At 47.3% G+C, this 60,948-nt stretch overlaps 5 gene segments (V, D, J or C); all 5 read right to left on the minus strand.

Annotated features, from left to right (window-relative positions):
* Positions 1-19,870: 19,870 nt before the first annotated feature.
* Positions 19,871-22,795, minus strand: LOC132225689 (immunoglobulin heavy variable 4-61-like). The segment is given in 5 exon segments: positions 19,871-19,984; positions 20,340-20,413; positions 21,031-21,175; positions 22,317-22,639; positions 22,721-22,795. Coding segments are annotated over 5 exon segments (702 nt in total).
* Positions 22,796-31,598: 8,803 nt separating this feature from the next.
* Positions 31,599-32,116, minus strand: LOC132225691 (Ig heavy chain V region 914-like; the record flags this gene model as incomplete). The annotated part of the segment is given in 2 exon segments: positions 31,599-31,918; positions 32,014-32,116. Coding segments are annotated over 2 exon segments (423 nt in total), but the record flags the coding sequence as incomplete, so codon positions are not given.
* A 4,446-nt stretch (positions 32,117-36,562) lies between these two features.
* On the minus strand, positions 36,563-37,077 carry LOC132225692 (immunoglobulin heavy variable 1-3-like). The segment is given in 2 exon segments: positions 36,563-36,906; positions 36,988-37,077. Coding segments are annotated over 2 exon segments (390 nt in total).
* Positions 37,078-49,765: 12,688 nt separating this feature from the next.
* Positions 49,766-51,160, minus strand: LOC132225693 (Ig heavy chain V region PJ14-like). The segment is given in 3 exon segments: positions 49,766-49,778; positions 50,680-50,989; positions 51,073-51,160. Coding segments are annotated over 3 exon segments (369 nt in total).
* A 3,045-nt stretch (positions 51,161-54,205) lies between these two features.
* On the minus strand, positions 54,206-54,681 carry LOC132225694 (immunoglobulin heavy variable 4-38-2-like; the record flags this gene model as incomplete). The annotated part of the segment is given in 2 exon segments: positions 54,206-54,513; positions 54,597-54,681. Coding segments are annotated over 2 exon segments (354 nt in total), but the record flags the coding sequence as incomplete, so codon positions are not given.
* Positions 54,682-60,948: the final 6,267 nt, after the last annotated feature.

Below are 60,948 nucleotides of genomic sequence, written 5' to 3' on the forward strand. Positions count from 1 at the left end.
CAGTGACATTGAGCATTTTTCATATCTCTTGGCCATTGGTGTGTTCCCTTTGGAGAAGTGTGTATTTAGGTCATTTACCCATTTCTTAATAGGATTGTTTGTCTTCCTTTGGTTCAGTTTTATGGGTTTCTTATACATTTTGGATATTAACCCTCTATCACATGGATCCTTGCCAAATATGTCCACCTCTACTGTGGGCTCCCTTTTCATTTTGTTGATGGTTTCTTTTGCTGTGCAGACACTTTTTATTTTGATGTATTCCCATTTGTTTGTTTTCTCCTTAGTTTCCTTTGTCCTGGGAGATGTATCTGTAAACACATTGTTTTGAGAGATGTCTGAGATTTTGCTTCCCATGGTTTCTTCTAGGACTTTTATGGTTTCCCAACTCATATTTAGGTCTTTTAACCATTTTGAGTTTAATCCTGTGTATGATGCATGTTCGTGTATTGTTTTATTTTTGCGTGTTTATCTGTCTAATTTTCCCAACAATATTTATTGAAGGGACTGTTGTGACTCCATTGTATGCTCTTGCCTCCTTTGTCAAATATTAATTGAGCATAATGTCTTGGGTAGATTTCTGGTTTCTCTGTTCTGTTCCATTGATGTATATACCTGTTCTGTGCCAGTACTAGGCTGTTTTTATTTTAATGACTTTTGAGTATAATTCGATATCTGGTATTGTGATCCCTCCACCTTTCTTATTTTTTCTCAAGATTGCTGTGGCTAATTAGGGTCTTTTTTGGTTCCATATAAAATTTTGGAGTATTTTTTGTAGATCTGTGAAATATGCAGTTGCAATTTTAATAGGGATTACATTGAATCTTTAGAGTGCTATGGGTTATATGGACGTTTTAATGATGTTAAATATACCAATCCATGATCATGGTATAGTTTTCCACTTGCTTATATCTTCCTCTATCTCTTTATTCAACATACGGTATTGTTCTGAGTACAAGTCTTTTACCTGCTTGGAAAAGTGTATTCGTAAATATCATAATTTTTTCATGCAATGGTCAATGGGACTGTTGGTTTGGTTTCCCTTTCTGAGAATTCATTATTGTTATATAAAATTACCAGTGATTTCTGTACGTTAATTTTGTATCCTGCTACATTCCTGAATTCATTTGTTAAATCTACATGTGTTTGTGTGTGTGTGTGTGTGTGTGTGTGTGTGTGTGTGTGTGTGTGTAGTCTTTAGGGTTTTCTATGTACAATATCATGTCTTCTATGAACAATAAGAGTTTTACTTCCACCTTTCCAATTTGGATGCCTTTTATTTCTTTTTCTTGTCTGATTGCTGTGGCAAGGAGGGAAGTTCAGGAGGTCCCCTCTGTCCAGCAGATGCGAGTGAGGTGAAGGTGGAGCAACTACAACACCTGTAACATGGAGGCTGGGAAAATGCTGAGATAGATCAACAACCTCTCAGGCAGCTCACCTGGGTTATTATCCCGTTTGAGTCCTCAAAGGACTGATCTACAGAGGATCCAACACTGTCATTAAGGAATTTCAAACTTTAGCCCATGATTTAAAGTAAAAAAATAGGAAAACTGTAAAGCTGTCTCCTTCACCAAGGGATTTCCCAAGTCAGCTGCTTGTTGAAATGAGATGATTTCCAATGAACCGTGTTAAACGTCCCTATGAAACTGCATGGCACGGGATGCACACACTGCTGTCATCTCACATCAGTGCTGGTGTGACACCTATGGGGAGAGAGCTGAGGCCATTTCCTGTGGCACCAGAAACAGCAAGTCCTGGCACTTGTACAGGGGAGGTGACCAGAGAGCAGCCCTCAAGGGCCCTTTGCACCATTCAGATGGGTCCATCCGGCTTCCACTATCCTTGGGATGTGCACCTGTTTTATTTACTGTGGGCCTGTCAGAAGGAAGGACCCTATGGGGACAGGAGGGCATGTGGGTCAGACCCCGAGCTCAGCACCCAGGGGCCTGGGCGGTGCTGGAGTCTCTCTTGGTGGGAAAGTTTCCAACCATAGACCGATGAGAGCACTGAGGATGGTCTCTGTGGAGAAAGAAAAGCAGGAAATACAGACACGTGGTGAGGAGAGTCCCCATCACTGCCCACATGTCCTCTGCCAGCAGCAGTGTTACCCCTCCTCCTGTGTGTGCAGTAAGAAAGCGGGAAATGAGAGCCTCAGAGAAAGAGCAGGAGCAGTCTCTGGAGGCAGCTGAGAGCTTGAGAGGACATCCCTGTGCCCAACAGGAAGGCCCTTCCTTCCCCACCTCCCTCTGCTCCTGCTCCTGGGACTGCTCTCTGTGCTGTGGGTCCTGTCAGCCCCTCAGAGTCCTGAGCGCCCCCTGCAGCCCAGCCCTGCTGTCTCCTCAGGGAGGTTAGTGTCTGGGCTCACACTGACTTCCCCTCCCCGTGTCTTGCACAGTAATACATGGCTGTGTCCTCGGCTCTCAGGCTGTTCAGTGTTAAGTAAACTTGTCTCTTGGACGTGTCCTTGATGATGCTGAGGCGGGATTTCAGTGTTGGGTTGTAGGCTGTACCTCCATTACCCCACACTTCCCCGACCCACTCCAGCCCCTTTCCTGGAGCCTGGCGGATCCAGTGTACACCATAGCTCATCAGAGAGAATCCAGAGACAGTGCAGGTGAGGGAGAGGGTCTGCAAGGGCTTCACCAGTCCTGGGCCCGACTCCTGCAGCTGCACCTGGGACAGGACACCTGGGACAAGGAGCATCAGTCCTGTCAGTCACCTGCAGTCACAGCCATCCCATGACCCCTATCTGACCCCTGAGACCCTCACCTCAGGGGGCTGTCAGCAGGCACAGGAGAAGACCCAACAGCCTCATCTTCTTCTAGACCACAGCGCTGCCTTCCCAGAGACTCAGCCCTGTGTGAGCTGTGAGCCTGAACAGCCCAGGAGAGTATGTACCCTGGAGCTTTAAGAGAAATTTGCATGTGGGGCAGCCTTTCCTATGAGTGGAGGGACTGAGGTTAGGCTGCCCTGGTCATTCTGGAGTCCCTCTTCAGGCATCACTTCCCTTGACCTCACTCACCTTGTAAGTCAGGGGCAGGGGACAACCTGGGTCATGAGCACATTGGCATTAGGTCACAGAATGGCCTAAACTCTCTGAGAATAAGAAGAAATTGTGGACTTGATGAGTAGGTTACACTTTTAACTTCTCATGCATCTTTTGAACAGGTATCAAGGGCATTAGCATTTGTTCAGAACATTTCTGAATCTCTAAATATTATTGTATCCAGCATTTCCAGATTTTTAAAATCTAATTTTATGGAAATAATTTCTACCATTGTACAAAAACTCAAAATGAAGGACAACCTTTCTCAATAGGTTTTATCTTAATATATGATGTTATTTTGATCTGAGAATCTACCTTCCAAGTACAGAAAGGTGAGACACCTGTGAATCTTGAAGTTGGAAATTTTCTGATTGTGTCTGCAGATTCCTGAGCAAACCATTTGATATGCAAGCTCATGGCCTATTGCAGATACCCCCCCCCCCAATAGTTATATCAGAAATAGTCATGACTTTAAGCAGAGAACAGACATGAAATAAAAGCAGTGATCATGTAGATGCACAACTCAGAATCATTCATATGTTGAAGTGATATGGCAGCCTGTTAAATGACCTGATTTCTCATTCTAGTGTTAACAGTGATGTTGGGTTCAGAGTGAGGGGAATTGGAGAATTCCTAGCAAACATTTTCTCACAGGAAAGGGAACTTCAATCCTGTCAGGAATCCCTCACTCCCAGCCTCCCTCTGTCCTGTCCCTGGTGATGCTAACTGTGCTCAGAGGGTGGCTGGCTCTCCCCCTAACATACCACAACCTTAATGTACAATGCACACATTCTCCCATCAGGCACAGGATTAGTAAAATATTCTATTGCTAGGTTGTCATTTAATTTTCTTGATGGAATATTTGGTGGAACAGATATTTTTACTTTTATTAAAGTTCAGTTCATCAGTATTTTCTTGGATGGGACATGTTTTGGGTGATTTTTACAAAGAATTCACCAGAAAATGCTGGGCTTCCACAGCCCATGTGGCTTGGCTACAGCAGCCACAGGGACGGAGCAGGGGAGTGCTGCTGGGAAACTAGCAGAAGGCCCAGAAAGAAGTGAAGTGTAGGGATGATAGAGACAGCTCGTGTCATCGTAGGAAATTCCTGAATAATGATGAGCAGGAGTTGATTGAGGTGGAAATGATAAAGGTCATGCAGGCAGGGATCAAGAAAAATAAGGAACCTGTCACTGCAAACTGGTGGGAAGGGGACCCCTGTTTCCAACATGCACATTCGCACAGTGTCTCTGCTCTAGAAGGTGACACCTTCCCAGGTCCAAGGTATTCCCACTTGGACACCTTTGAGTTGATTAACCACATGATCTCACCATGAATCACCGAAGTTGCATAAGTCATTGGGGTCCCATTTATGAAATCTCTCAACACTCACTGGGAAGAGTGGACATTCCTCACTGGAGGAGCCAAGGTGACAGTGTGTCCGTATGAGGAGCCTTCATTCCATTAGACCAGGGCTCCTGACTCAGTCCATTATCTTCATTGTAATCATCATCATCATCACCACCATCATCATCACCATCATCATCATCATCATCATCATCATCATCATCATCACACTTTGCTTACTTATAATCATTCTTCTTCTTTTCTGTGAACATGGTGGTTGTCTACACACAATGACTTCTTATAAGGAAACAAAGCAGGCACCTCCTCTTCAGATGTCATTAGGGATTGAGACCCCAAAGGCCCAACTATAAGTTGACACAGGCCTTTGAAAAAGCACATGACAGATCAGTGGGAAAGGACAGATTCCCACCAAGACATTGGACTGAGATTCCTTTCCATTTCTATCATCACCATCACCACCATCATCATCATTGTCAACATCAACGTCACCATCATTTGCTTACTTATAATTATTACCTATAATTAATTATTCTTCTCATTTTTTACATGTGGTTTTTGTACAGACATAAGGACCTATTTCTTAATTTTTGCTCAATGTATATAGTTGTTAAATACAATGCAACTATATTTTTTTTGTTGGACTTCTAACAACTGAGGGCTCATTGCTGCCTCTTCTCCATCTGCCCCACACACCTGAAATAGTATAAGAAATCATACTTTTCTCATTGGAAGATATTGGGAGATTGAAACCACACAAGTTCCTGGAAACAGAAATCCTCCCCATCCCCCACCACCTCAACAAAGTAAAAGCCCTGCGCCCTCTCCTATCCACTTTCCATCCAAGCAGGTCTGACTTGCTGAGTGATCTTTCCTGTGCTTCTCAGGGGTTTCAATCAGGAGCATAATAACCATTCCATGTCCCCTTGGTGTGTGTGTGTCATGAACATCTGTACCAGCTGCTGTGCCTCCTCTTCTGCATGGTGTCCACTCCTCTGGGTGCTGTGAGCATGAGGGCAAGACCAGGACTGTCACCCTGTGGGTCCTTCTTCTGTAGCTTTGGGTTCACACACATGTGGAGCCCACGGTCCAGCATTCAGGGGAGCTGCACTGTTGGGTCATTAGAGCCTCTTGTTAGATTCAGGTGACGTGGGCCAGAAAATTTGATGATAAAACTCATTATGGCACAAGTGTGTATGAAAGAGACTCTCTATCTTTTGTTCACAGGAGCAAGTTGTCTCTTTACAACAGACTTTCTAACTCAGAGACACAGATGTCAGCGAAGAATGAGGTTCCAGAGGTTCCCTGAAGGAAACTGTGACATGAAGAGGAAACCACACAGGAACCAGCCCAAACCTCCAACAGCACCTGCTGCTGGGATGGGCCTTGTATTCAGGAAAAAAGCGTTGACCCCAATAGGAAGCCTGCACAACCCCTCCAGGGACAGCCTCTGAGCTGAGACCCTAGGTAGGCTGGCCCTGAGCGCCCCCTGGTGTCCTGGACGCTCCCTGAAGCCAAGCCCTGCAGTCGCCTCAGGGAGGTTAGTGTCTGGGCTCACACTGACTTCCCCTCACTGTGTCTCTTGCACAGTAATACAAGGTTGTGTCCTCGGCTCTCAGGCTGCTCATTTGCAGAAACAGCATGTTCTTGGCATTGTCTCTGGAGATGGTGAAGCAGCCCTTCACAGAGGCGGCATAGTATGTGCTACCACCACCAGTACTAATGAGTGCGACCCACTCCAGCCCCTTTCCTGGAGCCTGGCGGACCCAGTCCATCGAGTAGCTACCAAAGGTGAACCCAGAGGCTGCACAGGAGAGTCTCAGAGACCCTCCAGGCTGCACCAGGCCTCCCCCAGACTCCACCAGGTGCTCCTCACACTGGACACCTGCAAACACAGAGACACAAAGTGGACTGAGAATCACATGGAACCACCAACAGGCACAGGCACAGGTCTCAGCGCTCCCCACTCCTGAGAATGACCTTGAGAAATTATCAGGAGAAAAATGCAGCTTGGCACCAAGTCCATGGTGGAGCCGCTGGGGTCCTGTCTCAGGCATTTGGTTTCTGGGTGTCTCCCCAACATGCCAGGCAAGGGTCCCCTTTTATGAGCAGGAGGAGAGCCCCATTTGCATGGAGTCTGCATATAAGGTGCAGCTGGGACCCTGGGCTGCATGCCTGACCTTGTCATCCTAGGGGCGACCCCATATGGGAAAGGACTCAAGGATGCTGGCCGCAAGGGGTCCCGTCCAGACCCCCCTTCCTCCCTCCTTACCTGGGACCCGTCACCCTGACGCCATTCCTTTGGGGGCAGCTTCCAGGATTGAGAGTCCTCCTTCCTGATGTTTTGATGAGGACCCAGGGGTGCTGCCCCAGAGGAACATAGATGGGGCTTCCTCTCACTCTCCTTCACTCCCCGTGGGCCATGTTGCCTTTCTAGGTTTTTCAAATGTGGCTTTTAGTATATTGAGGTCCATCTCTTCTACAACTAATCTGCTAAGAATTTTAATTCTGAAGTAATTTTAAAATTTAAAGGCTTTATTCTGTATCTATTTATAGGATGGTATACTTTATTCTTCATTCTGTGGATGAGTTGTAGCACACTTACTGATTTACCTATTTTGATGCATCCTTGGATGCTAGGCTGGTATCTCACTTCATCGTGGTAAATGATCCTTTCAGTGTGCAGTTTAGTTTCCTAGCATATCTTTGAGGTTTATGCATGTAATTTCATCAGGGATATTGACCTGTTATATTTGTTTGTTTCTACTTGACTTTGATATGAGTGTAATGGTCACCTCAAGAAATCTGTTTGGAAGTGCTGTCTCTTTCCTTAATTCTTGGAAGAGTTCAAGAAGAGTTGATAGAAAGTTATCAAGTCCTATTTAAAATTCTGGTAGAATTCACGCTTGAGTCCATTTGGTCCTTGACTTTTATTTGGTGGAAGGTTTTCAGAATTAATTCAACTATATTTTAAAATTTGTAGCAATGTAGCAAAGTTGGGATCAAATTCCTAATTTGAGCTCCTACTAAGTGGACTGAAAAATACAACTGTTGATCTTCACTGGTGTGGCCAGTGATGAAATGATAGTTGCTTGCAGACCTCATATTTATTTCATATGGCATCCAAGACAATGAAATATAACCCAATTATTTTTTATTTTTAAACAATTGAAAAGAAATATTTCTTTATTGATTTCAGAGAGGAAGAGAGAGGGATCGAGAGATAGTAACATCAATGATGAGAGAGAATCATTGGTTGGCTGCCTCCTGCAAGTCACCCACAGGGGTATGTGCCCTTGACAGGAATCAAACCCAGGACCCTTCATTTTGCAGGCCGATGCTTTATCAACTGAGCCAAATTGGTTAGGGATAACCCCATTTTCTAATATAGAATTCATAAAGTACAGTGTATAAGGACATGAATGGTTTTGTATTACTGCTCATGTGTGAATGCATATCTTTTCCAGAAATGAGTGTGTGAGTGTGTGGGTGTGTGCGTGTGACTGTGTGTGTGACTGTGTTTGTAACTCTGTGTGTCTTTGTGTCTTATTGTTTGTGACTGTGTGTGACTGTGTATGTGACTGTTTGTGTGTATTACTGTGTGTGTGTGACTCTGTGTGTGAGACTATGTGTTGTTGTTGTTGTTGTTGTTGTGTGTGTGTGTGTGTGTGTGTGTGTGACTCCGTGTGTGTGGCTGTGTGTCTGTGTGACTCTGTGTTTCCTGGGCAAGTAGCAAGAGGACTGTATGGACGCAGGGTTCGCATGGATGCTCCAGGCTTCCAACATGCTCCCGATGCACATCTCACCCAGAGTGAAGCTAGAAAACCTTGGATCCAGGAGGAAAGGTGGAGGAGGAGTTCGATGATGCACATCCCAGCCTCAGGGTCACCTGTCCCCACTGTGGGGTTAGCACTGCTTCCTGGTGGACAGCAGGGCCCCTACTGTGAGTGGATGTGGGGCTCCCTGTGTTTGGTGCACTGAGCTGACAGCTCTTCTGGGGAATCAATGTGGACCCAGAGGATGGATGAGGTCCACAAGCTCTGAGTGAGCTCAGGCCTTTCAGCAGAGGGAAGACTCTGTGATTTCCCTGGACCAGGACGGGGAGGGCACATGGAGAGTCAGACACTGAGGGAGCTGTGACCCCCAGGGAGGGATGCAGAGCTGTGCACACAGCCCTATCTCAGCAACCCACCTGTGGAGTTCACACTTATCGCGAAACATTGAAAAGACAGTGAAAAAAGCCACTTTTAGAATTTGTGAAGGAGACTTCATGAAGGCAAGTCCCTGTCACTGCCAACATGTCACCTGCAAACACAATGTCCCTTCTTCACTGTTGTCTGCAGGGAGAACATGAGAAGGAAGGGCCATCCCTGGAGGCAGCTGAGAGCTTGAGAGGAAATCCCTGATCCCAACAGGAAGGCCCCTCACTCCCCACCTCCCTCTGCCCCTGCTCCTGGGGCTGCTCTCTGTGCTGTGGGTCCTGAGTGCCCCCTGGTGTTCTGAGCGCCCCCTGCAGCCCAGCCCTGCTGTCTCCTCAGGGAGGTTTGTGTCTGGGCTCAAACTGACTTCCCCTCACTGTGTCTCTTGCATGGTAATACACGGCCCTGTCCTCCGTGGTCACGGAGCTCAGCTGCAGGGAGAACTGGTTCCTGGCCCTGTCAGCAGTGATGGAGATGCGGCCCTGGAAGGCTGGGTTGTAAGTTGTGCTCCCTGTCCAGTACCCCATCCACTGCAACCCTTTCCCCGGGGGATGGCGGATCCAGTTCCACCAGTAACTGGTGGTGACTGAGCCCCCGGACACAGTGCATGTGAGGGAGAGGGTCTGCGAGGGCTTCACCAGTCCTGGGCCCGACTCCTGCAGCTGCACCTGGGATAGGACACCTGGGACAGAGAGAACACAGTGAGTCCTGGGCTCAGATGCAGGGTCCCCATCTCCTCACATCTAAGCCCTTGAGTCACTCACTTCTGGGAGCTGACAGCAGGAAGAGGAAGAGCCACATGGGAGTCATGTCTTGCAGGTGAGGTCCTCGTCCCCCAGAAAGTATTCTCCAGGGTGAGGAGGCCCTGCATTTAAGTGGACGCCAACTGTGTGTGTGTCTGGTGGCCTTGCGGGCATTTGCATATGGGAGATGTCTGCACATACAAAGGGCATGAGGTGAGGGAGGTCCCGGTCTCTGGGGCTTCCTCTGTACGGAGATGCTGACTGTGCCCTCAGAGAACCCTCCTTGGGGTCCTGGTCACTGTGCCCAGCGACCTCTCCTTCCACACCAGGGGCTGTGCTGCAGTAGGTGGTCAGGACATAGGATGTGGGCATAATCAGTGACTCCTTAGGGATAACATCAATACAGATATAGATAAAGATATAGATATTGATAGATATAGGTATAGATATAGCTCTAGATATAGCTCTAGATATAGATTTAGATACAGGTATAGATATAGATATGGATTTAGATATTGATTTAGATATATGTACAGCTTAACTATAGATGTATTTGTAGATATAGATATAGAGATTATTTTCTTTTTCCTTACTTGAGTATATTTTCATTGATTTTTAGAGAAATGGATAAGAGATATAGATATAAAGATGTAAATGTGTTTGTAACACTTTGTGTCTATGTGTCTAATTGTTTGTGACTCCGTGTGTGACTGTGTTTATGTTTGTGAGTGACTGCGTGTATGACTGTGTGTGTGTGTGTGACTCCGTGTGTGTGACTATGTGTCTGTGTGACTGTGTTTCCTGGGCAAGTAGTGAGAGGATGGCATGGACGCAGGGGTACCATGGATGCTCCTCGGCTTCCAACATGCTCCGGATGCACATCTCACCCAGAGTGAAGCTAGAAAACCTTGGATCCAGGAGGAAAGGTGGAGGAGGAGTTCGATGATGCACATCCCAGCCTCAGGGTCACCTGTCCCGGCTGTGGGGTTAGCACTACTTCCTGATGGACAGCAGGGGTCCCCTTGTTTGGATAGATGTGGGGCTCCCTGTGTTTGGTGCACTGAGCTGACAGCTCTTCTGGGGGTCAATGTGGACCCAGAGAGGATGGGAGAGGTCCACCAGTCCTGAGTGAACTCAAGCCTTTCAGCAGAGGGAGGGCCCTGTGACCTCCCTGGACCAGGAGGGGAAGGGCACGTGGAGAGTCAGACACTGAGGGAGCTGTGACCCCAGGGAGGGAGGCAGTGCTGTGCACAGCCCAATCCCAGCATCCCACCCATGGAGCTCACACTCATCAGGAAAACATTGAAAAGAGGGTGAAAAAAGCCACTTTCAGAATTTGTGAAGGAGAGTTGGTGAAGGAGAGTCCTCGTCACTGCCGAAATGTCACCTGCAAACACAATGCCCTTTCTTCACTGTTGTCTGCAGTGAGAACATGAGAAGAAAGAGCAGTCCCTGGAGGCAGCTGAGAGCTTGAGAGGAAATCCCTGATCCCAACAGGAAGGCCCTTCCCTCCCACCTCCCTCTGCCCCTGCTCCTGGGGCTGCTCTCTGTGGTGTGAGTCCTGAGTGCCCCCTTATGGCCAGGGCACCCCCTGAACCCCAGCCGTGCTGTCTTCTCAGGGATGTTAGTGTCTGGGCTCACACTGACTTCCCCTCACTGTGTATTTTGCACAGTAATACACGGATGTCTCGGTGGTCACAGAGCTCAGCTGCAGGGAGAACTGGTTCCTGGCCATGTCAGCAGTAATGGAGATGCGGCTCTGGAAGGCTGGGCTGTACCTTGTGCTCCCTGACCAGTACCCCAAACACTGCAACCATTTCCCTGGGGGCTGGCGGATCCAGCTCCAGTAGTAACTGTGGGTGACTGATCCCCCAGACACAGTGCAGGTGAGGGAGAGGGTTTTTGAGAGCTTCACCAGTCCTGGGCCGAACTCCTGCAGCTGCACCTGGGACAGGACACCTGGGGACAAGGAGCATCACTCCTGTCAGTCCCCAGAGTCACAGCCATCCCATGACCCCTGCCTGACCCTTGAGATCCTCACCTTGGGGGGCTGTCAGCAGGCACAGGAGAAGACCCAGCAGTCTCATCTTCTCCTAGACCACAGCTCTGCCTTCCCAGAGACCTCAGCCCTGTATGAGGAGAGAGCTGGGAGCCTCACAGCCCAGGAGAGAATGTACCCTGGAGCTTGAACAGAAATTTGCATGTGGGGCAGCCTTTACTATAAGTGTAGGGACTGAGGTCAGACTACCCTGGTCATTCTGGAGTCCCTCTTCAGGCATTTCTTCCCTGACCTCCCTCACCTTGTAAGTCAGGGATACGGGACCACCTGGGTCATGAGCACATTGGAATCAGGTCAAAAAATGGCCTAAACTCTCTGAGAATAAGAAAAATTGGTGGACTCAATGTGTAGGGTACACTTTTAACATCTCATGCACCTTTTAAACAGGAATCAAAGGCATTAGCATTTGTTCAGACCATTTCTGAATCTCAAACTCTTATTATATCCACAATTCCAGATTTTTAAAATATAATTTTATGGAAATAATTACCACTGTTGGGGGCCAGATGTAAGCTGGCAAGGTCCTTGCACCTGAAGGGGCTAGCAAGGCTGGGACCCTTACCCACACAGTTTTCCCAGACTTGTTTGGATGGCGGTTATCAGTAGAATGAGAGCAACATTTGTAGAATGAGAACAGCCTTTCATACCTTGCCCAGAAGTCTGTAACTATTTACTGAGATTTGCTGTACTGAGAACTTGTCCTTCTGCTGTATCTCTCCCTTAGAGATTAAGAGGAACAAAGAATACATTCCTCTTGACAGACCTCCGATTCAGTGTGTTGTGTATAAATAGGATTGTATAGCTAATAAACGGGCTTCAGTTCATCAAGAGAACTGGGGTCCTCCCGACCCTGCTTTCCTGTCTTTCTTTCTTTTCTCAATTCCCACCTCTCTGTCTCAGCCCGGCTCAACCCTGTCAGGCTGGCCCTGACAGATCTGGCGCCCGAGCTAAGGGACTGAGGAACTGGGGAAAAGATGGTGAGGAACTCCTCTGGATAAAGAGTGCACTCGTTAAGGTAAGGGAGGAGCAATTTTTTGGTAATCGGGAGTAAAGCATGGGGCAATTAGAATCTAGAGAAAATGCCCTTTATGGGCAAATGTTAAAGTTTATACTCAATAGTAGAGGAACTAAGGTTAATGACAAGCAAGTAGAAAATTTTTTAAAATTCATTCAGGAGGTCTGCATTTCCTTATCGAATTTAATACGGGATTATTTAGATCCCAGGCATGACCATAATCAACCATCTCTTAAGCCAGAAAAAAAGGAGAAGCCGCGTGATAGCAGAAAACAGGTGTCTAAAAAAGACAGTATATTAAAAAGAAATAATGTAACTTTTAAAGACAATTTAACTCCTCAAGATGAGGAGGATTTTGAGGAAGCTGCTGCTCTTTGTCATGATGATAATACAGGTGTTGTTCAGGCAAAAGAGGAGGAAGAATGTTTTTCTGCTGGAACTGAAGAGGGTAGTGATATAGAGGATGTTGTTAGAACACTTTTTAGAATTATTAAAGCTTCTTGGCAAGAAAAAGAGAAGCCACGGGGGCCGTTCCCGCCGCTCTCTGCTGCCTTGTGCGGCACCAGTTCCAAGGAAAAGTCAAACACACAAGTGTTATACTTGTGGAGGAACAGGACACATGGCAAAACAGTGTCCTTCTAATAAAGGGGTTAATAAAGGAAATGGCAGAGGTCCCAAACAACCTGGACTATGCCCTAAATGTAAAAAAGGAAAACATTGGGCAAATGAGTGTAAATCTAAGATAGATATCCAGGGAAATTCTTTGCCTCAACACCAGTCGGGAAACTACCAAAAGGGGCCAGCCCAGCCACGGCAAATAACAGGGGCATTGTCTATTTACCCTTCTGTCCTTATGCTGTCTCAAGGCCAGCAGGCTACACAGCACCCAGCCCACCCCAGAGAGCAAAATAGGTACAAGAACTATTCCGAGCAACCCCCAGAAGTGCCGGGCTGGACCTTGGATCCATAGGAATAAGACATTCTGTCTGCCCTGGGTGCTGCCCTTGCCTACTGAAATAAACAAAATATCATTAGATTTAAAACCTCCCACATAGAGAAGAAATTATGATTTCCTTGCATTTCTGATACAGCTACAGCAAATGCCACCAGATCTGAAATTTAAAAATGCGTCTGGGATTTCTGTGCACGTGTAAAGAGAGAACTGGCTTGGAACTAAGGCGCGCAACGTCCGATTTTGGACATTTAGATAGAGTTTCAAGCTAAAATCTCTTTACAAATATACAAAATAAAACCCAAGACTGATTATTTCCTAAGAAAGATGGCAAAATTTAACCCAAAGAAAAAAAAGATGCTGGCTAGATTCTAGCAGCAGGATTGGCATTTCCATAATAAAGAACAGTTTTTAAATACTAATAAAGAATATTAAAAAGTTAATTTCAAGGCCGAAAAGGAAATTCATTAAAATTATCTCTGTTACAAAAATTTGCTAAAGAATATGCCTTAAAATAATAAATTGGATTTAAATCTCAAGAATTATAAAAATATATTAATTATAAAAATCTAAGTAGCCCAGGTAAAAGACAGCTATGCCCTCTATTTAAGGCTGGCTTCCCAAAGCAATTTCTAATAGAGGAAGGGCTAGCCTCCCTTCCCCCAACAGAGCAGGTAGGCCAAAAATTTCCTGCCAGTGACAACTTTTAAAGAGAGGCTTGTTTCCCAGTTTCCCATCCTTGGTAGAAAGAATGTAACTAATTTGCATTTTAATAGTTACCTGTTTTCAGTGAATGGCACCCCAAGGTTTAGGAGTTTACTAAATTAAATTAAATATTCTGAAATAACAAAATACTAAAATATTAATCTAAATTTCCCTCATGAAAAATCTAAAGGACAGAATTAAATCTATTGATTATGTCTTGTATTTTTGAAGTTTAGTCTTAAAAATGTTACTGATTAAGAAATACTAAATATTTAACTTGACAGCTAAGAGTTTAAAGTTCTGGTTACATAAATTGGGAGAAATCATATAATTATAATAAAATTTCAATATTTATCTAACTGAAAAAAGAGGATAAATTCTATAATCCCAACCAAAATTTTTAAATACAAAGATCAGTTTTAATTTAATTGTTATCTCTTAATAATTATAAAAGGTATATAATCTTTAAATTATATATACACATATATATTTAATAGTCTTTTAAGTTAGATTTCAAAACTATAATCAAGGAATGACTTTAGGACATTTCATGGGCCCTGAAATGTTTTCAAAAGTTTATTCTCTTTTCTTGAAGGATTTTTTAATAAAGCCAATTTAATATACTTGAAATCACATAGAAAGCTTTATCAGATAAATATTAATAAATATATATTTTAAGTTTTTGCCTCTAAGAAAGGGAAAAACAAGTTATCTTATTTAATATTTCTTAAAATACAGCAGTAGAATTTTAAGATATAATTTAAAATAACAAAAGCTCATTAATAATTTTTAATATTTTATAACAGCATATTAACATTTACTCCAAACAAGCTTACAAACTAATTGTTTGGCAGGAATTTAATAAGAACATAAAAGGATTTTATCCCTTCCACTGTGTGGAGGGCCCCCTGGGAAGGCACTTAAGCATTCTATATTGACCTCTCTTGACCCTTTTTACCAAAGGGGGTCTCTCTTCCAATTGCCCACAGCTGTTACCTAAGCTCTCTGTTCATACTGAGGTTGAAGCCTCATGGTGGCTGGTACCATGGATCTGTCTCTTGCCCAATGGTGTAAGTTGGGCCCTCTTTAGAGAAGAAATCTGGGTTCCCCATGATCAATGCCGGGGCCCCGCCAGCAGGCGAGGGAATCCAAAGGCAGTTACTGGGCATGGAGGCCACAGGGAAATATGCTACCAAGGAGACAAAACTAAACTTCACATCACCCTGCTTGGCCCCGGAGGATGGCTGGTTAGTCAACGATGGGTAAGACCCCTCTGGGAGGGGCAACCTAAGACAGGCACAGTCACAGGGGGCCTCAGGGGAGAACTTGGGGGTCAACAGAGGTGGGACAGAGATCCTCACCCCCCCAACTATGCAGGGGCTTGAACACTCGCCCTTTCTGAGGGAAGTCTCCTGCTCCCATGGCTGCTGTGCTTCCCATGCCCAGCTCAGATCGAAACCCAGATAACAGAAAGAGACTTAGGCCAGCCGAAATCGGTACCCAGATAACAGAGACTTGGCTAACAGCAACTACCCTATATCTAAATCTAGCTTAACACCAGGAATGCTCAGGGCCTTCTCAAGGATGCAATATAATCCTTTCCATTAATATTTACAGTATAAACTAAGATTGTTATTAAAGTATTAAAATTAACAGTAAAATAATAGTCAAGTTTTCAGATTAATTAAAACTAGCTCAAGAAGTATTAACCAAAATTTTCATTTCATGGACAAATTGCTTAACATACTATAAACCTAAATCAGTCATATTTTTATACAAAAATTAAAATTTAAAGTTATCTAGACTGCATTATATAATTTCCAAAAACCTCCTAATATTAAAAAATAAAAAAGGGGGGATAGTGGAATAATAACCTGTTAAGTAAATGATAACCTGTTAAGTAAATGCCTTAATTGCTTTAATATTTTACTTGAAAATTAATTTTTTCATTTATAATGCTAATAGCAAGACACCCATGAAAATATACGTGGTGTCAAAATAAGCCAAAGGAAAATCGTTTGGACAAAAATTAAAAGAATCCCAAGTCTAAATTATAGATATGATCCCTTTATTAACCTTTGGTCGAGAATACATTTGTATATTTTCAGAAAACAACTCCAAGACCATGTGGATTCCTGCAACAGAGAGGAATTATCAGAACTGCTCCAGCCACAGAATAGCAGTGGCCCCATGAGACAATGAGAAGAGAAGCAGTCCAGAAATAAAGATGGTGAAGACGCCTTATCATGCTAGCAGTCAGCAGCTGTGCATCGCTGCAGGTTGCCCAGGACCAAACCAGAGGGGGTCGGACCTGCATTGCCACCATTTGTGCACCATCCAGAACTGAAATATTACTGCTGACATGTACACATAAAAAACTGTCGGACACTGAAACATGAACTTCGCCTAAAAAACAAAGAAGGGGGATCTGTTGGGGGCCAGATGTAAGCTGGCAAGGTCCTTGCACCTGAAGGGGCTAGCAAGGCTGGGACCCTTACCCACACAGTTTTCCCAGACTTGTTTGGATGGCGGTTATCAGTAGAATGAGAGCAACATTTGTAGAATGAGAACAGCCTTTCATACCTTGCCCAGAAGTCTGTAACTATTTACTGAGATTTGCTGTACCATGAATTTGTCCTTCTGCTGTATCTCTCCCTTAGAGATTAAGAGGAACAAAGAATACATTCCTCTTGACAGACCTCTGATTCAGTGTGTTGTGTATAAATAGGATTGTATAGCTAATAAACGGGCTTCAGTTCATCAAGAGAACTGGGGTCCTCCCGACCCTGCTTTCCTGTCTTTCTTTTCTCAATTCCCACCTCCCTGCCTCAGCCCGGCTCAACCCTCTCAGGCTGGCCCTGACAGACCACCATTGTGTGAAAAATAAAAATAAATGACAGCCATTTTAATATCTTATATCATAATATATGATGTTATTTTGATCTGAGAAACTACCTTCCAAGCACAGAAAGGTGATACACCTGTGATTCTTGAAGTTGGAAATTTTGTGATTATGTCTGTAGCTTCCTATGCAAACTATTTCATATGCAAGCTCATGGCCTATGGCAGAGATCCCTAATAGTTACATCAGAAATAGTCAGGGCTTTAGTGGAGAAAAGACACAAAATAAAAGCAGTGATCACGTATGTGAACAACTCAGAATCATTCATATGTTGTAACTGTTTTCTCAGTCTGGTGTCATCAGTGATGGTGGGGTTCAGAGGGAGGTGAGTGAACAGAATTCCTACCATAGAATTTCTCATGGGAAAGGGAACTACAACCAAGAGAGGAAACCCTCATCCCAGCCTCCCCCTCCCCTTCTGCTGGGAGGTCACTGTGGTGAGAGGGTGCTGGGCTCTCCCACAAACATGTAACGTCCTTAATGCATTATGTGTACATTATGCCATCAGACATCTGATTTGGAAATACAGTCATTATGTTTATGTTTTAATATTTGTGCAATGGAAACTTTGATGGAACAAAAATCTTTAATTTAACCACGTTAATTTAACAATATTGTCTTTGATGAGACCTGTTTTGGATTATTTTACAAAGAAATTCCCAGAAATTGCTGAGCCTCCACTGCCCATGTGGATTGGCTATAGCAGCCACAGGGACTCGAGCAGGTTCAGGTACCAGAGGGGAGTGCTGCTGGGAAACTACCCATAAACCTGGACTTGACTGTGGAATTTGTGGATGGGATGAAGCTGGACTGATTTGAGTCACAGGACAGATGTGCCTGATGCTCATGGACAGAGAGTTACTGGACATGTGGGTTTAAAGCCTCCTCCAGTGAAGGCAGCTCGTGTCATCATAGGAAATATCTGAATAATGAGCAGGAGTTGATTGAAGTAGAAATGTTAAGGATCATGCAGGCAGGGATCAAGGGAACTAATGAACCTTTCATTGTAAACTGGTGGGAAGGGGACCCCTGCTTCTTACATGCACATTCTCACAGGGTCTCTGTTCTAGAAGGTGACACCTTCCCAGGTCCAAGGTATTCCCACTTGGACACCTTTGGGTTGATTAACCACATGGTCTCACCATGAATCACCCAAGTTGCATAATTCATTGGGGTCCCATTTATGAAATTTCTCAACAGTCACTGGGAAGAGTGCACATTCCTCACTGGAGGAGCCAAGGTGAAGGTGTGTCTGTATGAGGAGCCTTCATTCCATTAGACCAGGGCTCCTGTCTCAGTCCATCATCTTCATTGTAATCACCACCATCATCATCTTCATCACCACCACAATTTGCATACTTATAATCATTCTGCTCATTTTCTATGGACATGGTGGTTGTCCACACACAGTGAGTTCTTATAAGTAAACAAAGCAGGCGCCTCCTCTTCAGATATCATTAGGGATTGAGACCCCAATGGCCCAACTGCAAGTTGACACAGGCCTTTGAAAGAGCTGATGGCAGATTGGTGGGAAAGGACAGATGCCCACCAAGACATTGGACCAAGATTCCCTTCCAGTTATATCACCACCATCATCACCACCAGGATTGTCAATATCATCATCACTATCATTTGCTTATTTCTACTTCTAATCATTCTTCTTATTTTCTTTAGATGTGGTTTTAGTACAGACATAAGGACTTTTCTTTTCCAGTTTTTGCTCATTTTGTGTAGTTGTATATAAAATGGGGGGCCATAGTCTATTTTCTTTTTCGTTAGACTTCTGACAACTGATGGCTCATTGCTGCCGCTTCTCCATCTGCCCCACACACAGGAAATCACATAAGAAATCATAGATTTCTTTCTTTTTTATTAAAAAGTTATTTAATAAATATTTATTAAAAATATTTTCCTCCAATTCTGATGAGGTATCAAAATAAACAAGGAGTGAGGTTACAAAGCAATAATTGATCTGATCTGATTCAATAGAGGGTGATAAAGTTCTCATTAGCTCTTTTGTACATTCTACTAAATATTGGAATACAAATTCAATTCATTCACTTCACAAAAGGTAAACATAACTGATATACTTCACACCAAAAATCTTTTATCAAGCTTGTCTTCAAATTTGTTAAAAAGTCAGCCAATATAAAATGATATTGACTTAAAGAGCATCCAAGCAATGCCTTTGGTTTTACTGTTTTTGCAAAGTTAGTCAAATCTGCATGGCTCACGGACACCCCCTGAGGTTCCTGCGTGCTGCCAGCCTCCCCTGTGTGGTGGCTGAAGGGGAAAGAGCAGGAGAAACTCTGTTCTGATCCCAGAGCTCAAGGACGGAAGGGTTTCTGACAGGATCCAAAGTGCTGAAACCTTCACATTAACACACAGGTACAGATCTTGAACAATGACTTTCGGAAATGCACACAGCAGGGACCCTGTAGAGGTGAACACTTGGGGACAAGAACTGCTCTCTTTCAGAGGGTCAAGCAGCCAGTCTTTTCTCAAGTCTCTTGATAAGCGACACACCTCCTCCAGTGGCATCTTCACGTTGTGGAGAAGGCACAGCTGATCTGACTGTATCTGCTTTCCCTTCTTTATGATCTTCACCTTGGAGACTGGCTGGGATTCCTTCAGGGCAGGTAACAAATGCATCTGCACGAGGCCCCTTCAGCTTCGCTGCCGTTGGGGGACACATGGAAGAGGGCGCCCAGGCCTCCCCGCCCCCTCCCAGCGAGCGGCCCTGGGTGGCCCCTCCAGCAGAAGCACCAATGGTCTTGAGAGGTTCCAGGGCACCATCTTCCTTGGAGAGGACTCTGCCTGTGGTTCCCAAATACTAACCACGTTCACTCCCCCCCACGCTGCCCTCTGGATGCTGCTCTGCACCGCATCACCAGCGGGTCGGGGTCCGCACTGAGAACAGTCCTTGGCGGCCATTGTTTGCAGAAGGGCTCTCCAGGCACTGCCCATGGCGTCCAGGGGTCCACGTGCTGGGAAAGTCTGGCTGAGAAAAGAGTGGGTGCACAGGTGCTGCGCCAGGGCCTGGAGGGCCGCCCGCCCAGGGGCTCCGCCTGCAGTGGGGACACAAGACTCTGGAGACCCCCGCGGGCTCCCACTGCACGGTGTTCATCTTTCTAACAAAGGCTTCCACGGGGTTCCTGGAACACGGGCCCCTGCAGCGCTGCTGGGAAAGGCGGTTTCTAAGACCCCTTCCTGGGAGGGGCGGTGGATGAGGGCGTTAGGCATCTCTGGGGAGAGGCAGAGGGGAGACCGCAGCTGCCCCGCCCACGCTAGGGGCTCTCCATGCTGCTTGCTCTGGTCCCTGGAAAGCTCTTCCTTCCAGGCCGGGTCCAAGGTACCTGCGCTGAGCTCATGCTGACGGGGACCTGCAGCGGGTCTGCTGCGCCCTCAGCAGCGCTGGGCCTCTGGGCTCCTGGTGAACAGGCGGAAGTCAGTCCCAGATGCACGTTTTCCTCCTGACCCTTCTCTCAGGAGGAGCCTCCTCCATCTCATCTCTGTGGTCAGACCCCGCCCTCCACCTTCTCCAGCCTTTCCTGGGCCTCCAGGGCGGTTTCCATGTCCATCCCCGCCTCATGCGTCTGAGTGACCACTGCGCCCGCATTTGTCTCCAAAACTTCGGATAAGCCCTTGGGAGGTGCTTATGATTCCTGCTTGGCTCTTGGACTGAACCCTGTCCTCTCGGTTCCACATTGCGCTGCTCCCAGCGGCTCCCACAGGACAGCTCCAGGGACCCCCAGGGTATAGCATGCGGCCTCCAGCCCGCCCCATGCTGCACCCCGAGCGCTTCCAGTAGCTCTGGGGGACCCCAGGTACCGCCCGCAGACATGGTCCTGCAGCAGCCAGGGCCCCTGGATGAAACCCACCCAAACACGGTCCCACCATCTCCAAACGCCCTCTGTGCTGAGCACAGACGCTGCCCCATCACTGCGCTCACACACCTTCTGCAGCGCCTGGGGCCTCGCGGCCACGTTCTCACAGGGTTTCTGTTCTGATCTTTCTCCTCCATGGAGGCCCCGAGTCTGAACCCACCAGCTCTGCCCTCTGGGAGCAGTGTGACCTGGGTCATGGGATCCCCAGTCACCATGTCCTCGCAAACCTCAAAGCCTCCAAAGCACTGTGATCCCTGTGGCTCTGCCTCCTCTCCCTCACACTCAGGCTGGGGTCCAGCAGCTGCCTGAGGTGGAGGGCACAGGGGTCCAGGCCACCAGGTCCCCAGGGTCCAGGAGCACCAGCTGCTGCTGCACCAGCTGTGCCAGCCCCCTGCACATGCGCTAGGGACCTGGGCGCTGGAAGCTGGAACTTTTCCAGCAGCTTCTGCCTCCTCTTGCTGAGTCCCCTTCTCTGCTTCTGCCAGCTGGGCCTGACCATCTCCTGGAGGGAGAACTGAGGTCTCTAGAAGCGCTTGGTCCTGCTCTGGCCCATGGCATCGTGAGGACCAAGAGGGGACAGCAGTGGTGTAGCTGTGGCAACAGCCCAGCTGGTGGCAGGGACTTGAGGAGGTAGAGGTTCGTGGGGCAGCTCACCTGTGCCTGGGACTGCAGGGGCCACAGGGAAAACAGTGGCAGGCACGAGGGAGGAGGACATAGTTTTCTTTGTAGAAGTTGTTGGGAGATTGAAACCACACAAGTCCCAGGAAGCAGAATTCTTCCCCCTCCCCCTCCTCCGCCACCTTGCCAAAATAAAAGCCCTGCATGGTCTCCTTTCAAGTCTCCATCCAAGCAGGTCTGACTTGCTGAGTGATCTTTCCTGTGCTTCTCAGAGGTTCAATCAGGAGCATAACAACCATTGCATGTCTCCTTGGTGTGTGTGTGTCATGAACATCTGTACCAGCTGCTGTGCCTCTGCTTCTGCTTGGTGTCCACTCCTCTGGGTGCTGTGAGCCAGAGGGCAAGACAGGACTGTCACCATGTGGGTCCTTCTTCTGTAGCTTTGGGGTCACACACATTCAGGGGAGCTGCACTGTTGGGTCATTAGAGCCTCTTGTTAGATTCAGGTGACGTGGGCCAGAAGATCTGAGGATAAAACTCATTATGGCCCAAGTGTGTATGAAAGAGACTCTGCCTTTTGTTCACAGGAGAAAGTTGTCTCTCATTACAACAGACTTTCTCACTCAGAGACTCAGACGTCAGCGAAGAATCAGGATCCAGAGGTTCCTTGAGGGAAACTGTGACATGAAGAGGAAGCCACAGGGGAACCAGCCCAAACCTCCAACTGCACCTGCTGCTGGGATGGTCCTTGTGTTCAGGGATCCTGAGCGCCCCCTGGTGGTCAGAGATCCTCTTGCAGGGAGGTTAGTGTCTGGGCTCACACTGCCTTCCCCTCACTGTGTCTCTTGCACAGTAATACATGGCTGTGTCCTCGGTGGTCACAGACCTCAGCTGCAGGGAGAACTGGTTCTTGGACGTGTCTCTGGAGATGGAGGTTCGGCTCTTGAGGGAAGGGCTGTAGTTAGTGCTCCCACCATAAGTTATGTACCCGATCCACTCCAGCCCCTTCCCTGGGGGCTGGCGGATCCAGCTCCAGTAGTAAGGACTGGTTGTGATGGAGAATCCAGAGACAGAGCAGGTGAGGGAGAGGGTCTGTGAGGGCGTCACCAGTCCTGGGCCCGACTCCTGCAGCTGCACCTGGGACAGGACACCTGCGACAGAGAGAACACAGTGAGTCCTGGGCTCAGATGCAGGGTCCCCATCTCCTCACGTCTAAGCCCTGAGTCTCTCACATCTGGGAGCTGACAGCAGGAAGAGGAAGAGCCACATGGGAGTCATGTCTTGCAGGTGAGGTCCTCGTCCCCCACAAAGTATTCTCCATGGTGAGGAGGCCCTGCATTTAAGTGGACGCCAACTGTGTGTGTGTCTGGTGCCCGTGCGGGCATTTGCATATGGGAGGTGTCTGCACATACAAAGGGCAAGAGGTGAGCGAGGTCCCGGTTTCTGGGGCTTCTCCTGGAAGAAGGTGCTGACTGTGTCCTCAGAGAACCAGGCCCTCCTTGCGGTCCTAGTCACTGTGCCCAGGGACCCTCTTTCTACACCAGGGGCTATGCTGCAGGAGGTGGTCAGGAAGTAGGATGTGGGCACAATCAGTGACTCCTTAGTGATAAAGTCAATGAGGCTCTGTTTCCATGGATATAGATATAGATGATATAGATATAGATATAGATAAAGATATAGATATAGATATAGATATAGATATAGATATAGATATAGGTATAGGTATAGGTATAGGTATAGGTATAGGTATAGGTATAGGTATAGAGATGGAGATGGAGATGGAGATGGAGATAGATGATATAGATATAGATATAGATATAGATATAGATATAGATATCTAGAGGCCCGATGCAAAAAGTTCATGCAAGGGGCTTGGCCTCCCACTGCCTCTGTGGCTTCATCCGGAAGGTCATCTGATCTAATTTGCATATTATGCTTTTATAATTACAGATCATTTAGACATAGATATGGAGATAGACATAGATAGATCTTCTTTTCTTTATCCTTGAAGAATATGTTCATTGATTCATAGCTATAGATGTAGATGTAGAGATAAAAATGTAGACCTATTTGTAGATGTACATAAAGGTATAGATAGAGATATTGTTTTCTTTATCCTCACCCAACGATATACTCATTCATTTTTAGAGGGAAAGTAAAGGAGAGAGAGAGAAGTTAAGAGAGAAACATTGATGTGAGAGAGAAGTATCCATCAGTTGCCTCCCATATATGACTCTACTGTGCAACAAATCTACAACATTTTTATGTATGTATTTATTTCTTTATTAAAATTCATTTTATTGATTTTAGAGAGGAAGAAAGAGAGAAATAGAAACATCAATGATGAGAGAGAATTATTGGTTGGCTATCTCCTGCATGCCCCCCACTGGGGATGTTTCCCTCATCCGGGACAGGTGCCCTGACCGGGAATCTAATGGTGACCTCCTGGTTCATAGGTCAATGCTCCACCAGTAAGCCATGCTGGTTGGGCTCCTCCTGCAAGTTTCGAATTCACAGAGCTTCCTGTGTACTGGGCTCTGGTCAACCAGATGTTGGCAACGTAATAGGTGACCAGGCCCCAGCCTTTCCCCAACTGCCCTTTGATCCTAGTAGGCACGTACTCATCCACTAGGATCCTCTGCAGCTCATGACCCCCCTAGAGGTTCCCTAAGCACAGGTGTGAGCTGTGGGAGGTGCTGTGAGGTCAGTGCTCAGTTGTGTCTCCATCTGACACAGGTGGGGCCTCCATGGTCTGACATCACACGTGAGCACTGCACATGGGCTGGACAGGGTGGATGAGGCCACTTCAGGGCTCCTGAGTGGCCCAGGCCCTGGGGTCTTAGGGAGGGCTTGACACAGGAGATGGGCATGAGGGGATGAGGTGGGGATGCATTTAAGGCAAAACATACCAGGGCAGGGAGGAGAGGGCAGACACAGTCACATGGAACGTCCTGTGCAAGCCTCATGGGGTGAGAGTGTGGGCAGAGAGGACAGAGGGTGAGGATGGGGTGGTGAATGCAGAGCTGGAGGCACAGCAGAGATGGGTGGGACCATGTCTCCCTTCAGCAGGTTCTCAGGATCCAGGTGGTTCCCGAAGGGAAGCGGGACAGGTGTTGGGACATGTCCCCCCAGATCAGGTTCTGAGACCCAAGGGGAACAGTGCCCAGCAGGGCTGTTACAGAACCTGTCACTGGGGCTCCTTCCTGCCTGTGTCCCCAGACACCCTGGGAGGTGGGTAAACCTCTCAGGCTCACAAGGGGAAGTGCCCACAGGGGTCAGACTCTACACCTCCATGTGCAGCCATGTCAGTGAGAGGCAAGCTGCTATCTGCCCCCAAAGGGCTCCTCCTGGGGCAGGGGCAGGGCTGATCACACTCAGGTGAGGTTTGGGGCCTGGACTCCATGTTCCCCGCTCAGCACTGCGTGGAGGATGGGGGACGTCGCTCTCAGTGAGGGGACAGGAATCCCTACAACGTTTTCCTTGTCAACCCAGAGAGCAACAATCAGGGACATGGTGACAGGAAGGACACAGATGAGAAGTCAACCAGATCTGACACATAGCCACTTCCTGCTTTTTTCCTGCAGAGAATCTAATTAAAGACACAAAGAAGAAAGAGGAACTGCCCCAGGGACACTAGGAGGGAAGAAAGCATTGACCCCAATAGGAAGCCTGCACAACCCTCCAGGGACAGCCTCAGAGTTGGGATCTGGGTTTGCTGGTCCTGAGCGCCCCCTGGTGTCCCGGACGCTCCTCGCAGCCCAGCCCTGCTGTCTCCTCAGGGAGGTTAGTGTCTGGGCTCACACTGACTTCCCCTCACTGTGTCTCTTGCACAGTAATACACGGCCGTGTCCTCGGCTCTCAGGCTGCTCATTTGCAGAAACAGGGTGTTCTTGGCGTTGTCTCTGGAGATGGTGAAGCGGCCCTTCACAGAGGTGGCATAGTATGTGCTACCACCATTCCAACTAATGTATGAGACCCACTCCAGACCCTTCCCTGGAGCCTGGCGGACCCAGCTCATCCAGTAGCTACTGAAGGTGAATCCAGAGGCTGCACAGGAGAGTCTCAGAGAACCCCCAGGCTGCACCAAGCCTCCCCCAGACTCCACCAGCTGCACCTCACATTGGACACCTGCAAACACAGAGACACAAGGTGGACTGAGCATCACATGGAAGCACCAACAGGCACAGGCACAGGTCTCAGCGCTCCCCACTCCTGAGAATGACCTTGAGAAATGATCAGGTGGAAAACGCATCTTGGCACCAAGTCCATGGTGGAGCCGCTGGGGTCCTGTCTCAGGCACTTGGTTTCTGGGTGTCTCCCCAACATGCCGGGCAAGGGCCCCTTTTATGAGCAGGAGGAGAGCCCCATTTCCATATAGTCTGCATATAAGGTGCAGCTGGGACCCTGGGCTGCATGCCTGACCTTGTCATCCTAGGGGCGACCCCAGATGGGAAAGGACAAAGGATGCTGGCCACAAGGGGTCCTGTCCTGACCCCCTTCCTCCCTCCTTTCCTGAGACCCCTCACTTTGACCCCATTCCTTTGGGGTCAGCTTAAAAGATTGAGAGTCCTCCTTCCTGGGGTTTTGCTGAGGATCCAAGGGTGCTGCTCCAGAGGCACGTGGATGGGGCTTCCTCTCTCTCTCCTTCACCCACCTTGGGCCATGTTGCCTTTCTGGGGTTTGAGAATAAGAATGTGCATTGGATAATGCTTTTACTTTGAAACTGAAAAATTATCCTTTATTTATTTATTTTTTGTACACAATCAGATCCTCCCCAAAACTCTAACCTCTACATGTGAGGAGGCAGGAAAGGCTTTGCTGGACACTGCAGCCTCTGTCTCAAACCTGCTGTCCTTCTTACAAGCTTACAGCTGCCTTGCTGAAATCACAGATTTCTTTCAACTTCCCTGCTGTTCGTGTGTAAAAGTTCTGTTTCCAGACTCTCAAAGGTGAGAATTTCCATCATTTGAAAATGGAGTCCTGGCTGGTTTGGCTCAGTTTATAGAGCGTGTGCCTATGGACCGAAGAGTCCCAGGTTGGATTCTGGTCGAGGGCACTTGTCTTACTGCAGGCTCCTCCCCTGGTCGGGTCTGGTTCAGGAGGCAATCAGACCATGTGTTTCTCTCACATCAATGTTCCTCTCTGTTTCTCTGTCTCTCTCTCACTCTCCTTAAAAACCAATAAAAAAATGTACTCTTTTGAGGATTAACAAACAAAGCAATAATAAAAATTAAATAAATAATGAAAATTAAATAATTACAAAAAATGATTAAAAATGGAACATGATGGCTCTTGGAACAAAACCCTGGGTAGAGAGTTGAGACACCTCGTCATCCTTGGGGCAGGTGAGCACCTCCCATCTCAGAGGAGACCGACTACCTCTGTCCATCCTCCCACAGCCCCAGGCAGGTGAGGACAGAGGGACACAGGAATCTGGGACTGTGGTCACTTGTTCCTCTGGGGAGGCAGCCCCCACCCCTTGGAAAGTGCAATCTGGGACCAGCACTGTTTCTTCCTGGTTTCTCTAAAGCTGAGACGGCAGCCAGCAACTGCTCTCTGAAGGGTGTGGGGTTGCTGTTCCTCACGTGGCATCTGTGAGCTGCCATCAGTGAGGCTGCTTATCTGTGGCCTGTGACCCCAATTGAAGGCCAGGAGGACCGTGTTTTCCCGCATTCTTTGAGAACCAAGCTGAGGTGAGGGGGGGACATGGAAAGCAATTCCTAAGGGGATGTAGGAGTAAGTCTGCATTCCAGGGATAGATAATGAGGCCTGAGAGAGCCAACTGGGGGGCCACACACAGGCTCCAGTGTTGGCCCTGGAGTTGGAGAGCCAGTTACCAAGCTCCTGCCAGACCTGAGGACCATAGCCTCTGGCCACAGCGAATATGACACCTTATGCTTCGTGGGAAAGTGCCTGGATGAACTACCTGGGACGGCAGCTTGTGCATCATGAGGAATCAGAAAAGCAGGCCCAGGAGCAGGAGACCCATTGGAAACGTCTGCTGACGTGGCAGGTGAACAGACCCAGCACGTGAAGGCAACCAGGCGAGTCTCCCCATGGCAGTAGGTCCCCAATCAGCTGTGTAAGGTCCTGATCTTCTCCACTTGACAGGAGACTGCTGTCCTTTGCTGGTGGGCATACAAACAGGCCTGTTGCTGCATTTAAAACAGAAAAGAAAAGTGCAGTAACACAGGGGAGGGGAGGGGCATGGGCAGGTCTAACACCACTAAGCCTTACTTCTCTCTTCCTTTTAAAAACATGTATTTTTTAAAATTGATTTTAGAGAGAGGAGACAGAAAACGCTGGGCTCGCTGTTCCAGTTATAGAGTTTGGCTCAAATAAACTCTCAAAAATATTCTCTAGGGGATGTGCTGCAGTGATGGGGAGGGCAGCAGGCTAGTAGGCATACCTCCAGGGGGCAGTCTGTTCTGCTTCACTATCGTCACCCTCTCCTCTGGCTGTTACACGTGGGTTGTCTTCTGGCCTCAGTTTATTCCTCATCAGAGCCTTGGGCCCCTGGGTCCCATCACCCAGTACTCGGTGGACCATCATCACACCCTTCTGCCCAATGGGTGTGGCTTGTGGCTGATTCATGTGGAGAGTCCTTGTGTGCCATGGTATGTGCAAATCTAAAGACATCACAGATGGTTGGGCTCAGCTTCTCTGATTCCTTCAGAAGTTCCGCTTTGTGATTGTCTCCCTCTCCATTTTGATTGCTCACAGACCAAAACACCAAAATGAACTTAAAGAAGGTACCCAACTTTCCCTGCACTGACATCCACCTCACTCTTACCAGGGGATGGAGCCACTTATCAGAAGCCACTCTCACTCCACCTTTCTGTTTCCTGGAAAGGTATGATCCTCTAGTTATTCATTATTTCATACTAGTGGCCCAGTGCATGAAACTCATGCACATTAAAGGGGAATTAATTAGAGGAAATATTTTAATATTGCTATTTGCCCTTTCTCTATAATAGAAGTGTCAGAGATGAAAGAAATTAGTAAAATGTGTATGAAAACCTTTCTCCTGTCAGAGTCTGGGGCACACAATTGAACCAGAGTCCAGTTCCTGCCCACCCACATGCACCTAGAAATCCTGCTAGACCAAGACCCAACAGGCCCCACCCACAATGGGCTATATTCAGAAAAAGATGCCGTCCCTGCCCTTCAAGCCCTGCCGGGGTGGAGGGCATAGCCTGAGGTTCCATGGCCCAGGCCAGGGAGTTAGGCATGAGGTCCCCTATTAAGGCACGCCAGGCAGGGTGTGTGTTCTCAGGTCTCCTGGCCTGGCGCCGGGGCTGGGGTATGGCCTGAGGTCCCATGTCAGGCCCCAGATGATGTGGGGGCATGGCCTCAGGTCCCTGCTGATTGCTCATTAGGGCTCATTATGGGAACTTGGCCTCTTTGCTGGGTGAAGCCAACTTGACTGTTACAGTGTGATGGTCAATGTGCATATTCCCTCTTTATTAGATAAGATTCTCTGCTTGGGTTTGAGTGGATAATAGGAAAAGGTTGTATCTTTCCCATTCTGTAGACTAACCTACTTGGCAGGGTACTTCTAGCTACCCTCCCGAAGGCCTTGGCTGTGCTGGTGCTCTCTCCCTGCCATCTGGGTTAAGCCACGTACTGAATTTGCTTGTTGGTCTACCTGTGCTCCCACCTTTTCACTGAAACTCCTTACCCATACCACCTCCATCTTAGCTTTTAGGGGTTTCTTTTTGGTAAGGTAAAATCTGTTAGAGTGAATTGACGGAAATCCAACTCAGATATTTTAGAGGCATGGTCCTCTCCCAGGGAAACAATGACAGTAGTATTAATGGTGTCAGGAAAATGATGGTGCATTATGGAATGAAACGGATTAATGAATAAAATTCTGGGAATTGTCCCCCCTGCAAAAAAAAAAAAAAAATCCTCCACAGGCTTAGAGGTTCTCATGTCAACGACTTCAAAGTGGTTCATTTATGTTGTGGATTTTATGTCAATTCAAGCAGCAGGGGAACCTACCAGAGTGTCACAGGGGGAAACGGCACAGGTTGGGAAGCCTCCTTTCCTTCCTTCTCCTTTTTATACACTTTCCTTGACTCCAGAGAGGAGGCCAGTGGAGCAATGGGAACATCAATGATGAGAATCACTGATTAGCTGCCTCCTGCCTCACAACCCATGGGGATGGAGACTGCAAACTGGGCATGTGCCCTGACCAAGGAATCGAACTGTGACCTCCTGGTTCATAGGTCGATGCTCAACCTCCCTGTCATGCCTGCTGGACTGGATAAAGGCGGGACACTTACGTCCATGACAACCAACAGCAAACTTGTCTTATCTCCCACACCTGTGAGCTCATTTGAACCCATCCCGTCCAGGTAGCAGGTTTTTAATAATTGTGTGCACTTCCCTCTCCACACGGGGAAGAAACGTGTATGAACGTATGTTGTAAATGAAGAAAAGAAAACATGCTGAGGTAAGAAATGTCCAACATGTAGACAATGTTTTATAAGATTTTATTATAGCCAAACTGACTAGAACTATTGGGGAGCAAGATGTCAAATGCTTCAGAGAATAGCCTTTGCAGCTGTGTTTGCATATTTGAAGTTAAGGAGGGAAGTTGAGAGATGCCATGGAGGTGGGAGAGAGCAAGGCAGGGACTGGATGCCAGGATGGTGAACAGGAGGTGCTCTCTCTTGCTCTCTTTCCTAATCTTTATTGTTGACAGTATTGCATAGGTCCCCCTTTTCTCCACATTGTCCTCTCCCGGCTCACACCCATTCCCTCCCGAGACCCTCATCACGCCATTGTCTGTGTGCACGGATTAGATATATATGAAGACAAGCTCATAGGTTGATTTCTTCCCAACCACCATCCGTGCCTTCCTTCTGAGGTTCCATAATCTGTTCATGCTTCTATGTCTCTGGGTCTATTTTTGTCGATCAGTTTATTTGGTCCATTAGCAATGCAGACTGGGGCAGCCATTATGGAAAACAATATGGAGTTCCATCTAAAAATTAAAAATGGAACTCCTATTTGACCCAGTGATCCCACTTCTAGGAATACATCCTAAGAAACTCAAGAGACTCATCACAGAGAATGCGTGCACCCCTATGCTCATAGAAGTGCAATTTACAACAGCTAAGCCTTGGAAACACCCTAAGTGCCCATCAGCAGATGATTTGATAAAAGACCGTGGTACATCTACACCATGGAATGCTATGCAGCCGTGAAAAAGAAAGAACTCTTACCATGTGCAACAGCACCGGTACGTCTGATAAGGGGTTAATCTCCGAAATGTATAGGAACTCATACAACTTAACAAAAAGAAGACAACAACACAATTGAAAAATGGGCAAAGGGTCTCATAGGTAAGTCTCCAAAGTGGACACACAGATGGCCAAGACGTGCTCTCCTGAGGGTGGTCATGCTGATGTCAAAGGTGTGTTAACCCAGATGCACAGGAACCATGGACGGGGTGCTTAAGGCAAAGATGAGCCTTTTAGTAAAGAAGTCATAGGCCTGGGTGTGCCCACCCCCAGGACTGCCCAGGTAGGAATGATTGATCAGGGCCTCCTGTGAGGGTCCTGTCAGCCACTGAGTTTTGTCAGATTTACAACAGAGCCCCCTTTTTGCTCATAAATACAATCCCCCAAGCTAGACATAGGACAGGGCTCTCTGTGAGCTCTGTGGCTGAGCCTCAGAGCAGGAATCTCTTCTGTCTCAAACACTTTTATCCTCGCCTCTAAAACAATGTCTGGCACATAGTAGGCACTTCATAGACATTTGTTGACTGAATCATTATTTCATGATTACCTAGCACAAAGCCTGGCACAAAATGAGGAACTCACTAAAGTTAAACAGAGCCCAAACCAGCCCAATCCTTTGATCTGCAGACAGAAAAAGCCATGGTTAGATTAAGGACCTACCCATAGTCCTAGCCATGCTAGTGGTTTCCCTTATGTTACTGCATTGAGTAGGAAATGGTATCTTTGCTCAACTCTCCACCTGCTCCTGGTCAAGGCCCTGTGCTGGTCTGGAGCGCCCCATGCTGGTCATGGACGCTCCCCACAGCCCAGCCCTGCTGTCTCCTCAGGGAGGTTTGTGTCTGGGCTCACACTGACTTCCCCTCACTGTGTCTCTTGCACAGTAATACACGGCCGTGTCCTCGGCTCTCAGGCTGCTCATTTGCAGAGACAGCGAGTTCTTGGCGTTGTCTCTGGAGATGGTGAAGCGGCCCTTCACGGAGTCGGCGTAGTATGTGCTACCACCACTACCACTACTAATAGAAGAAACCCACTCCAGCTCCTTCCCTGGAGCCTGGCGGACCCAGTGCATGTGGTAGCTACTGAAGGTGAATCCAGAGGCTGCACAGGAGAGTCTCAGAGACCCCCCAGGCAGCACCAGGCCTCCCCCAGACTCCACCAGCTGCACCTCACACTGGACACCTGCAAACACAGAGACACAAGGTGGACTGAGAATCACATGGAAGCACCAACAGGCACAGGCACAGGTCTCAGCACTCCCCACTCCTGAGAACAACCTTGAGAAACAATCAGGAAGAAAACACAGCTTGGCACCAAGTCCATGGTGGAGCCACTGGGGTCTTGTCTCAGGCACTTGGGCTCTGGGTGTCTCCCCAACATGCCGGGCAAGGGCCCCTTTTATGAGCAGGAGGAGAGCCCCATTTGCATGGAGTCTGCATATAAGGTGCAGCTGGGACCCTGGGCTGCATGTCTGAACTTGTCATCCTAGGGCAACCCCAGATGGGGATGGACTCAAGGACGCTGGCCACAGGGGGTCCCATCCTGACCCCCCTCCCTCCCTCTTTTCCTGGGACCCGTCACCCTGACCCCATTCCTTTGGAGGCAGCTTCCAGGATTGAGAGTACTCCTTCCTGGAGTTTTGATGAGGACCCAGGGTGCTCCCCCAGAGGCACCTGGATGGGGCTTCCTCTCGCTCTCCTTCACCCTCCTTGGGCCATGTGGCCTTTCTGGGGTTTGGGATTAAGAATTTGCATTGGATGATGCTGTTATTTTTAGACTGAAAGATTCTCCTTGTTATTTTCCACAGTCAGATCCTCCACAAAACTCGCACCTCCTCATTTGAGGACGCAGGAGAGGCTGGGCTGGACACTGTGGCTGCAGCCTCCGTCTCAAACCTACTGCCACTCTCATCAACACACAGCTGCCGACTGAAAGCACACATTTCACTCAACTTCCCTGCTGTTCATGAGCAAAAGCCCTATTTCCCAGGCTCTCAAAGTGGGAGAATGTCCATTATGTACACATGGAGCCCTGGCTGGTGGGCTCAGTGGTTGGAATGTCATCCTCACACCAAAGGGTGCGAACTCTTTAGTGTCACCTCCACCATCATGTGGAGGCAGCAGGTTTTTAATAATTGTGTGCACCTCCCTCTCCACAAAGGGAAGAAACCTGGATGAACATATGTGGTAAATAAAGTACAGACAACACGTTGATGTAAGAACTGTCCAAACATGGAGAGAATCTACACTCTCTTTTCTAATAAAAGAGAAAAATGGTAATTGGTGTATGACGATACCCTTTTCATTGGCTAATCAGCGCTATATGCAAATTAACTGCCAACTAAGATTGGCAGTTAACTGCCAACAAGATGGCGGTTAATTTGCATATGTAGGCACAATGCAGGGAGGTGAAAGGGAAAGCAAGAAGAAGCCCCCTGCCACTGACAGTGATCGGAAACCCAGGGGGGAGCTAAGAGCTGGGGGGCAGGGCAAAGGCGGCCCTGGGGCCGCCTTTGCCGTGCCCCCCAGCCATGATCGGAGAATAGGTGCCTTTTCCGCCCTGGCCAGTGATAGCAGGAAGTAGGGGTGGAGCCAGCAATGGGAGCTGGGCATGGTCGAAGCTGGCAGTCCGGGGAGCTAGGGGTCCCTTGCCTGGGCCTAAAGCGGAGCCCATGATTTCGGGGCTACTGCAGCTGCGGGTCCCTGCTGCCCGAGCCGGACGCCTCAGCCAGAGCCTGCAACCGCGGGGAGCTGGGGGTCCCCTGCCCAGGCCTGACACCTCTGCCGGAGGCCTCAGGCCTGGTCAAGGGGCCGATCCGGTGATTGGTGATCGGAGGGTGATGAGGGTCAACTCCTCTGGCCGAGGCATCAGGCCTGGGCAGGGGGCTGAGCCGGGGATTGGGGGGATATGATGGTCCCCTTGCCCAGGCCTGAAGCCTGGGTCAGAGGCATCAGGCTTGGGCGGGGGGTGGAGCAAGCGATCAGAGGGAGATGGGGGTCCCCTGCCCAGGCATGATTCCTGGGCCAGAGGCCTCAGGCCTGGGCGGGGGCCAGAGACAGTGATCGGGGGGAGATGGGGGTCCCCTGTCCAAGCCTGACACCTCTGGCAGAGGCGTCAGGCCTGGGCAAGGGGCTGATCAGGCGATCGGAGGGTGATGGGGGGCTACGCCTCTGGCTGAGGCATCAGGCCTGGGCTGGGGGCAGAACCAGTGATGGGGGGAAATGAGGGTCCCCTGCCCAGGCCTGACGCCTCTGTCAGAGGCGTCAGGCCTGGGCAAGGGGCCGATCCTGCGATTGGAGGGTGATGGGGGTCAACGCCTGAGGGCTCCCAGTATGTGAGAGGGGGCAGGCTGGGCTGAGGGACACTCCCCCCCGCACACACCCAGTGCACGAATTTCGTGCACTGGGCCCCTAGTGTTTTTATAAGATTTTATTCCAGCCAAAGTGTCAACAACTGTTGGAGAGCGAGACCTCAAATGCTCTGGAGAATAACCGTTTGCAGCTGGGTTTGTGCATTTGAAGTTAGGAGGGAAGGTGAGGGATGACATGGAGCGGGGAGAGAGCAAGGCGGGTACTGGATACCAGGATAGTGAACAGGAGGCTCTCTCTCTCTCTCTCTCTCTCTCTCTCTCTCTCTCTCTCAAAATATTTATTGTTAAAAGAATTATATAGGCCTTCTTTTCCCCTCATAAACCCCATCCTGCTCCCGCCTGTCTCCCATCCATGTCCTCACCATCCTATTGTCGGTGTCCATGCATTAGGCATATATGCAGACAAGTTCATTGGTTGATCTCTTCCTACCCCACACTCCCCTGCCTTCCCTCTGATGTTCCATGGTCTGTTCATGCTTCTATGTCTCTGGATCTATTTTTGTTCATCAGTTCATTTGGTCCATTAGCAATGCAGAGTGGTGCGGCCATTATGGTAAACAATATGGAGTTTCATTCAAAAATTAAAAATGGAACTTCTATTTGGCCCAGTGATCCCACTTCTAGGAATACATCCTGATAAACCCAAAACACTCATCAGAAAGAATGTATGCCCCCGTATGTTCATAGCCGTGCAATTTACAACAGATAAGCTTTGGAAACAGCCTAAGTGCCCTTTAGCAGACAATTGGATTGATGGGGAAAATAAGGCATTTTGGGGGGCTAGCAATCTGAATCTGTGCAGTAACCTAATGTACATTCTTGATGGCCTGTAATTAAGCCACTGCCCCTTTCTCCACAGTCTGGTCTTACAAGACCGGTTTACCTAAGTACTGCTCCCATTTCACAGAGGCCGTAAACCATGAAGAAGTCCCAGAGGGGGTTATAGTGCTGCAGCCAGGCCAGGCCTTTAGGTGTGGTCTCATGACCCCCACCCCAACACACGGGGCTTTTGGCAAAGCCCCAGAAAAGTCCAGAAGTCCGATCCTTCTTTGGGGGACAAAGAAACCAAAGGGTATAAAAGAAGAGCTTTCTCCATATTGGTTTGCTCAGGATTGGGAGAGAAACAGTCTCCCCTGAGTCACTGTACTAGTACATGTGGAACATCTGAAAATAAATGGCTTTTTCCTGTATCTCCTGTACTCCTGCGTATTTCTATGTTGGCTGTTAAATTCTGTAACAGGATAACTGTGGTACAGAATCTACACCATGGAATACTATGTAGCCACAAAAATGAAAAGAACTCTTATCATTTGGGACAGCATGCGTACATCTGATCAGGGGTTAATTTCCAAAATGTATATGAAATACGATTTTTGGACTGGAACACACAGTACTCCACTAGGCAGGATGGTTCCCGGGTTCTTTGTCCCTCGGAGCAGAAGAATTAATTCAGGAACGGTAGGTGGGATAGCAAAGGTGGAAATTTATTAAAGAACAAGTACTGACTCCCACGTGGGGAGGGGGAAAAAGTCTCACTGAGTCCCTTTTCCACGGTTTATAAAGGCTGCAGGTCTTCGTGCCTTCATATCCCCTCTGATTGATGACTATTCCCTTAGACTGGTTACTATGGTAACTCCTGAGCTCAAAGTTCCAAGGTCACATGGGACACGTGAGGTTCTCCCTCCATCTTCCCCATTGTTTTCTATTCCCTTTAGACTTTCTTCTCCTTTTGGATCAGGGGATTCCTCCCCTTCATTTTGTATAGACCTTGCTGTTCCCAGCTCCCTCATTCTAAGGAAATGTACCTTCTGTTGCTCTGCAGTCCTGTGCTTCTTCTATGGTCCCCTTAAATTTTAAAATTCTTAAAAGTTCCTAAACCTGTCTTTTTTTTAGACCTAAAGATTCCTCTGTCATATAGGGAACTCATACAACTTAACAAAAGGAAGACAACAACACAATTGAAAATGGGCAAAGGGTCTCATAGGTAAGTCTCCAAAGTGGACACACAGATGGCCAAGACGTGCTCTCCTGAGGGTGGTCATGCTGATGTCAAAGGTGTGTTAACCCAGATGCACAGGAACCATGGACGGGGTGCTTAAGGCAAAGGTGAGCCTTTTAGTAAAGAAGTCATAGGCCTGAGGTGTGCCCACCCCCAGGACTGCCCAGGTAGGATGTGTGATCAGAGCCTCCTGTGAGGGTCCTGTCAGTCACTGAGTTTTATCAGATTTACGACAGAGCCCCCTTTTTGTTCACAAATACAATCCTAAAGCTAGACCTAGGAAAGGGTTTTCTGTTAGCTCTGTGGCTGAGCTTCAGATCAAAACTATTTTAAGATGGGGCAGGAAATAGTTTCTTTGCTCAACTCTCCACCTGCTCCTGGTCAGGGCCCCTGATGGTACTGAGCCCTCTCTGCTTGTCATGAATGCAGCCCAGTCCTGCTGTCTCCCTCAGGGAGGTTATTGTCTGGGCTCACACTGACTTCCCCTCACTGTGTCTCTTGCACAGTAATACATGGCCGTGTCCTCGGCTCTCAGGCTGCTGAGCTCCATGTAGGCTGTGCTCATGGACGTGTCTCTGGTTATGGAGACTCTGCCTTGGAACTTCTGTGCATAGTTTATGTATCCATCACCAGGGTAAACCTTCCCCATCCACTCAAGCCCCTGTCCTGGGGCCTGTCGCACCCAGTGCATGTAGTAGCTGGTGAAGGTGTATCCAGAAGCCTTGCAGGAGACCTTCACGGAGGTCCCAGGCTTCCTCACCTCAGACCCAGACTGCACCAGCTGCACCTGGGAGTGGACACCTGTGGGGAGGAGACAGGAGTCAGTGGAATCCCCCTTGACTCTCCCTGGACCCTCCTTAACCCAGGACAGGAGCCCCTTACCTGTTGCCATGGCCACCAGGAGGAGAGTTCTCCAGCTCCAGTCCATGCTGAGGGCTGTGCTGTGAGCACTTCTGTAGGGGAGGGTGTGGCTGTGGGTGATGCCCTCAGGGCACAGACTTACCCATATTTAACCTGGTCTACCTCCTCTCCTTTGCATATTCATGAGGCAGAGTATTTCATAGCTGAGGAGTTGACCCCACCTGAGAGAAGGTGGGTGACACAGGGACCATGGTCAGTGGGAGTCTGAGGGTCCAAGTCCTAATTATTTTTTCTTTAAATTATACTTTTATTGTTGAAGGTATTACACATGTCCCCTTCATCCCCCATTGACACCTTCTAGCCCAGTCCCGGGTGCCCAGGTCTTTACCATCCTATTGTCTGTGTCCCTGGACGATGCACATATGCATACGAGTTTGTTGGTTGACCTCTTCCCACCCACCCACCCGACCACGACTTCCCTCTGAGATTCCCCGGTCTGCTCCATGCTTCTAGGTCTCTGGACCCATTTTCTTCATTAGTTTATTTTGTTAATTAGGTTCCACATATGAGTGAGGTCATGTGATACTTGTCTTTCTCTGATTGGCTTATTTCACTGACATGATACTCTCCAGGTCCCTCCATCCTGTCCCAAAGTATAAGAGGTCCTTCTCTTTTACTGCTGCATAGTATTCGGTGGCATAAATATACCACAGCTTTTTATCCACTCAGCTACTCGTGGGCATTTGGGCTGTTTCCCGTCTTAACTATTGCAAATTGTGCTGTTATGAACATAACTGTTTATACATTGTTTCTAATTGGTTTTTGGTGTCCCTTAGCATATATTCCTATAAGTGGGGTCACTGGCTCAATTGGCAGTTCCATCTTTAGTTTTTTGAGGAAACTCCATACTGTGTTCCTTAATGGCTGCACTAGTTGGTATTCTCACCAGCAGAGGAGGAGGGTTCCCTTTGCTCCACATCCTCGCCAACACTTGTCATTTGTTAATTGGTTGATGGTAGCCATTCTGATAGGTTAGAGCTTCCTGTGCACACTTTCTTTATGCAAGCTCATGGCCTATTGCAGAGACACCAAATAGTTACATCAGAAATAATCATGGCTTAAGTGGAGAGAAGACACAAAATAAAAGCAGTGATCATGTATGTGCACAACATAGAATCATTCATATGTTGAAATGATGGTGGAAGGAGATTGAACTGTTTTCTCAGTCCAATGTCATCAGTGATAGTGCGGTTCAGAGGGAGGTGAGTGAGAATTCCACCATAGAATTTCTTAGAGGAAAGGTGTAGCTGGACAAGTGGAATGAAAAGTTAGAACATCAACAAAAGGGAACTTCAACCCCGAGAGGAATCCTTCCCTCCCAGCCTCATTCTGTCCTTCTCCTGCATGGTGACTGTGGTTAGATGGTGCTGGGCTCTCCCCCATAACATGAAACATCCTTAATGTGTAATACACACATTCTCTCATCAGGCACATGATTCAGAAAAATAGTCTCATGCTAAGCTTGTCGATATATATCCTTGATGAAATTCTGGGTGGGACAAATGTTTTAATTTTATTAAAGTTCAGTTCATCAGAATTTTCTTTATTGGCACCTGTTTTGGGTGATTTTGCAAAAAAACTCCCTAGGAAATTGTGAGCATCCATTGCCCATGTGGATTGGCTACAGCAGCCACAAGGACTGGAGCGGGTTCTGGTACCAGAGGCGAGCGCTGCTGGGAAACTACCTATAAATCAGGATATGACTGTGGAACTTTGTGAGGGGAGGAATCAGGACTTGATTAGAGTCACATGACAGAAATGTGCCTGATGTTCATGGACAGAGAGTTACTGGACACGTGGATTTAAAGCCTCCTCCAGGGAAGGCCCAGAAGGAAGTGCAAGGCATGAGATAGAGCCAGCTCGTATCATAGTAAGAAATACCTAACTAATGATGAGCAGGAGTTGATTGAAGTAGAAACATTAAAGATCATGTAGACAGGGATCAAGAGAAATAAGGAACCTCTCACTGCAAACTGGTGGGAAGGAGACCCCTTTTCCTACATGCACATTCGCACAGTGTCTCTGTTCTAGAAGGTGACACCTTCCCAGGTCCAGGGAATTGGGACTTGGACACCTTTAGGGTTATTATTCACATGGTCTCTCCCTGAATCACCTGAACCACAAAATATTGGGGGGTCCCATTTATGAAATCTCCCAACACTTGGAAGGAGGAGAGGACACACCTCATTGGAGGAGCCATGGTGATGACTTGTCTGTATGAGGAGCCTTCATTTCAGTGGACCAGTGCCCTTGTCTCTGTCCATCATCAGCATTATCAGCATCATTTGCTTATTTATAATTGTTCTCATATTTTGTAGAAATGGTGGTTATCCGCACACAATGAATTTTTATGAACTAATCAAAGCAGGAGTCTCCTTTTTAGATGTCATTGGAACTTGAAACCACAAAGGCCTCACGTAAAATTTGATAAAAGGCCTTCCAACTAACTGATGGCCTTGGATAGGGGAGAGACCCCAGCCAGGACAATGGACCAATCCCCCATCCCATGCTATGGTCATCAGTACCATCACGGTCACTACTACCATCAGTATCATCATCATTCTCTTATTTATCATTATTTTTCATATTTTTAATAGTCGTTGATTTTGTACACATGTAATGACCTCATTTTTCCAAGATTTCTGAATTTTTATAATCTATATATATATAAGGCTAATATGCAAAGTGTCCGCTCTGGAGTTTGACCTGGAGATCAGGAGTTCGATTGCCATCACTAATCTCACACAACTTACACAGCATGTGTGGCCTTGTGGCCACATTCTCACAGGGTTTCTGTTCTGCTCTTTCTCCTCCATGGAGGCTCTATGTCTGAACCCACCAGCGCTGCCCTCTGAGAACAGTGAGACCTGGGTCATGGGATCCGCAGTCATCATGTCCTCGCAAACCTCAAAGCCACCAAAGCACTGAGAATCCTGAGGCGTCACTGCCTCTCCCTCGCCACCAGGCTGGGTTCCAGCAGCAGCAGCCTGACGGGGAGGGCGCAGGGGTCCAGGCCACCAGATCCAGGAGCACCAGCTGCTGCTGCACCAGCTCGGCCATCCCCGGGCACTTGCACTGAGGACCTGGGGGCTGGGGGCTGGAGCTTTCCCAGCAGCTCCGCCTCCCCTTGCTCAGTCCCCTTCTCTGCTGCTGACAACTGGGCCTGACAGGTGCCTGGAGGGAGAACTGAGGTCTCTGGAAGTACTTAGCCTGCTCTGGCCCATGGCAACGTGAGGACACAGAGAGGGGACAGCAGTGGCGAGGTGGTGGCTGTTCCCCAGCTGGTGGCAGGGCCTTGAGGAGGAGGTGGTTCATGAGGCAGCTCACTTGGGCCTGGGACTGCAGGGGCTACAGGGAAACCATACACAGGCACGAGGGAGGAGGCCATAGTTTTCTTTGTAGAAGTTATTGGAAGATTGAAACCACACAAGTCCCTGGAAGCAGAATTCATTCCCCTCCCCCTCCCCCACCACCTCGCCAAAATAAAAGCCCTGCGCCCTCTCCTTTCCAGTCTCCATCCAAGCAGGTCTGACTTGCTGAGTGATCTTTCCTGTGCTTCTCAGGGGTTTCAATCAGGAGCATAATAACCATCCCACGTCCCCTTGGTGTGTGTGTGTCATGAACATCTGCACCAGCTGCTGTGTCTCTGCTTCTGCATGGTGTCCACTCCTCTGGGTGCTGTGAGCATGAGGACAAGACCAGGACTGTCACCCTGTGGGTCCTTCTTCTGCAGCTTTGGGGTCTCACACATGTGGGGCCCACGGTCCAGCATTCAGGGGAGCTGCACTGTTGAGTCATTGGAGCCTCTTGTTAGATTCAGGTGACATGGGTCAGAAGATTTGATGATAAAACTCATTATGGCCCAAGTGTGCTTGAAAGAGACTCTCTGCCTTTTGTTCACAGGAGAAAGTTGTCTCTTTTTACAACTACCTTTTAACTCACAGACTCAGATGTCAGCAAAGAATCAGGAACCAGATATTCCCTGAGGGAAACTGTGACATGAAGAGGAAACCACACAGGAACCAGCCCAGACCTCCAACTGCACCTGCTGCTGGGATGGTCCTTGTGTTCAGGGACCCTGCGCGCCCCCTGGTGGTCAGAGATCTTCCTGCAGGGAGGTTTGTGTCTGGGCTCACACTGCCTTCCCCTCACTGTGTCTCTTGCACAGTAATACATGGCTGTGTCCTCGGTGGTCACAGACCTCAGCTGCAGGGAGAACTGGTTCTTGGATGTGTCTTTGGAGATGGAGGTTCGGCTCTTGAGGGAGGGGTTGTAGAAAGTGTCTCCATCATAATCTATGCTCGCAATCCACTCCAGCCCCTTCCCCGGGGGCTGACGGGTCCAGCTCCAGTAACCACTGGTGATGGAGAATCCAGAGACAGAGCAGGTGAGGAAGAGGGTCTGCGAGGGCTTCACCAGTCCTGGGCCCGACTCCTGCAGCTGCACCTGGGACAGGACACCTGGGACAGAGAGAACACAGTGAGTCCTGGGCTCAGATGCAGGGTCCCCATCTCCTCACATCTAAGCCCCTGAGTCACTCACATCTGGGAGCTGACAGCAGGAAGAGGAAGAGCCACATGGGAGTCATGTCTTGCAGGTGAGGTCCTCGTCCCCCAAAAGTATTCTCCAGGGTGAGGAGTCCCTGCATTTAAGTGGATGCCAACTGTGTGTGTGTGTCTGGTGGCCATGTGGGCATTTGCATATGGGATGTGTCTGATTATACAAAGGGCACGAGGTGCTGGAGGTCCTGGTCTCTGGGGCTTCTCCTGGAAGGAGGGGTTGACTGTGCCCTCAGAGAACCAGGCCCTCCTTGGGGTCCTAGTCACTGTGCCCAGGGACCTCTCCTTCCACACCAGGAAGGTGGTCAGGGAAATAGGATGTGGGCACAATCAGTGACTCCTTAGGGATAAAATCAATGTGCCTCTGCTCCCCTGGATATGGATAGATATAGATATAGATATAGATATAGATATAGATATAGATAGCTATAGCTATAGATACAGGTATAGATATAGATATAGATATAGATATAGAGATTAGATATAGATATAGATATTGTTATAAATATAGTTATAGATATAGATGATATAGATATAGATATATGTACAGATATACATAGATACTGATCTTTTTAAAAATATATAATTTTTTCATATTTAGAGAGAAGGAAAGGGAGAGGGATAGAGAGAAACATGCTTGAGAGAGAATCATGGATTTGCTGCCTAATGCATGGCCTCCTCTGGGGATGGGGACTGCAAACATATTCATGTGTCCTCACCAGGAATCAAACCAGTGACTTCTCGGGTCCAGGGTCAAAGTTCAACAGCTGAGCCACATGAGCCAGCCTGGATCTTCTTTTCTTTATTCTCACCTGAGGAGGTGCTCATTGATTTTTTGAGGGAAAAGTAAGGGGAGAGAAATATTGAACAGCAATGGGGAGAGAAAGAGAAATACTGATGGCAGAGAAAATATGTATCAGTTTCCTTCCATAACTGCTGAGACTGGGAATCAAACCCACAACTTTTTCATTTATTTATTGTAATACTAGAGGCCCAGTGTGAGAATTTGTGCATGGGTGGGGTCCGGCCGGCACGCTAGATCCGCGCCTATCAGGGTGGGCCTGGTGGCGGGAGGGGAGGAGGGTGGTTGGTTGGCCAGCCCTGCACCCTCATCAAACTCCTCGTCTAGGGAACTATTTGCATATTAGCTTTTTTAATATAGGAAATTTTTCACAGATTTCAGAGATGAAAGGAGAAGGAGGGAAAGATTAGAAACATCAGTGATGAGAGAGAATCATTGATCTGTTGTGTCCTGCATAATCACAATGGAGAATGGAGCCCAAAACTCAGGCATGTGCCCTGACTAGGAATGGAAGCATAGGTTGAAGCTCAACCACTGAGCTACATCAACCAGGCTTCATTCTGTTTTAAAATATATTTTCAATTAGTTTAGATTTCTAAGTTGATGGCTTTTCATTTTCTCTTCAGCACTTGAAAGTCATTATTCCTTTATCCTCTGGCTTTTCAGTTTTCTGTGTGATTTTTGATGTTTATATTAATCTTTTAAAAATATTGTTATTGATGTCAGAGAGGTGGGGAGAGGGAGAAGGAGATGGAAACATCAATGACAAGAGAGAATCATTGATCAGCTGCCTCCTTCATGCCTCTTATTGGGGACTGATCCTGCAAACCAGGTGTTTGCCCTGAATGGGAATCAAATTCATAACTTGGTGGTCCCTGGGCCAATGCTCAACCCCTGAGCCACACCCCCAGGCTCCTTCCCCTTCTGAGGAGCATGTACCTGACTCAGGTTCGCACAGTTGCTGCAGGTTTCTGACTGTGTTTGAGAGCCTGACAGATACCAGTTCTGGTTTTGGTTTTTTTTTTTTATTTTTTTTGTGGAGGAACAAGAATTTTGAGCTGCCTATGCCACCATTTTGCTTCAGCCCCTTCTGCTCAGTGACTCCTTTTGAACAAACAGAGAATGAGAAGGGAGAAGAGCAACCACCCTGTAAATCTACCAACAACAGAGAAAACAGATGGGGCAGTGCCCATCCCAGGCCGGCACAGGCGGGAGGAGGGGCCCGGGCTGAGCAGTGACTCTAGTGTTTGTAAGGAGAGCCTGTGTTTTAAGAAGATGAGCTTTCTGTTCCTGCAGGACCCCAGATACACCTCCCGAAGGGGTGGCTTTGTGAGGAGTGAGCTGGACGGGCAGGCAGACAGGGCAGGGCCCATGGGAAACAAAGGCAGGTGGAGGGTAGGCAGGGAAGACACGGCCCTCTGAGTAGCCCAACCACAGGCACCAACCAGGTAGACATAACAGAATGTTTCTGGACTCAGAGCGGGAGGCCTGGGAAATAAGGAGGGCCTGTGACAGTAAGGTGAACACACACAAGGGCACAGGGATGTGCAGGTCCCTGTGGGCAAGAGCTATGAGGGGCCAATCAGGTGGGCACATGGGTGGACACAGAGCAGGCTGGTGGCACAAAACACCCGAGACCACAGGCTTCAGGGCAGCCCATTAGTGGGCCCCTCCCCATGCGGGGAGCCTGAATCTGCTTGTAATAAAGGCTCCACGCTTTTGCTTAAATCTCCTGGTCCCTGATTTCATTCTTGGACTTGGTGACAATGGATCCCGGGACAGAAATAGCTCCGCTTGCTGTTCTGGTTATGAAATTTGGCTCAAAGAAACCCTAAAAAATATTCTCCAGGGCATGTGCTGTAGCGATGGGGAAGGCGGCAGGCAATGAGGCTTACCTCCAGGGGGCAGTCTGTTCTGGTTCACGGTCATCACCCTCTCCTCTGGCTGTTACACGTGGGTTGTCTTCTGGCCTCAGTTTATTCCTTATCAAAGCCTTGGCTCCTGGGTCGCATCACTCAGTACTCGGTGGACCATCATCACACCCTTCTGTGCAATGAGTGTGGCTTGTGGCTGATTCACGTGGAGAGTCCTTGTGTGCCATGGTATGTGCAAGTCTAAAGGCATCACAGATGGTCGGGCTCAGCTACTCTGGTTCCTGCAGACGTTCCCCTTTGGGGGAGCCTCCCTATCCATCTTGATTGCTCACAGACCAAATGCCAAAAACAAACTTAAAGAAGGTACCCAACCTTTCCCTGCACTGACATCCATCTCACTCTTATCGGGGGATGGTGTGCTTTCTCCACCTTTCTGTTTTCTGAAAAGTCATGACCGTCTAGTTATTCATTATTTCATACTAGTGACCTGGTGCATGAAATCTGTGCACATTAAAATGAAATTAATTAGAGGAAATAGTTTAATATTGCTATTTGCCCTTTCTCTATAATAGAAGTGTCAGAGATGAAAGAAAATCAGTAAAATGTATATGAAAATCTTTCTCCTGTCAGAGTCTGGGGTGTGCCATCGAACCAGAGTTCAGTTCCTCCCCACCCACGTGTGCCTCAAAATCCTCCGAGACCCAGATCTGGCAGGCCCCATCCCCTATGGGCTATATTCAGAACCAGACGCCCCACCCACCCTTCAAGCCCTACCCAGGCCTGATGTGCATGGTCTCAGGTCCCTGCTGATTGCTCATTAAGGCTCATTACAGAAATTCGGTCTCTATGCTGGGTGCAGCCAACTTGACTGTTACTGCGTGATGGTCAATGTGCATATTCCCTCTTTATTAGATAAGATTCTCTGCTTGGGTTTGAGTAGCTAATAGAAAAGGGTTGTATCTTTCCCATTCTGCAGAGTAACCTACTTGGCAGGGTACTTATAGCTACCTTCGTGAAGGCCTTGGCTGTGTTGGTGCTGTGTCCCTGCCATGTGGTTTAAGCCACGTACTGAATTTGCTTGTTGGTCTACCTGTGCTCCCACCTTTTCACTGAAACACCTTACCCATACCACCTCCATCTTAGCTGATTAGGGGTTGCTTTTTGGTAAGATAAAATCTGTTGGAGCGAATCGACAGAAATCAAACTCAGATTTTTAAGAACCATAGTCCTCTTCTATGGAAACAATGACAGTTGTATTAATGGTGTCAGGAACATGATGGAGCATTATGGAATGAAACCGATTAACGAATAAAATGCTGTGAATTCTCTCAAAACAAAATATCCACCCCAGGCTTAGAGGTTCTCATGTCAATGACTTCAAAGTGGTTCATTTATGTTGTGGATTTTGTGTCGATTCAACCAGCAGGGGAACCTGCCAGGGTGTCACAGGGGGAGACGGCACAGCTGGAGAAGACTCCTTTCTTTCCTTCTCCTTTTTTATACACTTTCCTTGACTCCAGAGAAGAGGCCAGTGGAATGATGGAAACATCAATGATGAGAATCATTGATTGGCTGCCTCCTGCCTTCGCTTCTCTGGGGATGGAATCTACAACCCAGGCATGTACCCTGACCAAGGAAACAAACCGTGAACTCCTGGTTCATAAGTAGACGCTCAACCTCCCAGTCATGCCTGCTGGGCTGGAAAAAGATGGGACACATATGTCCATAACAGACAACAGCAAACTTGTCTCATCTCCAACACCTGTGAACTTACTTGAACTCACCCTTCCAGGTAGCAGATTTTTAATAATTGTGGGTACTTCCCTTTCCACACGGGGAAGAAATGTGTATGAACATATGTTGTAAATGAAGAAAAGACAACATGTTGACTTAAGAAATGTCTAAGTATGTAGGGAATGCTTTACAAGATTTTATTGGAGCCAAACAGATATTAACTATTGAGGAGCAAGACCTCCAATGCTCAGGAGAGTAACTGTTTGCAGCTGCGTTTGTGCATCTGAAGTTAAGAACAGAAGGTGAGGAGTGACATGGAGGAGAGAGCAAGATGATGAGAGCAAGGCGGGGACTGGGTGCCAGGATAGTGAACAGGAGGTGTCTCCTGAGGGGGGTCATGCTGATGTCAAAGGTGTGTTAACCCAGATGCACAGGAACCATGGATGGGGTGCTTAAGGCAAAGATGCCCCTTTTAGTAAAGAAGTCATAGGCCCGGGTGTGCTTGCCCCAGGACTGCACAGGGAGGATGTGTGAGCAGAGCCTCCTGTGAGGGTCCTATCAGTTACTTAGTTTTGTTAGATTTACGACAGAGCCCTCTTTTTGCTCACAAATCCCTAAAACTAGACCTAGGAAAGGGCTTTCTGTGAGCTCTGTGGCTGAGCCTCAGAGCAAAACTAATTTAAGATGGAGCAGGAAATGGTACCTTTTTTAACTCTGCACCTGCTCCTGGTCAGGGCCCTGTGCTGGTCTTGAGCGCCCCCTGCTGGTCATGGACGCTCCCTGCAGCCCAGCCCTGCTGTCTCCTCAGGGAGGTTAGTGTCTGGGCTCACACTGACTTCCTCTCACTGTGTGTCTTGCACAGTAATACACAGCCGTGTCCTCCGCACTCAGGCTGCTGAGGTCCATGTAGGCTGTGCTCGTGGATGTGTCTCTGGTCATGGAGACTCTGCCTTGGAATTTCTGTGCGTAGTACGTGTTTCCATTGCCAGGGTAAACACACCCCACCCACTCAAGTCCCTGTCCTGGGGCCTGTCTCACCCAGTGCATCCAGTAGCTGGTGAAGGTGTATCCAGAAGCCTTACAGGAGACCTTCACGGAGGCCCCAGGCTTCCGCACCTCAGCCCCAGACTGCACCAGCTGCACCTGGGAGCGGACACCTGTGGGGAGGAGACAGGAATGAGTGGAATCCTCCTTTACTCTCCCTGGACCCTCCCTAACCCAAGACAGGAGCCCCTTACCTGTCACCATGGCCACCAGGAGGAGGGCTCTCCAGCTCCAGTCCATGCTGAGGGCTGTGCTGTGAGCACTTCTGTAGGGGAGGGTGTGGCTGTGGGTGATGCCCTCAGGGCACAGACTTACCCATATTTAACCTGGTCTCCCTCCTCTGCTTTGCATATTCATGAGGCAGAGTATTTCATAGCTGAGGTCTTGACTGCACCTGAGAGAAGATGGGTGACACAGGGACCATGTTCAGTGTGTGTCTAAGGGTCCAACTCCTAATTCTTTCTCTTTAAATTATACCTTTATTGTTGAAGGTATTACACATGTTCCCCTTCATCCCCCATTGAGACCTTCTAGCCTGGCCCCGGGTGCCCAGGTCTTCACCATCCTATTGTCTGTGTCCCTGGATGATGCACATATGCATACGAGGTTGTTGGTTCACCTATTCCAACTCATCCACCCGATCACGACTTCCCTCTGAGATTCCCCAGTCCACTCCATGCTTACAGGTCCCTGGATCCATTCTCTTCCTCAGTTAATTTTGTTAATTAGTTGCCACATATCAGTGAGATCATGTGATACTTGTCTTTCTCTGACTGGCTTCTTTCACTTAGCATGATACTGTCCAGGTCCCTCCATGCTGTTCCAAAGGGAAGAGATCCTTCTCTTTTACTGCTGAATAGTATTAGGTGGCATAAATGTACCACAGATTTTTTTTATCCACTCAGCTGCTGAACGGCGTATGGACTGTTTCTAGATCTTAGCTGTTGCAAATTGTGCTGCTATGAACATAGGGGTGCATACATTGTTTCTGATTGGTGTTTGGGGTCCCTTCACAAATATCCCTAGAAGTGGGATCACTGGGCCAAATGGCAGTTTCATGTTTAATATTTTTGAGGAAACTCCATACTGTGTTCCATAATGGCTGCACCAGACTGCATCCCCCAGCAGAGTAGGGTTCCCTTTGCTCCACATATTCACCACTTGTTATTTGTTGATTTGTTGATGGCAGCCATTCTGACAGGTGTGAGCTGATACCTCATTGTCCTTTTAATTTGCATCTCTCTGATGGACAGTGACATTGAGCATTTTTCATATGTCTTTTGGCCATCGGTATGTTCCCTTTGGAGAAGTGTGTATTTAGGTCCTTTACCCATTTCTTAATTGGATTGTTTGTCTTCCTTTGGTTCAGTTGTCTGGGTTTCTTATACATTTTGCATATTAACCCTCTATCACATGGATCCTTGCCAAATATGTCCTCTCCTACTGTGCATTCCCTTTTCATTTTGTTGATGGTTTTTTTTGCTGTGCAGACATTTTTTTTTTATTTTGATGGATTCCCATTTGTTTGTTTTCCCCTTAGTTTCCTTTGTCCTGGGAGATGTATCTGTAAACACATTGCTATGAGAGATGCTGAGATTTTGCTGCCTATGTTTTCTTCTAGAACTTTTATGGTTTCCCAACTCATATTTAGGTCTTTTAACCATTTTGAGTTTAATCCTGTGTATGGTGCATATTCATGTATTGTTTTGGGTTTTTTTTTTTTGCGTGTTTATCTATCTAATTTTCCCAACAAGATTTATTGAAGGGACTGTTGTGACTCCATTGTATGCTCTTGCCTCCTTTGTCAAATATTAATTGAGCGTAATGTCTTGGGTAGATTTCTGTGTTCTCTGTTCTGTTCCATTGATGTATATACCTGATCTTGTGCCAGTACTAGGCTGTTTTTATTTTAATGACTTTGGAGTATAATTTGATATCTGGTATTGTGATCCCTCCAACTTTCTTATTCTTTCTCAAGATTGCTGTGGCTAATTGGGGTCTTTTTTGGTTCCATATAAATTTTTGGAGTATTTGTTGTAGATCTGTGAAATATGCTGTTGCAATTTTAATAGGGATTACATTGAATTTTTAGAGTGCTTTAGGTAATATCGACGTTTTAATGATGTTAAATATACCAATCCATGATCATGGTATAGTTTTCCACTTGCTTATATCTTCCTCTATCTCTTTATTCAACATCTTGTATTTTTCTCAGTACAAGTCTTTTACCTGCTTGTTTAAGTGTATTCGTAAATATCATAATTTTTTGATGCAATGGTCAATGGGACTGTTGGTTTGGTTTCCCTTTCTGAGAATTCATTATTGTTATATAAAATTACCAGTGATTTCTGTACATTAATTTTGTATCCTGCTACATTCCTGAATTCATTTGTTAAATCTACGTGTGTTTGTGTGTGTCTGTGTGTGTGTGTGTGTGTGTGTGTGTGTGTGTGTAGTCTTTAGGGTTTTCTATGTACAATATCATGTCTTCTATGAACAATAAGAGTTTTACTTCCACCTTTCCAATTTGGATGCCTTTTATTTCTTTTTCTTGTCTGATTGCTGTGGCTAGGAGGGAAGTGCAGGAAGTCCCCTCTGTCCTGCAGATGCTAGTGAGGTGAAGGTGGAGCCACTACAACACCTGTAACATGGAGGCCGGGAAAATGCTGAGATAGATCAACAACCTCTCAGGCAGCTCAACCTGGGTTATTATCCCATCTGAGTCCTCAGAGGACTGATCTACAGAGGATCCAACACCGTCATTATGGAATGTCAAACTTTAGCCCATGATTTAAAGTAAAAAATTAGGAAACTGTAAAGCTGTCTCCTTCACCAAGAGATTTCCCAAGTCAGCTGCTTGTTGAAATGAGATGATTTCCAATGAACCTTGTTAAACGTCCCTATGAAACTGCATGACACGGGATGCACACACTGCTGTCATCTCACATCAGTGCTGGTGTGACACCTATGGGGAGAGAGCTGAGGCCATTTCCTGTGGCACCAGAAACAGCAAGTCCTGGCACTTGTACAGGGGAGGTGACCAGAGAGCAGCCCTCAAGGGCCCTTTGCACCATTCAGATGGGTCCATCCGGCTTCCACTATCCTTGGGATGTGCACCTGTTTTATTTACTGTGGGCCTGTCAGAAGGAAGGACCCTATGGGGACAGGAGGGCATGTGGGTCAGACCCTGAGCTCAGCACCCAGGGGCCTGGGCTGTGCTGGGGTCTCTCTTGGTGGGAAAGTTTCCAACCACTGGCCGATGAGAGCACTGTGGATGGTCTCTGTGGAGAAAGAAAAGCAGGAAATACAGACATGTGGTGAGGAGAGTCCCCATCACTCCCCACATGTCCTCTGCCAGCAGCAGTGTTACCCCCTCCTCCTGTGTCTGTAGTGAGAAAGCGGGAAATGAGAGCCTCAGAGAAAGAGCAGGAGCAGTCACTGGAGGCAGCTGAGAGCTTGAGAGGACATCCCTGTGCCCAACAGGAAGGCCCTTCCCTCCCCACCTCCCTCTGCTCCTGCTCCTGGGACTGCTCTCTGTGCTGTGGGTCCTGACAGCCCCTCAGAGTCCTGAGCACCCCCTGCAGCCGAGCCCTGCTGTCTCCTCAGGGAGGTTAGTGTCTGGGCTCACACTGACTTCCCCTCCCTGTGTCTTGCACAGTAATACATGGCTGTGTCCTCGGCTCTCAGGCTGTTCAGTGTTAAGTAAACTTGGCTCTTGGACGTGTCCCTGGTTATGCTGAGGCGGGATTTCAGTGTTGGGTTGTAGTCTGTACTTCCATCATACCACACAACCCCGACCCACTCCAGCCCCTTTCCTGGAGCCTGGCGGATCCAGTGTACAGCATAGCTCGTCAGAGAGAATCCAGAGACAGTGCAGGTGAGGGAGAGGGTCTGCAAGGGCTTCACCAGTCCTGGGCCCGACTCCTGCAGCTGCACCTGGGACAGGACACCTGGGGACAAGGAGCATCAGTCCTGTCAGTCACCTGCAGTCACAGCCATCCCATGACACCTGTCTGACCCCTGAGACCCTCACCTTGGGGGGCTGTCAGCAGGCACAGGAGAAGACACAACGGCCTCATATTCTTCTAGACCACAGCGCTGCCTTCCCAGAGACTCAGCCCTGTGTAAGCTGTGAGTCTGAACAGCCCAGGAGAGTATGTACCCTGGAGCTTTAAGAGAAATTTGCATGTGGGGCAGCCTTTCCTATGAGTGGAGGGACTGAGGTCAGGCTGCCCTGGTCATTCTGGAGTCCCTCTTCAGGCATCACTTCCCTGGACCTCACTCGCCTTGTAAGTCAGGGACAGGGGACAACCTGGGTCATGAGCACATTGGCATTAGGTCACAGAATGGCCTAAACTCTCTGAGAATAAGAAGAAATTGTGGACTTGATGAGTAGGTTACATTTTAACTTCTCATGCATCTTTTGAACAGGTATCAAGGGCATTAGCATTTGTTCAGAACATTTCTGAATCTCTAAATATTATTGTATCCAGCATTTCCAGATTTTTAAAATCTAATTTTATGGAAATAATTTCTACCATTGTACAAAAAATAAAAATGAAGGACAGCCTTTCTCAATAGGTTTTATCTTAATATATGATGTTATTTTGATCTGAGAATCTACCTTCCAAGTACAGAAAGGTGAGACACCTGTGAATCTTGAAGTTGGAAATTTTCTGATTGTGTCTGCAGATTCCTGAGCAAACCATTTGATATGCAAGCTCATGGCCTATTGCAGATACCCCCCCTAATAGTTACATCAGAAATAGTCATGACTTTAAGCAGAGAACAGACACGAAATAAAAGCAGTGATCATGTAGGTGCACAACTCAGAATCATTCATATGTTGAAGTGATATGGCAGCCTGTTAAGTGACCGGATTTCTCATTCTAGTGTTATCAGTGATGTTGGGTTCAGAGTGAGGGGAATTGGAGAATTCTTAGCAAACATTTTCTCACAGGAAAGGGAACTTCAACCCTGTCAGGAATCCCTCACTCCCAGCCTCCCTCTGTCCTGTCCCTGGTGATGCTCACTGTACTCAGAGGGTGGCTGGCTCTCCCCCTAACATACCACAACCTTAATGTGCAACACATACATTCTCCCATCAGGCACAGGATTAGGAAAATATTCTATTGCTAGGTTGTCATTTAATTTTCTTGATGGAATATTTGGTGGAACAGATATTTTTACTTTTATTAAAGTTCAGTTCATCAGTATTTTCTTGGATGGGACATGTTTTGGGTGATTTTTACAAAGAATTCACCAGAAAATGCTGGGCTTCCACGGCCCATGTGGCTTGGCTACAGCAGCCACAGGGGCTGGAGCAGGGGAGCACTGCTGGGAAACTAGCAGAAGGCCCAGAAAGAAGTGAAGTGTAGGGATGATAGAGACAGCTCATGTCATCGTAGGAAATTCCTGAATAATGATGAGCAGGAATTGATTGAGGTCGAAATGATAAAGATCATGCAGGCAGGGATCAAGAGAAATAAGGAACCTGTGGGCCCCACATGTGTGCGAACTTGTGGGAACGAGACCCCTGTTTCCAACATGCACATTCTCAGTGTCTCTGTTCTAGAAGGTGACACCTTCCCAGGTCCAAGGTATTCCCACTTGGTCACCTTTGGGTTGAATAATCACATGATCTCACCATGAATCACTGAAGTTGCATAAGTCATTGGGGTCCCGTTTATGAAATCTCTCAACACTCACTGGGAAGAGTTGGCATTCCTCACTGGAGGAGCCAAGGTGATGGTGTGTCTGTATGAGGAGCCTTCATTCCATTAAACCAGGGCTCCTGACTCAGTACATCATCTTCATTGTAAACATCATCATCATCATCACCATCATCATCACCATTATCATCATCATCATCACAATTTGCTTACTTATAATCATTCTTCTCGTTTTCTATGAACATGGTGGTTGTCTACACACAATGACTTCTTATAAGGAAACAAAGCAGGCGCCTCCTCTTCAGATGCCATTAGGGATTGAGAACCCAATGGCCCAACTGTAAGTTGACACAGGCCTTTGAAAAAGCACATGACAGATCAGTGGGAAAGGACAGATGCCCACCAAGACATTGGACTGAGATTCCTTTCCATTTCTATCACCATCACCACCACCACCACCACCACCACCACCATCATCATCATTGTCAACATCAACATCACCATCATTTGCTTACTTATAATTATTACCTATAATTAATTATTCTTCTCATTTTTTTACATGTGGTTTTTGTACAGACATAAGGACCTATTTCTTAATTTTTGCTCAATGTATATAGTTGTTAAATAAAATGCAACTATATTTTCTTTTTTGTTGGACTTCTAACAACTGAGGGCTCATTGCTGCCTCTTCTCCATCTGCCCCACACACCAGAAATTGTATAAGAAATCATACTTTTCTCATTGGAAGATATTGGGAGTTTGAAACCACACAAGTTCCTGGAAACAAAAATCCTCCCTTTCTACCACCACCTCACTAAAATAAAAGCCCTGAGCCCACCTCCTTTCTACTTTCCATCCAAGCAGGTCTGACTTGCTGAGTGGTCCTTCCTGTGCTTCTCAGAAGTTTCAATCAGGAGCATAATAACCATCCCACATCCCCTTGGTGTGTGTGTGTCATGAACATCAGTACCAGCTGCTGTGCCTCTGCTTCTGCATGGTGCCCACTCCCCTTGGTGCTGTGAGCATGAGGACAAGACCAGGACTGTCACCCTGTGGGTCCTTCTTCTGCAGCTTTGGGTTCACACACATGTGGGGCCCACGGTCCAGCATTCAGGGGAGCTGCACTGTTGGGTCATTGGAGCCTCTTGTTGGATTCAGGTGATGTGGGTCAGAAGATTTGATGATGAAACTCATTATGGCCCAAGTGTGCATGAAAGAGACTCTCTGCCTTTTGTTCACAGGAGAAAGTTGTCTCTCTTTACAACAGACTTTCTCACTCAGAGACTCAGACGTCAGCGAAGAATCAGGATCCAGAGGGTCCCTGAGGGAAACTGTGACATGAAGAGGAAGCCACACAGGAACCAGCCCAGACCTCCAACTGCACCTGCTGCTGGGGTGGTTCTTGTGTTCGGGGACCCTGTGCGCCCCCTGGTGGTTAGAGATCTTCCTGCAGGGAGGTTATTGTCTGGGCTCACACTGCCTTCCCCTCACTGTGTCTCTTGCACAGTAATACACAGCCGTGTCCTCGGTAGTTACGGAGCTCAGCTGCAGGGAGAACTGGTTCTTGGACGTGTCTCTGGAGATGGAGGTTCGGCTCTTGAGGGAAGGGCTGTAGTTAGTGCTCCCACTATAACTTATGTACCCGATCCACTCCAGCCCCTTCCCTGGGGGTTGGCGGATCCAGTTCCAGTCATAACCACTGGTGATGGAGTAACCAGAGACAGAGCAGGTGAGGAAGAGGGTCTGCGAGGGCTTCACCAGTCCTGGGCCCGACTCCTGCAGCTGCACCTGGGACAGGACACCTGGGGACAAGGAGCATCAGTGCTGTCAGTCACCTGCAGTCACAGCCATCCCATGACACCTGTCTGACCCCTGAGACCCTCACCTCGCGGGGCTGTCAGCAGGAACAATAGAAGACCCAGCAGTCTCATCTTCTTCTAGACCACAGCTCTGCCTTCCCAGAGACCTCAGCCCTGTGTGAGGAGAGAGCTGTGAGCCTGCACAGCCCAGGAGATGATGTACCCTGGAGCTTGAACAGAAATTTGCATGTGGGGCAGCCTTTTCCTTATAAGTAGAGGGACTGAGGTCGGTATTCACTGTGATATGAGTAACTACCACCAAAGAACAAGAAAAAGGGAGACACTTGATTCTTTTTTTAAAAAAATATATTTTATTGATTTTTTACAGAGAGCAAGGGAGAGAGATAGTCAGAAACATCGATGAGAGAGACACATTGATCAGCCACCTCCTGCACCTCCCCCCCCACACTGGGGATGTGCTTGCAACCAAGGTACATACCCTTGACTGTAATTGAACCTGGGATCCTTCAATCCACAGGCCAACGCTCTATCCACTGAGCCAAACCGGTTACTGCGACCCTTGATTCTTGATGTTGGAAACCTTTTATTGTGTTACTAGAGGCCCAGTGCACTAATTTGTGCACTAGTGGGGTCCCTCAGCCTGTTCTGATGGATTGAGCCAACACTGGCAGTCCGACATCCCCCAAGAGGTCCCAGATTTTGAGAGGTTGCAGGCCAGGCCAAGAAACCCCACCAGTGCTTGATCGGGGCCAGGGAGTGACGTGAGAGCTTGGCCAGCTGAGGAGGGACTGTGGGAGGGCTCCAGGGCATACATGGACCATCTCTCTCAGTCCTGACCAGCTGGACCCCAGCAGCAAGCTAACCTACTGGTTGGAGCCTCTTCTCCCTGGTAGTCATTGCACATCATAGTGAGCAGTTGAGCAGCCCTAGCATATCATTAGCATATGATGCTTTGATTTATTGACTGAACAGCTGACCAGTCAACCGGACACTTAGCATATTAAGCTTTTATTATATGGGATAATACACTGTGAAAACTCTTCCCTTGTGCCAGCCCATTGCATTTTGCACAGACCCCGAGCTAATCACTTCAGAGATAATCATGTTTTAACTTGGAGAAAAGATTAGAAATGAAAGCAGTGATTATGCCTGTGCACCATTTAGAATCACTTATATTTTAAACTGGAGTCCTGGTGCAGGAAAATTCATACACTGGCAGTGGAGGGGAAGGTCTCTCAGCCTGGCTTGCTCTCTCCCACAGTCTGGGAGCACTCAGGGGGTTTCCATGTGATGGCTTAGGCCTGCTCCCCTCTCCCATCACCTCGACAAATAAAATGCCTGAGTGAGTCCACCTTCCTGGCTCCATCAAAGCAGCTCTGTCATCCTGTAGGGCCTTTCCTGTGCCCCCCAGAGATTTCAACTACGTGCATAATAAACATCTCATGTCCCTTGGTGTGGGTATTCGTGGTCATCCTGGACATCTGGACCAAGCTTCTGGGGGTCCAGCTGCCTTTGTCTGGTGTCAGCTACTCTCAGTGCTGTGAGTATGATGACAATGCAGTGACCTTGAACTCCTGGGATCCTTCTTCTCTAGCTTTGGGTTCACATGACTGGTGCCCTGCCAGAGGCTAAGACCAACAAGTAGCTAGCATAATTATGCAAGAAGTCCACTGGAAGGCTAATGGACTTTGATATCCAGCAAAGGCTGAAATTCAGCATAATATTGCTCTGCTTTTGGCGGAATGGCTGAAGGCAATCCCCTAACCTGATAATCCTTTTACTGTTTACCACACTTTACCATTGATATGCCTGTTTGCATTCCTAAGGGGCAAATGTGTATTCAAATAAATAAAAGATGATGGGTCCATGGTTTCAGAGAGCCTCTCAGCTAGAGAGTAAGCACTCAGCCTGGCTTCCCCTTGCCTTCTATATTTATCTTCTTTCCTAGTATATTCATTTGTGCCTCAGGCCCTTCTCCAGACCCTGATCCCCATCCGAAAATGAATGTGGCATTCACATCTGGTGCCTCAAAAAAAGGACATGCAGAAGAAGATTCACCGGAGTGAAAAATGAAGAAAGTTCACTGGGAATGTGGTGATTGCACCAAAAAACAGTGGGAAAATCACTGCATACAAAGCCCGTGCAAAGTTTCGGATGTCATAAGCTGTAAGTGGGCGGGAATGTCTTTTATTTCAAGCCAGGTTATAATGGGGAAGAATTCAAGTAAAAGGCAAAAACATCATTGCAAATTTTTAGCTTGCATGCTCAAGGATAAAGAAATTAAAATGCATACTCAACGGACAAAAACTAACACCATTTCCCCTAAGAACAGGAACAAGACAGGGATGCCCCCTCTCACCATTCCTGTTCAACATAGTACTGGAAGTGTTAGCCATTGCAATTCGGCAAGAAGAAGAAATAAAAGGCATCCAAATTGGAAAAGAGGAAGTAAAACTGTCCTTATTTGCAGACGACATGATATTATACGTACAAAACCCTAGAGATTCCATCAAAAAGCTACTAGACTTAATACATGAATTTGGCAATGTAGCAGGATACAAAATTAACCCCAAGAAATCTGAGGCATTTCTATACACCAATAGTGAACTTTCAGAAATAGAGATTATAAAAACAATCCCGTTTACCATTGCACCGAAAAAACTAAGCTACCTAGGAATAAACTTAACTAAAGAGGTAAAAGACCTCTACTCAGAAAACTACAGGACTTTGAAAAAAGACATAGAGGAAGACATAAACAGATGGAAGAACATACCGTGTTCATGGATTGGTAGAATCAACATCATCAAAATGTCCATACTACCCAAAACAATCTATAAATTCAACGCACTTCCCATTAAAATACCAACAGCATACTTCAGAGATCTAGAACGAACTTTCCAAAAATTCATCTGGAATAAAAAAAGACCCCAAATAGCTGCAGCAATCCTGAAAAAGAACAAAGTAGGTGGGATCTCAATACCAGATATCAAGTTGTATTACAAAGCCACTGTTCTCAAAACTGCCTGGTACTGGCACAAGAATAGGCATATAGATCAATGGAATAGAATAGAGGGCCCAGAAATCGGCCCGAACCAATATGCTCAATTAATATTTGACAAAGGAGGCAAGAACATACAATGGAGCCAAGATAGTCTCTTCAATAAATGGTGTTGGGAAAATTGGACAGATATATGCAAGAAAATGAAACTAGACCACCAACTTACACCATACACAAAAATAAACTCAAAATGGATAAAGGACTTAAATGTATGACAGGATACCATAAAAATTCTAGAAGAATCCAAAGGCAAGAAAATCTCAGACATATGCCGAAGCAATTTCTTCACTGATACAGCTCCTAGGGCACTTGAAACTAAAGAAAAAATGAACAAATGGGACTACATCAAAATAAAAAGCTTCTGCACAGCAAAAGAAACCATCAACAAAACAACGAGAAAACCCACTGTGTGGGAAAACATATTTGCCAATGACATATCTGATAAGGGCCTAATCTCCAAAATTTATAGGGAACTCATACAACTTAACAAAAGAAAGATAAACAATCCAATCAAAAAATGGGCAAAGGACCTAAATAGACACCTTTCAAAAGAGGACATTCAGAAAGCCAAGAGACATATGAAAACATGCTCAAAGTCACTAATCATCCGAGAGATGCAAATCAAAACAGCAATGAGGTTCCATCTCACACCTGTCAGACTGGCTATCCTCAACAAACGACAAGTGCTGGAGAGGATGTGGAGAAAAAGGAACACTTGTGCACTGCTGGTGGGAATGCAGACTGGTGCAGCCACTATGGAAGACAGTATGGAGTTTCCTTAAAAAACTGAAAATGGAACTCCCATTTGACCCTGTGATCCCACTTCTTGGAATATATCCCAAGAAACCAGAAACACCAATCAGAAAGGATATATGCACCCCTATGTTCATAGCAGCACAATTCACCATAGCTAAGATCTGGAAACAGCCTAAGTGCCCATCAGTAGATGAATGGATTAGAAAACTGTGGTACATCTACACGATGGAATACTATGCTGCTGTAAAAAGGAAGGAACTCTTACCATTTGCAACGTCATGGATGGAACTGGAGAGCATTATGCTAAGTGAAATAAGCCAGTCAATAAAGGAAAAATACCACATGATCTCACTCATTCATGGACAATAGAGATCATTATAAACTTTTGAACAATAATAGATACAGAGGCAGAGCTGCCTCAAACAGATTGTCAAACTGCAGCGGGAAGGCCGGGGAGGGTTGGGGGGCAGGAGGTAGGGGGGTAAGAGATCAACTAAAGGACTTGTATGCATGCATATAAGCATAACCAATGGACATAAGACACTGGGTGATAGGGGAGGCTAGGGGATTGTCTAGGGCGGGGGGATAAAATGGATACATATGTAATAACCTTTGTAATACTTTAAGCAATAAAAAAAAAAGAATAACGTAAATGGGCAGAAAAAAAAAAGAAATTAAAATGTCAAAATGGGAGAGAAACCAAGATGGCGGCATAGGTAAACACTGGAAATTGCTGCCTCCCACAACAACTTCAAAAATACAACTAAAAGACAAAACGGACATCATCCAGAACCACAGGAAGGCTGGCTGAGTGGAAATTCTACAACTAGAAGGAAAGAGAAAAGCACACTGAGACTCAGAGGAGGTGCGGAAGTAAAGTGCAAAGGTATGGAAGTGCACGCGGCCAGGGCTGGCAACTGAGGACGCGGCTGTCTTTTGAATTGGGAGGGAGTCTCAAGCCCCCAACTGCTCTGAACTCCAGTTCTGGGAAGTCTCTGGGCACCCAGACTCATACGGGGAGGAACTGGACTGTCTGGCAATGGGCAGAACTCGGAACTCGAGGGCAGCTTTCTCTCAGAGGTGCTTGCAGCATGTACTGGGACACTGAGATGCAGGGCCTCTTAGGGCAGGGCTGAGGATCAGCCATAGCTGCTTGCTCCACCCTGTTGATTCCCTGAGACCCCACCCCACCCAAGCTGTGGCAGAGGCTTTTGCATATGAATGCCCTGGTCCTTTGAAATCTGAAAATTACCTAACAAACTGCATCTGGGCCAGACAGACCCAGAACTTCCAAGAGAAGGCCCAAGGCCCCATGGCAGCTTGCGTTGCTTCACAGCTGGACCTCATCTGGGCACCTCCAAACCCCAAACAAGGAAGGGGAATCTTCAGATCTCTTTGTAGCTCCTGCTGGGTAGCCTCAGGCAGAGGCTTAATTATCACCTTCTTAGAAATCCAAGAGCCAGTGTACCCAGTGGTCAGAGTGGGACCATCCAGATTACAACTCCTCAGATCCATAAGGGACACACTTAGGGGGAAGACTCAGTGAGCACCAAAACTCCACTGAAGCAAGTCTTGCCCCAGAAGGGTGTCTTCAGCACAGAAGTTCTCCCACTGTAGACACAGCTGATTCTCACAGCCAATTGGCCTGAAGGTGAATTCCTCCAAGTAATAACTACAACAATCAAGGCATAACTACAACAAGACTGTGCACAAAGCCCACAAAGGGGTGCACCAAGAGTGTCCACCTCAGGTAACTGGGGAGGCTGAGCCACTGGGCCCTATAGGACACCTAGCACACAAAGCCACTCTACCAACATAGGGAAGCATAAAAAATGTGGAGACAAAGAAACAGGTCACAAATGACAGAAATGGAGGAAAGCAAACTACTGGATATAGAGTTCAAAACCACAGTTATAAGGTTTTCAAGAATTTTCTAGAAACCACTGATTAATTTAGTGAGGCCCTGGAGGATATGAAAAAAGACCAACTAGAAATTAAGCAAATGGTAAGAGTTCCTTCCTTTTTAGAGCAGCATAGTATTCCATCGTGTAGATGTACCACAGTTTTCTAATCCATTCATCTACTGATGGGCACTTAGGCTGTTTCCAGATCTTAGCTATGGTGAATTGTGCTGCTATGAACATAGGGGTGCATATATCCTTTCTGATTGGTGTTTCTGGTTTCTTGCGATATATTCCTAGAATACCACATGATCTCACTCATTCATGGATAATAGAGACCATTATAAACTTTTGAACAATAATAGATACAGAGGCAGAGCTGCCTCAAACAGATTGTCAAACTGCAGTGGGAAGGCTGGCGAGGGTTGGGGAACAGGAGGTAGGGGGGTAAGAGATCAACCAAAGGACTTGTATGCATGCATATAAGCATAACCAATGGACATAAGACACTGGGGGGTAGGGGAGGCTAGGGGACTGTCTAGGGCGGGGGGGGGGGGCAAAATGGACACATATGTAATACCCTTTGTATTATTTTAAGCAATAAAAAAAGAAATTAAGCATACACTGACTGAAATACAGAATGGTATACAGAGATCCAAAAGCAGACAAGAGGATCCCAAGAATCAAGTCAAAGTTTTGAAA

This window comes from Myotis daubentonii (genome assembly GCF_963259705.1).
Source record: "Myotis daubentonii chromosome 1 unlocalized genomic scaffold, mMyoDau2.1 SUPER_1_unloc_1, whole genome shotgun sequence".
In the NCBI taxonomy this organism is placed as follows: Eukaryota; Metazoa; Chordata; class Mammalia; order Chiroptera; family Vespertilionidae; genus Myotis; species Myotis daubentonii.